This window comes from Brienomyrus brachyistius, chromosome 16, assembly GCF_023856365.1.
Source record: "Brienomyrus brachyistius isolate T26 chromosome 16, BBRACH_0.4, whole genome shotgun sequence".
Taxonomy (NCBI): Eukaryota; Metazoa; Chordata; class Actinopteri; order Osteoglossiformes; family Mormyridae; genus Brienomyrus; species Brienomyrus brachyistius.
Genome location: NC_064548.1, coordinates 4,434,897 through 4,506,985, shown reverse-complemented (window position 1 = coordinate 4,506,985; position 72,089 = coordinate 4,434,897). Strand labels below are relative to the sequence as shown.

At 42.2% G+C, this 72,089-nt stretch overlaps 2 protein-coding genes and 2 long non-coding RNA genes across 7 annotated transcripts in view; 3 read left to right on the top strand and 1 right to left on the bottom strand.

Moving 5' to 3' along the window:
- The window catches only part of fdx1 (ferredoxin 1), a 16,298-nt gene extending 10,779 nt beyond the window's left edge, over window positions 1-5,519 (bottom strand). The window contains exon 1 of the mRNA XM_048978315.1: window positions 5,213-5,519. Coding sequence (XP_048834272.1) covers window positions 5,213-5,385 — 173 coding nt within the window. The 5' untranslated portion in view covers window positions 5,386-5,519. The remainder of the gene's footprint in view (window positions 1-5,212) is intronic.
- A 10,115-nt stretch (window positions 5,520-15,634) lies between these two features.
- LOC125709657 (uncharacterized) lies at window positions 15,635-18,102 on the top strand. Its single transcript, XR_007382803.1, has 5 exons — window positions 15,635-15,744; window positions 15,849-15,929; window positions 16,065-16,116; window positions 16,354-17,216; window positions 17,307-18,102. It is a non-coding gene; the product is annotated as an uncharacterized LOC125709657 (long non-coding RNA).
- Window positions 18,103-18,584: 482 nt separating this feature from the next.
- LOC125709655 (uncharacterized) lies at window positions 18,585-23,832 on the top strand. 2 transcript variants are annotated; one of them, XR_007382801.1, is made up of 4 exons: window positions 18,585-18,673; window positions 18,872-19,035; window positions 22,744-23,024; window positions 23,099-23,832. It is a non-coding gene; the product is annotated as an uncharacterized LOC125709655 (long non-coding RNA). The 2 variants fall into 2 exon arrangements; XR_007382800.1 differs by lacking the exon at window positions 23,099-23,832 and having other exon boundaries at window positions 22,744-22,835; window positions 22,909-23,067.
- Window positions 23,833-29,009: 5,177 nt separating this feature from the next.
- Window positions 29,010-66,661, top strand: LOC125709644 (radixin). 3 transcript variants are annotated; one of them, XM_048978302.1, is made up of 15 exons: window positions 29,010-29,308; window positions 39,587-39,683; window positions 48,622-48,705; window positions 50,064-50,159; window positions 50,336-50,458; window positions 50,575-50,726; window positions 51,212-51,295; window positions 51,740-51,886; window positions 53,311-53,407; window positions 60,648-60,811; window positions 63,064-63,194; window positions 63,660-63,820; window positions 64,007-64,099; window positions 64,262-64,489; window positions 64,860-66,661. In XM_048978302.1, exons 2-15 carry the CDS (start codon window positions 39,672-39,674, stop codon window positions 65,022-65,024), a joined length of 1,737 nt encoding a protein of 578 aa, XP_048834259.1. In that variant the 5' UTR covers window positions 29,010-29,308; window positions 39,587-39,671; the 3' UTR covers window positions 65,025-66,661. The 3 variants fall into 3 exon arrangements, with proteins under 3 accessions (XP_048834259.1, XP_048834260.1, XP_048834261.1); XM_048978303.1 differs by having other exon boundaries at window positions 29,010-29,394; XM_048978304.1 differs by lacking the exons at window positions 29,010-29,308; window positions 39,587-39,683; window positions 50,064-50,159; window positions 50,336-50,458; window positions 50,575-50,726 and having other exon boundaries at window positions 48,647-48,705.
- The last annotated feature ends 5,428 nt before the right edge of the window (window positions 66,662-72,089 follow it).

The following is a 72,089-nucleotide window of genomic DNA, read 5'->3' as shown; positions in this document are numbered from 1 at the left end:
CAAAACATTTGTAATCGTAACAATTCTCTGTGAGAAATGGTGCATTTTCTGGAAAAATTCCAGGGGTGCCGATAATTTCGGCCATGACTGTATCCAACCAACAATCTAATCCAACACCATGGTGATGGGCAATCTGGTCAGAAGAACGGATACACCAAAAAGATCAGGATCACATGACCAGAAATTTAAAAAGTATTTTGTTTAATATACTAGGATAGCACATTGTATGCAATTTTGTTGTGACAAAATATTGGGGTAATTATAAAGCCAAAAGAAGTTAATACAATTCTTACAAACCCGTCTATCTTCAGCAATGATGACGATGATTATGACTGTCTCAGAGAACGCATGCAGTGCTTATGCAAAAGCAGCATATTCATGGGCCGAAAGAATGAGATTGTGGATACAAGCGCCCGAAATGAGCTTCCTGGGCTCAGCCTTAGAGATAAGGTGAGGAACTCAGACATTCGGGAGCCACTGCTTCTCAGAATCAAAAGGAGCCAGTTAAGGTAGTTCATGCATCTATCTAGGACGCCTCCTGGATGGCTGTTGTCCAGGTGTTTCAGGCATGTCCAACCGGGAGAACCCATGGCAGAACCAGGACACACTGGACAGATTATATCGCTCAGAACACCTTGGTATCCTCCCAGAGGAGCTGGATGATGTCGCTGGTGAGTGGGAGATCTGGGCATCCCTGTTTAGACTGCTGCCCCCATTAACCGACCCCAGGTAAGCGGTGGAAAATGGATGGATGGATGGACGGATGGATTTCAAAATACTGTGGTACGCCATCAGGGCTCTAGAGTGCGACCAATTTGGTCACACGTGCGACCTAATTTCTCAATGGTGCGACTAAAAAAAAATCAAAGGTTGCACCGTTGCGACCAGCCGTTCGAGGGGGAAAAAAACAAAACTCCGTGACTCTTAAAGTCTCCCTGTTGTTCAACAACAGACACACATTAGGCCCATATCGTGGTCTAAACCAATCAGAGATAGTGAAGGGCGGACCCCGCCCCCCCCAAATTGGCCGTGGTCCAGATATTCCTGTACGTGTGTGTACGTTTGAAAATGCATGTGATGCAGTCAGACAGAGAGAGGTGAGTAGCCCATCAGGTAAACAGTGGATGTAGCCGTGGATTATGAGAGAAGATGAAAAGAACGACTGACAGCTTTTTCGTTCAGAATGTTAAGTTAGGGCCTCATCCGTCCGAAAATCATAACCAATGCTCTGACACGGAGCCATCAACCTCCCAAGTTATAGCAAGCCCTGGTCCGGAGACGGAATTAGATAATGAGCCACATACGATCGAGTCCGAGCCCACTGAAATTAAAAGGGGTAAAGTGTATACATTTCGAAAAGAGTGGCTTGATCAGTTTCCCTGGCTAAGATACAGTAAAGCCGATAATATAATGCACTGTATTTATTGTAGAGTGTGGGAAGACCATGGCCGGCAGTAGTGCATTTGTGACTGGTTCTAATACATTTAGAATTGAAACGCTGAAAAAGCACAATGCATCTATAAAACACATTACATGCCGCGATAAATGCACTGCTCAAGTGTCCTCTCCCCGCTGCCTTTCAGCGGCAGGCAGCAGCAAACAGATCATCAGACGAGGCCGAGATGATAATTAAGTTTAACGTTGCCTACAATATTGCAAAAGAAGAACTTCCCTTCACTAAATTCAAGTCCGAAATAATTCTTATGAAGAAAAATGGCTTGAACGTAAACCTGACGTACAGCAATGATGTTGCGTGCGCCCAATTTATAGGAGTCATCGCAGATACATTGAAAAAAAAGACGTCTGTGCAAATTGCGAACAGTGCGTACATGGCATTCCTGATCGACGGAGACAGATATCGCCACAAAGGAATGCGCCATTGTGTACGGTCGTATCTTGCGGAGAGGAAGACCGGTGAATATACTTATTGGACACATTGAGGTCAAGCATGCTCATGCCCGAGGTAAGCCATGTCATGTCATGGAGCCTGTGTCAATAATATGCCTACCGTCTCGTTACTGCATTAACCATAATATTCTTGTACTTAAAAATGAAAAAATAAAAACAAGTAAATAAATAAAGTGAACTTGTAAAACTGCGGTGTTAAATGTGATGCGGTTGAAAATTTGGGTGCACCTAACTTTTGTGCTGGTGCACCTAAGAAAAAAAGTTAGGCGCACCAGTGCAACCAGTGCAAAAAGTTAGTCTAGAGCCCTGGCCATAATAGTGCCCAATTGTTGACTAATAACTTTTAAAACTAAACTGTTCATAAAAGTTTACCTGTTTCACTACACTGCTTGTATTAGTCTTCATGGCAATACATCTGCCCTCTCCTGGTCTGGTGGAATATCACTGCTGTATGCATGCATACACCGACCAAAACCATCCGCATTCACTGCCGCGCGGACGACCATCCCCAGCCCGGAAGCGAATGTAGAAAAGTGAAGGATGAACTAGGCTCTTAGGCCGTGTGCACTGCAGAGGCTGCTGTTATGATGCTGCATGAAGCACTGGAGAGTAGCAGACTGTTGAGGACTTAATTTAAAAATAGCTAAAAAGAAAAACATATCACTGTCACTGATAATTAACGAGCTTAAATTAATTCATATAATTATTGAGGATTTGTTTACCTCCATGCCATCACTAAACAATAATTTAAAAAAAGACATGTACTACTGCATTTTTTACAGTATTGCCACCTCCCCCTCCCCATCACATTGCCCCCATACCAAACCTCTTAATCCACAGGAAACACTTTTTAAAATTAGCTGCAAATTTGGCTACAAATACATATCCCAATGGATGAAAGACTGCTTATGTTGTGCCCCTGGTAAAGGGATCCTGCAACAATGCTGAACAATTTTAGCCCAATCTTAAAGCGTTCCGACTCTCTGACAAGCGTAGAGCTGCAGCAGTATTTCAACAGAAGCTGCAAGTGTCCCTGTCATCAGATGGTCCCTGGTGGTTGGAAGAGTAAGAGCTCACCATTAGACTGTTGAGCAAGGTCCTCAACTCCAATGGCTTTACCGGCACTGACTGACCCTGACCTGTGATCCTCGTGTGTAAGTGACCTTGAAAAAAGGTTTCTGCTAAGTAAATAAATGTGATGTGATGACATTCAATCAAAATATTGCCTTTTCTGATGCTGCAGTGGATTGGTATCTTGGTTATCTTACAGATAACATTAAGGCCATCCTGAAGGTCTTACATCTGAGGTGTTGCCAGTTTGTAATCCAGCAGGGATCACCAACAGGTCAGAATTAATTTACGATATATAAATCAACAGGGATAAAACTTTTTATTTTGATGATACTGTTATAAATTTCAGTTCACATAATAAGTCCTTTGACTACCTGTTTTTAACCGTGAAAGTGCAGTTTTGCCATATAAAGCTTGTTCTGAATGAAGGAGAAACAAAAAAACAAACTTAAGGCTGTTTCCAATATTACGGGAATAATATCAGTGTATTGTTATTACCAGAACAATGAATTGAGGTTTAAAAATCCTAAATACTAAACCAATAACCAGCTTTTCTTTACTCTCTATATACAGAACTTTGTGCAAAGGTTGTAAATGAAGCAGTTTTTTAATTATTATTTTAGGAACAAATGTTATTTCTTGTTTTATATAAAACTATATCTTTTTGAAGCCACATGTTTGACGGTCATTGATTATGGTGACAATAATGCATCAGCGCATTGTCTTCACACACTGGATATTTATCGTGGAACCTTAACTGTAAATCCTACATACATAGTTCATTGTATTCTACAGTTAGTTGACCTTCTCTCTGTAATTCTCTGAATTATTTGGACATTTATTTTTCTGTACTTTCAGTCTTGCTTTCATTCTTACAGTGTGTGGTTTAGTGGGCTAAGCCTATGTGCCTGTTATCAGAAGGCTGGTTCAAGCCCAGCCTTGGCACATCTGCGAGTCCTTGAGTAAGGCCTTTAACCCCCAGCTCCCTGGGCACCACAACAGGTGACTGCGCCCTGCGGCCAGCTTTCCCTCACCTAAAGACAGCAAGCTAGAGAAGGTGTAAAAAGAATTTCCCCATGGAGATCAATAATGCATCAATTATATTTTTAGCTTAGTTGTCTTTAGAACTTTTATCCCGTGTTGATTTGGTAGTGTTGACCTTCTGTTATTTTTTCAGTTTCTTTACATCCAGTTTTGTCTATTGCCTGTCTTGATCAGGTCTCACTTATAAAAACGTAATGTTATTCGGGCTAAGCTGGTTAAACAAAGTCAATCATAAGGTAATCAGAAAAATAATTATTTAATTGTTTGTCAAAGGCAAGATTGGGGAATATTCATTGTATACGTTTGACTGTTCCAACTCAGCTATTAGGTATTTGACTAATTATACACCATATAGAGAACATCCTGTCTCAGTAACCATCTCACGTGGAGTCCTAAGTAAGTAACACGGATCTTCTTAGTATAAACAAGCAATTACATTTTGTATACGCTGCAATTCAAATGTTCAAGAGCCTATAAAAATGTAAACGAGTGGTATTACCAAACAAACTTAATTAAATCCAGACAAATGAAGCAGACATCTCAGAATGATAATCTAATACTGTTCTCACAAACCACTAAATGCTAACAAAGCTTGCCAATTCAAATTTAAGCTCCCTAAAACTTCACTATGTTTCACGAACAGACAAATAATGCCCGCCCATTGAGTCAAAGTGCATTTCCTGAAGTAGACGAAAGTTGAATTTGCAAAGTTATTTAACTGTCTCCGTTATTTGCCACCGTCGCAGCATAATACACTATGATTAATGTCTTGATTGAACTTAAGCTTTAACGAAGTTCACCATCCCATCTACACCGGTCTTGTAAAGTAAGCATCTTAAACAGCGGTCTCTTTAAACTATTTTACTAAGTGGACAGTGGTGGTTATTTGTCCATTTTAAAGTAATAGCTTTTGTTTCTCCTCTTGCTGAAACTTGGCATCGTTACTTGCCGCATATTAATGGAATGTACTAGGGCACGCTGTAACGTTACGTTTAAACGGTAGTTACCGGCTACTAATAGAAAGCTGGCTTGTAAAATGTGAAAGACGGCTATGAAGAATCTTACAACGTAATGAACTATTTTTTAATACGAGTTAAAAACATGTAAAAGATCCCTATTGACTAAATCTGCTACTGGCGGTACCAAGTGTGTAGCCGCTTGACTGAAGCCAAGACCGATTATTGCGTACCTCAGTATCCGTGTGAAGGAGCTGAAGCGTCGGTTATTAGTGTAGGCCGTTTGTCGGTCCCGTGCAGCCGGTGACGGAGAAAAATGCAAACCGACAGCTAAAAAATTACACCTCGATGGTATAAAACTCTGCGAGACGGCAAGTAGCGTGCGACGTATGCATGCCGATGACATTTTTAGGGTTAAGAAATGAAATAATGTTTTAGTGTCCGAGTCGTCCAGTGTCCCCCACCGCGAATGTAGTACTGCCTACTGCATGCGCTGTGTGCCACTTGCCCTTCATTCTTCGCTTCCTAGTCTGTTGCGTAACGTGTAAAGTACAGATTACCTTGATTGGCTACATTTCCATTGTAAACGCACCAAAACTCACTAAGAAAATGAGTAGTAATTATGTATTATTAATTTTGTATTGTTGATATTATGCGGGATCAAAATGTTAAATGCCCATTAGACTAGTTACAGTGGCCAGTTAATTTGTAATTTTGTGGAAAAGGAGGTTAAAGCAGTGGTTTCTAAACACTTTCTTCAAGGTCTCCCTTTTGCGGATAATAAGATTTTCGTGCCCCCGCCTACTCGAACGCAGACAGATCACTCTCCCTCTGTAATCACTGAAGATTCCTGAAAGAATTATTAGTACACCTAATATTATATCATGGCATTAATTGTGAGTATGCAGAGGGTATCCCAGAAAGGGGGTTGTGGTTTAAACCTTAATTCCCATTTCAATGAGCTTAAGATTACTTAAATAATATGGTTCCAGAAATGCTGCTTGCAACTCAGAGGATCGAGAACAAGGCTCATTGATGTGGGAATTAAGGTTTAAACCCTAACCCCCTTTCTGGAATACCCTGTTAATTGGAATGTTCACAATTAGTGCCATGACACAATAACAGTTTTACTAGTAATTCTTTCAGGAATTTGTAGTGAGTACAGAGGGAGATTAATCTGTGTTTGTGGGGGCACGAAAAATCTTACTATCCGCAAAATGGGGGCTTGGTAGAAAAAGTTTAGAAACCACTGCTTAACCCCATTGGAAATGGCTTGGGCCCTTGCCTTTCAGATGGTATACAACTTAAGTATTATGGGAAAATTCTGAGAATTGTTCTGCCAAAATTGCCTCATATAACCAAATCCACATAAAACTGAGACTGAGATGTTCCTTTAGCGAATATGCAAAGATATGTGTGCAACTATGTGCTGTGCTTAAAACAACTTTTATTATTGTCTCACTTTACTGACATCATCAGTTATGGTTGCCCGTTAGGTACATTACATATATGACAGGGACCTTGCTCTTCAGAAGGCATAAGATTTGTTTATGCATTATGGGAAAGTAAGAATTTCATTGAATTTTCATTGAAGTACATCCTGTACTTCATACATATGGCAATAAGTCTTGAACCATTTTCCTATGCGGAAGTCTGCTGTTTTCCTAAACGCTGTCTGATATTGTAATGTTATGTCTGTACATGCACCGCACATTGTAAGCGCAGTTGATTTGACTGGGCATTGACAATGCCTGGATAGCTTTTCTGCAGGAGTTTACCTAGGGAAACCAGACGTCCCGGTTTGACATGGTAAGTCCCAATTTCAGGCTTTGCTCTGAAATGAAAAATTTAATATAGACCTAACAATTGGTCTATATCATATAATAACACATAATAACCATAATAGCATAATAACCCTCGCTGCTACCATACAGTAACTCAAATACTGTATCCAGACTGTTACCACTGTTAATTTGCACTGTATGTTGTCTTGTCTGGTCAATTTGTACTGCTTGTGTCCTGTCTGCACTTACAGTATGATGCTGCTCTGTTTTGTTCTGCTCTGTGTTGCTCCATGGTCCTGGAGGAATGTTATCTCATTTCACTATATACTGTGCGTATGGTTGAAATGACAATAAAAACCTACTTGACTTGACTTGACATGACTCTATGTCCTGGTTTTAACACGATGCCAATCTGAAAAACCCCATGTTAATCAGTCATAACGGTTTACGTATTTCATGCAGTTACTATGATTTGAACTGGAGTAGTAACTGAGTTACTAAGTTACTTGTGCCCCCTCAAGTAAAGGGTTATCTTTTATGTGCCGCAAACAGCTCAACCAACACACACATGCTTTGCAAGTGTCCTGGTTTGGGACCTTGAAAACCTGTTCATCCTAGTTTACTCATGTCAGACTATGTGAAAGCCACACATCCCACTTCATTCACCTCAGGGGATTTGGCATATTATGGTAGTACCACATATGTATTTCCGTTCTGAAAATCCTTCATTCAATATATTACCATATTGCTCAATTTTTAGGAAATCTGGTATAAATTTCCACTGTTATGCAGACAATACACAGCTCTACTTTCTTGACTGCAAATCCTATCTTATTTATGTTAAGTATGTTGCTCAATGGTGCAAGTGACAAACAGAAAAGAATTGGAGACAGGGAGGCCCCTTGAAAGATTCCCTGTTTAGTAACGATTTCCCTTGTAATGATGGTTCCCCCATGCATTAGATTCATCACTGTCTTCCAATCTTTCATTGAAACCTCCATCAGCTTCCTCAGGGCTGGACACACCATGTCTATTACATTTAGGATCCATATATGCAGGACACTATCAAAGGTCTTTTTGTAATCGATTCATGCCATACTGAGGTTTATTTTAAGTTTTTTTTATCATTGTAACAACCATCTTGCTTATAAGGTGCAGATCTTTGCAGCCTCTACTTGCCTTTCTGCATCTCTTCTGTTCATCTGGGAGCAGATTATTTCTAAGCAAGTAATCATATATCCTATTTGTAATGGCGGCAGTTAGCCACCTTATAGATGGTAGGCAGGCATGTAATTAGACGGTAGTTCTTTGGGTCCTTTGTATCTTTCCCTTTCAAAAGAATGAATGTGACTCCAGTTGTCAGCCACTGGGGAATGCTAGGTAAACTTCTAACCAGCTCAGTAAATGCCTCTACGAGTGGTTTATATAGAGCATAGAGTTGCTTGGGCCCGAGTTTTGGATCTTGTCTGGACCCAGTGATTTCCAGTTTTGAGTGTTCTTGATGACACAAACTATCTCTTCAACTGAAAATTCGAGCTAATAATCCAGTGTCAGATGTTCGTGGGTCTCTTCTTCCAACTTGATCCACATAGTGTTGTTGTTGTATGCTACGCCATTTTCGAGTATCCCACTGTAAAAACGTCTACATCTTCTTCTGAAGGCAGTTTCTCGATTGCACTTTGCAGTCCAGTTAGTTGCTGATAGAACCGTTTTGTGTCCTCATGGAAGACCTTGTTCTGGAAGTATTGGTCACTTCATTTGGAAGACCTTCTGAGCCTCTGGGCTTTAGCCTGCAGCTTCATTCATATATGGAGCCCCACTTCAGCAGCACCAGATTTAGTACCCTTAAGCATTGCTTGTGTTTTTCTACTGGCTGCTTTCATGGGTCCCATTTTTAACTCACCAATAATAGAAGGCTATTTCCTGTAGGCTTCTGTCTGGCTTTGGAGCCTAGTTTTCCATGCTGGTTCCTCTCTAGTTGGCTTAGTTTTCTGTGTTTCTGGGATCTCGCCCACAATAACTGCTGTGGTAGCGTAAAAGAGTTCATTCACTTCTGTGATATACAGTAGAGATACTGTCCCTGGTTGATTCTAGAGAGGGTTTTGTTTGCAACACAGATACTCTTGTTCAGCTTATTTGAGGACTGTACATTCAGGATCTTCTTCCAGTCCCGTATGCTGTATCTCCAGTTTTGCAAGAATTCTCTCCTCTATCTGCTACATCTCTAGGTCTTCATCGAGAGTTACATTCTGTTTAGTTTCCTGGATATTTTTAAACAGTTCCTTCTGAGTCATAGCGTCCTTTGGTGGATCATGGATCTCATTCGAGTATATGGCATAAGGCAGATGCCTGTCGACATCAGATTCAATCTCCTTAAGTTCTTTCTGACAGAGTTTTGAACTGATAAAGTGCCTCTGGTTATTGAGATTGTTTGGTGCGGAAAAAGAGATGGGTTCCACATTTGCCAGTTGTCATATATGCCTTGCACTTCTCCTACTCTCATGTTGGCCTTAAAAGTGAGGTAGCAGGACCACATCACATCCCGGTACTGTTCCTTAGTTCGCTTGTTTCTTTGAGGAACAGTGGACATTGGCTATTGTTGGTCTGTATCTGGCAGGCCAACTTGACTCGTAGTCTTCGTCTGGGTGCTGCCTGATGCAGCTAAGGATTGGTGGTTCTGTAGCCTTTGGGAACAAGTAACTCACACTTCTTGCTCCTCACTGCCTCCTCCCTGAACCATCAACTCAGGAGACATTGGCCCCTTTTCATCCTGGGCGATGGGTGGCCGGTATGAATTGACTTTATATCATCTACTCATTAATCGTTTTGCCTTGTCAGTGTAGTAGTAGTAGTAGTAGTAGTAGTAGTAAGAACATAAGAACATAAGAACTATACAAACGAGAGGAGGCCATTCGGCCCATCAAGCTCGCTTGGGGAGAACTAAACTAATAGCTCAGAGTCGTTAAAATCTTATCTAGCTCTGATTTAACGGAACCCAATGATTCAGCTTGCACTACATTATCAGGAAGGCTATTCCATATTCTGACTACACGCTGCGTAAAGAAGTGCTTCCTTAAATCCAGCTTGAAATGTTCTCCCGCTAATTTCCACCTATGGCCACGAGTTCGTGTATTCAAACTAATGCTGAAGTAACTATTTGGTTGAACAGCATCCAAACCTGTTAGAATCTTATATACCTGGATCATGTCCCCCCTCAATCTCCTTTGCTTGAGACTGAACAGATTTAGCTCAAGTAACCGTTCCTCGTATGACATTCCTCTAAGACCAGGAATCATTTTTGTGGCCCTACGCTGCACCTTTTCTAAGGCCACAATGTCCTTTTTAAGATATGGTGACCAAACCTGCACACAATATTCTAGGTGAGGTCTCACCAAGGAATTGTATAATCTTAGCATTACCTCCCTTGACTTAAACTCCACACACCTGGAGATATACCCCAACATCCTATTGGCCTTTTTTATTGCTTCCCCACACTGGCGAGAATGGGACATGGAAGCATCAACATACACACCAAGGTCTTTCTCATGATCAGCTACCTTTATTTCAGTGACACCCATGAAATACCTGTACTTTATATTTCTGCTCCCTAGATGGAGTACCTTACATTTATCGACGTTAAATTTCATCTGCCAGGTATCGGCCCAGTCACTAATTAAATCAAGATCCCGCTGTAGCTGCTGAGCCACTAATTCAGTATCTGCTACACCACCCACCTTGGTGTCATCTGCAAATTTCACCAGTTTACTGTATATATTGGTATCCATATCATTTATGTAAATGTAGTAGTAGTGTTCTGTGTATAAGTAAAAGTATGAAATTTAGAGATTCAGGATTAACAAAATGTACTCTTCTTAGTTAAGGGACTATTGTCATGATCCGTTCGTCCTGCCCTCTCGTCGACCACGCCCCCTCGTTAACCCCGTGTGGATTTCCCATGTTCACCAGCTGTTTCTGCTTGCTGTTAGTTCAGTGTATTTCAGTCCGCGTTCGAGTACGTTTCCCTAGTCCTGTCATTAGTGTTGTAGAGCGTTGGATTTGTTACTCCGTGATAAACCCCGTTTATTTGTATTTTGGCTCCCTTCGCCTGCTTCCCTGTGCCGCCATAACAACTATACTATACATGGTCCATCTGGAGAATCAAATAGGGAAGTGTAATCTCCAGATGGACCACATTAATCTTTTATAAAGGACAATTACTTTAGAAATTGACCTGCTGGAACACCCGTTAAAGGTCTTATGATTGTGAGAAGATGATTCTTAATTGCTGTGAAATGACCAAGATGTTGAAAGTGTGTGTTTCATCTTTATTTGCAGGCGAATAAAAGGTCATGAATGAAACCGTAGTGAACAATTACTGAGAGAAATGGTTATTTGCACTGATGTTCCTCAGAATCGAGCAGATCTTAATGAGAAGATCTCAGAGGTCTGCAGGGTGGAGGGGCCTCTGGCTTAGTGTGTGGTATAACAGGATGGGACTCTCAACTGATTGTGGCATTACCACACATGCCATAATAATGTCTTTCTGAGGTGACTCTGGGCCCACATAGGTACTGGAACCAGGCCTTGAATATACCTATATTCATCTTATCTCTGTCTCTCGCCTGCTGTGGGTCAGGTTGAAATGTGACTGTGGTCCAGGTGTTGGGTCGACATCATCAGAGAAGGCAAGAAGGGGTACCCTCTGGCCCGAGCAAAGGTGCTTTTCCATCGCAGGAACCCACATAAATAAACCCACATTGTTTTTATTCTGTGAAAAGCACAAGATTGATCAGATTTGATAATGAAGTACTCAGGATGTAACGATTCTCCAGATCCACAGTTTGGTTAATAGCTCAGTTATTTTTTTGCTTTCTTTGGGGGGGGGTGAATAAGAAAAAAAGGGGGGGAAATTACAATTACAAATAAACAGATGAACACAAAATGACATGTTAGATTAACTTACCCTCATATAAAATAACTACATAAACAAAAATGAATTATAAAACAAAATACTACACTCTACTGTATAACCAAAATGTTCCCATCCCGCTGAACAGAATGTGCCCGGGTGCTCTGCATTCTCAGGGTTATTATCTGTCCTGAGCTAATGAAACTAGCCTAGCTTTTATGTAAGCATGATCAATCCTGAATGGACCATGGCATACACGGCTGTAAGACAATAAAATGGGTTTAATGTGTAAATTTGTGGATATTCCGACATGCTGTTGTTTTGTCAACGTGTTCTGCATCCCCTATATTGTATAAGCTTCCATTAGGAAATAAATGGAAGGCAATATTTATTGATTCTAGGGGAACATTGATCCATCCATTGTTTGCTGCTAATCCAGGTCTGGGTTATAGTGTCAGCAGTCTGAGTAGAGGTGATAGATCCGTGAACCACCTCAACTGGTTCCTTTCGATGCAGAGGAGCAGCGACTCTACTTCAAGCCTTTCTCACACGTTCAGGCTCCTCATCCTGTCTCTAAATCTGACAGTTTATACCCTATGCTGGAAGCTCATTTTCACCACTTGTATCTATGATCTCATTCTTTTGGTCACTACAAAGAGCTTGTGACTGTAGGTGAGGGTTGGAATGTAGATAAACAGGTAAATCAAACCAGTACTACATCTGCATAATGGCTGATGGTGCACTGATCCAACTGTCAGTCTCCTGCTTTACTCTTCCCTCACTCATAAACAAGTACCTGAGATGCTTGTTCTCCTCCATTAGAGGTGCTAACTCATCCATACTTTTCCAGTTGAAAACCATAGCCTCAGGCTTGGACGTGCCAATCCTCACCCCGGGCACTTCACACTCGGCTGCCAACTTCTTAGTGCACAATGGAGGTCACAATCTGATGAAGCCAAGAAGACCACCTCATCTGTAAAAAACAAAGACGTAATTCTGAGGTGACTGAACACATCACCCTCCACCCCTTGACTGCACATAGAAATTCTGTCCATAAGATGGAACTGATTTGATACCCCCCACTGGTATATGACTGATGCCAGGCAATAAATGCTGGCTTTAGAAACCAATCTTATTTTCCATCAGATAAGCTCTAACCTGAACAATCATGAAAATGCTGGTAGCCTTAGCACGACATACAGTAAACAGACATAAGAGTCACGTGATGGCTAGGAGTTCAGCCATGTGCATCAGAGTTGTCATGTTAACAGCGTGTACAAACAGTATCTGTACTTTATGCTGAAGGAAGAAAATAGCGAAACTACAATGTATGTAAGACCAGTGCTGATTTTTATTAAGTCTGAACACAGGAAAATTACACAAAGTAGAGGTCTGCAGACTTGGATTCTTTCTAAAGTTTTATATGCACTCCATTGTATATTTTTTACTGGATACTTGTTTGTACTTTTTGTCTGGAAAAGTTTGTGGAAGGTGCTTTTCCCTTCCAGCATAACTGTGCCCAAGACATGGTTGGGTGAGTTTGGTGTCACATGGAAGAACTTGACTGGCCCACACAATGTCCTGACCTCAACTCCATTGAACACCTTTGGGATGAACTAGAGCAGAGAATGCAAGCCAGGCCTCAGCTCACTTCGTGTGTTTCCCCAGCTCCCTGGATGCTGTGTGGTGCTATGGGCTGCACATGCAGCTACTTATCCTTTAGTCGCATGTTCATGTCCAGCTGCCTCTGTTTTTGTATTCATTAGATATTGTTCCCTAGTGTTTCTTTTGCATTAGTTTTCTTGTTTAAGGTTTCTCCCTACTTGTGTTCCATTTTGTTCTTTTCTGCTTCTGTTTAATTATCCTTGTGTTCTGTTCCTAGTGTTTTATTTCCAGTTAATGTTTTCTAGTTTTTGGTATTTGTAAAGATCCCTAGTTTCTGTGTTTAATTATTATTAGTTCCTCCTGTTGCCCATTTTCTTGTGCCAGTCCTTGTTGATTGTTCTCATCTGTCCTGTGTTTCTTTGTTAACACTGTGTATTTAACTACAGTACCTGATCCTGCTCTGTTTCCTGTGGAGTTATTCCCAGATGTTGACTGTGGTTTTTGATGATTCTGTAATGTTGGTTATTCTGTTGCTATGTGTGCTTCCCTACCTGTTCTCCGTATTACCAGTTTTCCCTTGTAGGTCTTTTTGGTTCTGTTAGTTTACCTCGTATCCCTGTTTAGTTTTGACCCCTTGTGGCCTTTTGATTGTAGCGTTCCTACTGTCTTCAGTATCTGCAATAAAGCCCTGTTTTCCGGAGCCACAAGTGGATTATGACCTCCTTTTTCCTGCCAGTCCGTGACAGAAACCCCCGAGTCCGTGACAACATGCAGCATACTGTAGGCGTTTCAACTCTGTACTGAGAGAACGCACGACTTCCTTTGAACCTATTTACAATCATCTTAACTGAAACAATTATTTTCAGTCAACCAGTCTTTCATCCTAATTGATTTGCTTACTAAGCATTTGACAAAACAGATGTCACTTGTGTTGAATCTCGCCCAATGGTAACATATGTGTATATACTAAAATATTTCTGTATGTCATATAAAATATAGCCCTCCAGAGCGTGTAGTTGGAAAAGTGTTTAAGTTAATGGCAAAATGCATGCAAGTTTACCATTTTTGACTTAAGCCCATGGTAGAATTGGGCCCATAGTTCCTAATGTAATTTCATTCCTTCCTGCTTTAGAAAATTTACTGCATACCATATTTTAATGTGAAAGGTCCATTCTAGTAAGACAATATTGTTAAAAATATAGTTCAAATGAAAGTTTTGTGTATGTATTTGCCTGTATACATTACAAAGCAGGGCAGAAGGACAAGAAGGTCCCGGGTCCTTTCTGTGTGGAGTTTGCATGCTCTCCCCGTGTTCATGTGGGTTTTTGCCAGGGGCTCCGGTTTCCTCCTATGGTTCAAAAGCGGGCAGGGCAGGTTGATTGGTGAGTCGAAATTGGCCCTTTGTTAGTTAGTGTTACACATCCGAGCGAGGAAAACCAAAGGATTGTGGTCTGTATACACCACCACCGGACGAGCACATATACCTCAAAATGCTGTAAAGCTAAAAGGAGGGCTAGGGCTTCCTTCTCGATTGCGCTATATGCTAACTGGTGTTTTACATTTTTTTTTTGAGAAATAGCATATAGGATGGTTCAACCCGTGACTGTCTTCCTGCAGGAGGACGGCACCAGCACCCAATCCACTGGCATCCACTTCTAACTTGAACGGTTTGGCGAAGTCGGGAGCAGCTAGGACGGGGGAACATTTGCACTGAATTGAAAGCACTCTGGCAGGCTGGGGACCACACAAACGGCACCCCTTTACGAAGCAAGTGAGTAAGAGGCATGACAACATTTGAGAAATTTCGGCAGAAACATCGGTAATATCCTGCCATCCCGAGGAACCGCTTCAGCTCTCGCGGCGATTGCGGGACGGTGAATAAACGGATAGCCTGGACTTTTATGTCCAGGCGCTTAACCTCGCCTCGACCCACTAATTTCCCTAAATAGCTGATCCTGCCCTGTCGGAATTCACATTTCTCGAGGTTGAGCACCAGCGAAGCCTTTTGTAATCGAGCAAACACCTGTTCAAGGGAACTGACATGCTGTTCCCACAAGTCGGAATAAATCACCACATCGTCTAGGTAAGCCTCACAATTCTGGACACCACATAATACTTTATGCATCAGCCGCTGGAAGGTGGCTGGGGCATTCCGTAATCCGAAGGGCATAACCGTATATTGGAGGAAGGTGTCAGGGGTAGCGAATGCGGAGATCTCTGAAGCACTGGGGGTCAGCGGGACCTGCCAATAGCCCTTTAATAGGTCCAACTTGGTCACGTATTTCGCAGAACCGATACGGTCAACACAGTCCTCCATACGAGGCAGGGGGTAAGCATCTGGACGAGTCACGGCATTAACCTTCCGATAATCCGTGCAGAACCGGAACGTGCCGTCCGGTTTGGGAACAAGCAGGCACGGGGAACACCAAGGACTACTGCTGGGAACAGCAAGACCCGTCTCTACCAGGTAAGCGGTCTCTCGAGATAACAAGGCTCTCTTCCGGGGGTTGACCCGGTAGGAATGCTGCTTAACGGGAGCGTGATCACCAACGTCAATATCATGTTCCCCAGCAGGGGTACACGAAGGGGTATCAGCGAACAGGGGTCGGAAGCGATCCACTAGGGACAAAATGTCAGCTTGGGCTGACCGAGGTAAGTGGCTGAGTCGGGACGTAAGGTTTTGCAGAGCCTCTGAGTTAGGAAGGCGAGCACAGGGGAGACAATTCCTACTGAGGTGTAAGTCATCCGTCTCTGGCGAGTACTTACTGAGAGACACGACGCCCACAGGAGCGGGGACCGGAACAGAAGCAGGCGCGGGGACGGGGACTGAGCGATCAAGGTAAGGTTTCAACATATTTATGTGACACACGCGAGTCTTCCTCCTACGGTTTGGGGTCTCTACAACATAGTTGGTGGGGCTAAACCTTTCTAGTACCACATATGGACCTGAGAATCGGGCACTAAGGGAGGAACCGGGCAACGGCAGAAGGACTAAGACACGATCACCAGGCTGGAAACACCGGGGTTTTGCAGACTTATCAAACTGCCCTTTCATTTTCTTCTGTGCTGTTCCCAGAGACTGTCAGGCCAATTCCCTAACTGTAGACATCCAGTCCCGGAGGGATTTCACAAACTTGGACATATCCTGCGTAGGGGAGGACGCATCGGGGGACAACCACTGCTCCTGTAACGCCTTCAGGGGACCTCGAACAGTGTGGCCAAAGATGAGTTCAGCATGACTAAACCCGGTCGATTCTTGTACAGCATCGCGTATTGCAAAAAGTAGAAGGGGCACTCCCTCATCCCACTCTCTCCTTGCATCTATACAAAAGGTACAAAGCATATTTTTGAACGTTTGATGGAATCGTTCCAGTGCCCCTTGGCTCTCAGGGTGATAGGCGCTGGAGACAGTATGACGTATTCCTAGCTCGCGAACAACTTGTGCGAATAACTTCGACATGAAGTTCGTGCCTTGGTACGATTGCACACACTTAGGAAGCCCGAAAGTAGTGAAGAACTTGATTAACTGCTTAACTATGACGGGGGTCCGGAGACTACAGACAGGAATAGCTTCCAGGAAACGAGTGGCGGCACACATGAGGGTGAACAAATACATGTTACCTGAACGAGTTTTTGGCAATGGACCTACGCAATCAATCACCACACACTCAAAAGGTTCGCCAATAGCCGGTACCGGATGTAATGGAACCGGTACAATAGCTTGGTTCGGTTTACCTACCAGCTGACACACCCGACAGGTTTTACAATATTTCTTCACTTCCGAATTAACACCTGGCCAAGAAAAATATGCTAAGAGACGGTTTAATGTTCTTCTAATTCCAAGATGCCCTGAACACGGGTGGTCATGAGCGAGAGACAACACATAATTCCGATATAACCCGGGGACTACCACCTGAAATACAGTAGCCCACTCGAAAGGTGAGTTCGGAGGGGTCCATTTCCTCATTAATACCTGGTTGCGGTAAAAATATGCGATGGGGTGATTCTTTAACTCTGCCTTGTTCACAGTGGAGGTACGACAAGCTTCTAAGGAGAAATCCTCCGCCTGTGCCTTGATCAGAGCGGCCGTAGTGGAAGGGACCTCAGGGGAAACAGCAGGTTTCACGGGGACCAGGGATTCAAAGTCACATGTCGAAGGAGGTGTTGGGTCGGACATAAATGTCTCAGCCAGATGAATGTCGGCGAACTTGCTCTGTTGGGCCCGTGTCAGCACACAAGCCAGGAACACCTGGGGTAGTTCTGCGGCAACATCATCTGCGCAGATCTCCGGTTCTGGGGTAACTTCAGGAAGGGGAACCATCCTCTTCCCCGCAATGTCATTCCCTAGGATGAATGTGACCCCTGGAACAGGTAACTGGGTCTGGACCGCAACACGAACAAGTCCAGAGAAGTCAGGAGTACATAAATAAACAGTATGCAAAGGAACCACAGCCACACGCAGATCGATACCTTGCACCAATATGTTGGTGCCACAGTAAGTGGTACTATCTAAGGGTAAAATTCCTTCAATTAAGAAAGACTGGGCAGCTCCCATATCCCGTAGGATAGTTTCCGGGTGACGTACCTCGTCTTCACCGAGCGACACAGAACCAGGAAACACGAAAGGCTGGAATGTAGGTTCAACAGTTTGAATTGCCGGTAACACATTGTTAACACAAGCAGCGATCTGCACCTTTCTAGTCGCAGCACAGGTCTCTTTACGTTTAAGAGCGGGACAAACGGAAATGATGTGACCCACCTCGTGACAATAGAAACACTCTCTCTTCTCTACAGGTGGTGAATAAGAAGCGGACGAAGGAGAGGATATCACAGGATGGGGACCAAGTTTGCGAGGCAGAGGAGTTGGGGTAAACACAGTCTTATGGGTCAGAATAAATTCATCAGCAAGAGTAGCAGCTTCAGCTAAACAAGTTACCTTTTGTAGTACGAGTTCCTTGAGTTGCTCAAAATTGGAAACACCACTCGCAGCACACCACTTGTCAAACAACAAAGCTTTCTCACGGGCAAACTCAACATGGGTTTGGCTGGTGGTTTTAACCAGCTTCTGGAAATTCTGCCGGTAAGCCTCAGGTACCAGTTCATACGCCCTTAACACAGTAGCCTTAACAATGTCATAATCTAGACTCTGTTCTAACGCCAGAGCCGAGCAAACTTCCTGAGCATTCCCCACTAACTTGCATTGCAGTTACACAAATGTCTAGGCCAGTTCATGGTCTTAGCAATCCTCTCAAACATAGCGAAATAAGCATCCACCTCATTTTCCCGAAACACAGGAACAAGAGCAATATGGCGACTAACATCAAAGCCAGAATTTCCACCTCCAATTTCCTGGGAGACTGGTGAACCTGAGGGAGAACGAAGGCTAGACGGAGGAGGTCTGGGGCATCAGCCTGGTCACGGGCGGGCAGGCCGGCTTGAGGGGCTGTACTTGGTGATCATACTTTACGCGGAAGGGGCACAGGTTTTTGTTCACCCATACCCATTCTGTGCGATGCCACCTCCTTGTCAGCCTCAACCTCCACTCCCCGGACCTGGAGTAACTGAACCTGGTACTCCTGCCTTTTAATCTCCAGTTCCAGCTCCCTAAGCCGAATTGTCAGCAGCAGATCCTCCCTGGTTGAGCGTGGATCGCCGAGATCCATGCGGATCCCTGTCCCCAGATCAACGCCGTCGGCTTCCGCTGTAGCCGTCAACCGTACGGGAGTGGATGCAACACTCGGCAAGCCGCCTAACTCAGGTAGGATACCCTGTCTAATCAGCTCATCCTACAACGCTTGCTTTATAACCCGCTTAGAGGCTTCAGCGGGGACCAAAACATTAAAGAACTCTGCTATTCCTATCAGATCGTCCTTACGGGACTTATTGAACTGTTCGAGTGTGGGGTAGAAGGTGAAAGCAATGAGATCGAACTGAGCCATTTCCACTACACAACCACACACCCCCCCCCCCCCCACACACACAAAATAAACCACCAGACAAACACCGGAAAAAAGAAAGGAACGGACGAGCCCCCAATTTCTGTTACGATCCTCAGTCTAGGGTTGAGGACCATCAGAAAGGTAAAGGGAAAGGAGAGGGGAAAACAAGACAACCAGGGTATAGGAAAAGGGAACACGGGAAACAAAGGGATCTTTTTTGTATTTTTTTATGTTTATTCACAAAGACTTTCACAAACAATAGGGTAACAGACTTCGGGACTGACACGGCCAAAACAATAAACAAAACAGCACTACCGAACACGTCCGCAACTAATCCACACACATAGGCTACCTAGGTGTAACCTTACGGCACGTAACACCAGTCTCAAACACATGCCCATGGGTTCACAGACTCTGAGCCACACAGCAGACTGGGAGCAGGGAGAAACACAAGAGGGTAAAGGATACAATTGCAGAGACGGGGAAGAGGAGGAGGGCGGAGTCAGAATGGGAACTGTCCATGACAGTAATTGCTTAAAAGAACTAAAAAAAAAAAAAAGTAGTGTGATATGAGAGCAAGGGATGATTCGAGAAATACAATCCGTACAAAAAGAGATGGCAACAGAATGTTGTGTAGGGGATAGGCAGACATGATGCTGAAGAAAGAGAAATAAAAAAGGAGAAGTAAGGGATCACACATAGCAGAAGAAAGCACAGAAGAACTGGAGCAGAGGAGATTAATCCAAAGAAATGAGACCTTCAGACCAGAAGAGCAGCCAAAGCACTTCCAGAGCTGTGCTAACCCATTTCGTTCAACCTCCAGCAGAAATAATTATTGGCAATGGCCAGAGATACAGAGGGTAAAGAAACTACATTTTCCTCATCTAAACTGGTGCTCACACCCATATTAAAGTATGACCATGATACACCCAGCAGTTACTTGAAGTCTGATGAATGAACCTGAGAGAAGCAGTACTTGAAGTGGGATGGTACTCACAGGTACGCAGTACCAGCACTTCTTTGTTTTTCACTTCAGAGTACCAGCAGCTCTCAATATCGGCTGGGAGTAAATAACAAAGGGGAGCACTGGCATCTGGTACTGAATAACAAGGGAAGAACTGGAACCTGGTACTGAATAATAAAGGCAGTACAGGCACCAGGTACTAAATAACAAGGGAAGAACCAGCACCTGCTACTGAATAATACGGCGAGTACAGGCACCTGGTATTAAATAATGAGGGGAGAACTGGCACCAGGTAATAAATAATTAGGGGAGAACCGGCACCAGGTACTAAATAATGAGGGGAGAACTAGAACCAGGTACTAAATAACAAGGGAAGAACCGGCACCTGCTACTGAATAATAAGGGAAGTACAGGCACTAGGTAATAAATAATGAGGGGAGAACCAGTGCCTGTTTTGCCGCATATTCCCCAGTTACTATGATTCCATGTCCTGCCGAATGATGAATTTATGCAGACGCTACTATCCAATCTAAGAATAAGACGGGAGTACTATAAAAGAATAGATACATATATGTTTCCTTCATAACGAAATTGAGAGTTGCTGTATAACCATTGCCTTTAAATCCATAGTGTATTGTTTTGCTAAGAGAAGGAGTGCCACTGGAAGGGATTTTTGCCTGAACACCTTTGGGTCCCTACTGCTCAAAGAAAAGCATGCTGGGTAAAGATCCTGCTGCCTCAGACACAGAATGTTGAATGAATTTTTTCAAATATTACATTTATGTTTGAAAAGAAAAGGTTGAATGCTTATTTTAAAAAAGGAAGTGAATTATTTGTAATTGCAATAAACGTAATTAGAGTCGGGCTGAATGTGATGGGGAGGGGCAGCACATTACACACTCGACTTTACTGTGGAGGCCGGTAAGTTCAACAATTTACCTTGGATGACCTACGTTCAAGTACCAATCTACCTGGAACAAGGCTGTTCAATTAAAAAAAATCCACCAGGTGGCACTAAAGTACATCGAGTCTTATTTCTCAGTCTCAAAACATTAAAACAATGGGGATCCAGCAGCTTTGGCTGCTTGGACCTCTAATTAGGGTTAGGGTGAGGGTTCCAGCAAAGAGCACTATAATACATGCACTTCGAGGTCCAAAATGTGCACCATTTCCACTTAAAAACTGTCAAGACTTGGCATGAGCATAAAACCTTTTATACTTTAGTGAGGAATACAAGCATTTTACTTTATGTTTTCTACAGATTGTATACAACCATAGCATCGTGGAAGATTTTTCGATAATTCTTAATATCTCTGAAGTGTGTATTCTTTTACTCACATAAACTTGCTATTGAAACAAATTCTGTATTTCGGAAAAAAAGGACAGCGGTTGTGCAATCTCTGCCAAAACACAAGGAAAAGTATAGAGTTGGTGAAATCAGTGCGAACTGGATTTTCGGGGTCCATGTCGTTTATTTATATTTCGGCGTTACATATATATCTTTTGTTAACTTTGGCTGACTCATCCTTCAGAAGTCGGTTCGCTAGTCGAATTGCTCCGCAGCTTTTTCCTGAAACACCTCTGCTACCTAGGTGTAACCATAAAAGTACCATTGCACTAACTGTTGTGTGTTATGCCACGTGGAAGGCTTACCACTGAAATTCCTCCTGACAGAAAGCAAGGACGCTAGGGACTTAAACACGCTTTCACAGAGTTTGACGTGCGGGTCCTCGCCATGCTCCCGCGCTCTCTAACTCTGATGTTGTTGGTGATGTTTCGGTAACTGCTTAACGGGGTACAAATAATATTGTATTATATTATTACTTATGTGTTAATTAACTACAAACGAAGTCTTAGTTACATACTGATCTCCTATTAATTCATCATTACTGGATCATGGCGTGTTTTATCAGCGTCGTTGCTATATTTATTAGTATATCTGTTAATTCTGTAAACCTTTGTCGACTACTGAAGGAGTTACTAAAGAACTATACTGAAGGAACAAGTACTGAATATCACAAGTAAACTATTGATATCATCTTTGTTCATCATTAATTCATTGTGACGCATCTTTTATCTCAAGTAGCGACTATATTTCTATTTGTTCATGACTTGTTCATAATTTGTACTTCAGTAGTAACTGAGTTATTACTAAGTATTTTGGCCCCGTCAAGTAAAGTGTTACTGATATTTCTTGCTCTTCAGACCCAGAGACTCTTTTTATTCATTATAAACCTTCTATTTGCCTAGGGAATTGCAGCCAGATATTATAGCAGGAGTTACATTCCAGCCCGCGCTCACGCACATTCTGCGCAGCTGGCAGATGCTATTCATGATCTGAAAAGCAAATTTAATAGTGTCCCCATTTTCCTGATAGGGGAATTTAATCACTGCAGCATGAAAAATGACTTGCCTGTGTCCCACCGGTGTATCTGCTACCCCAGACGTGAGGACCAAACCCTATCAATCCTGCACTAACATTAAAGGGCACATTCTGCCATTTATCCTGTGCACCTTTTGGTAACACTGACCATGCTTTAATTATCCTTGTACCCACTTCCAGGAAACTGCAACTGTTCAAGCCCACCAAAACCACTAGGTGACAACACACCCTTAAAGCTAAGGGAAAGCTAAAGAACTGCTCAGGCTCCACAAGTAAGTGGGTCATGGAAGGTTGTTGTAACAGTATGCACAAATAAGGTATACTGATCCTGTAATATCCTAAAAGAAGAAGTCTGCCTGCCCAAGAAGACCATACCTTACCATAGAGGTCTGCCTGCTCAAGAAGACCATCCTTTACCATAGAGGTCTGCCTGCCCAAGAAGACCATCCCTTACCATAGAGGTCTGCCTGCCCAAGAAGACCATCGCTTACCATAGAGGCCTGTCTGCCCAAGAAGACCATCCCTTACCATAGAGGTCTGCCTGCTGAAAAAGACCATCCCTTACCACAGAGGTCTGCCTGCCAAAGAAGACCACCCCTTACCATAGGGGTCTGCCTGCTGAAAAAGACCATCGCTTACCATAGAGGCCTGTCTGCCCAAGAAGACCATCCCTTACCATGGCAGACTAGCTCAACTATATTTAACAGTAGGTCTGACATTCAAACTTTGTTTCTTCCCACCTCCCCAGAACTCCCCTCTTGGGCCCCTGCTCTTCATCTCCCCTCCCACATGCTCCCTTACAGCACACTCCCTGACACGGGTCCAGATCTCCGCTTCGCCCCTTCTTTTCTGCCACCCGCTGCACATCAGGGTTTGCAAAATTTCTAAATCCCCTGTAGACCTTGTCAGACATGCAGTCATTCTTCACATTTTAGTAGCCTGAAATGAAATATGCACCCCCCCCCCCCAAAAAAAAAAAAAGTTACAAATTTGACATTGGCACATATTTTGTAGTTCGTCAACATCATGGATATCGACAGAAAAGCAAAAGGACAGTTCCTGCACCCAGACATCCCAAGATAAAATAAATCGATGAACGATTTGCCTTTAAGACACTTATGTCCGATCAGTCCAGATTTGTTGTAATAACAACAACAGACACAACACTGTAATGTTAACATTATAGCAGAGAGCAATGTAACTGTTTAGTGTTACCATTACATAATGAAAATAATATGAATATAAACAATATATGATAAATGAAGTGAATATCCCGAAATATTTCATCCACACTTTTTCATCTACAGTATGTACCCAGTCAGAAATAAAGCAATTAAACCTCCATACTTTTAGCCGGTTTCTTTTGTTTCAGAGTTACCCATGACTGAAGTAACTATTTGGCTGAACCTGTTAAAATCTTATATACCTGGATCATGCCCCCCCATAGTCTCCTTTGCTCGAAGGCTGGACAAATTCAGCTCAGCTAACCTCTCCTCATAAGACATTCCTCTAAGACCAGGAATCATTGTCGTAGCCCTACATTGAACACTTTCTAAGCCAGTAATGTCCTTTTTAAGGTAAGGTGACCAAACATGCACACAATATTCACACACCTAAAGATGTAGCCCAACATTCTATTGGTCTTTTTAATTGCTTCTCCACACTGGTGAGAGTGGAACATGGAAGTATCAACATACACACTGAGGTCTTTCTCATTATCAGCTGCCTTTATTTCTGCTCCCTGTATGGATTACCTTACATTTGTCTACATTAAATTTCATCTGCCAGGTATCAACCCAGTCACTAATTAAATCAAATTTTGCTGTAGCCTCTGTGCTGCTAGATCAGTATCTGCTACACCACCCACCTTGGTGTCATATGCAAATGTAACCAGTTTACTGTATATTTGTGTCAATATCGTTAATGTAAATTAGGAAAAATAGTGGTCCTAAAATTGAACCCTGCGGTACCCCACTATGAATGCAGGTCCACTGTGACATTGTGCCTCTAATAATTACCTGCTGCTTCCTGTCTGTTAACCAGTTTTCAATCCAAGCTGCTACAGTTCGCTACAATCCCTGCTGTTTTGAGCCATTTGTGTGGGACAACATCAAAGCCCTTTATCTGATATAATGTTTTTATAACATTATTTCATGTCACCAAATGCAGTGTGCTGAATATAACTGGTGATCAATTGCTGATAGGTTCTCACCTAGAACCCCAAGACTCTGTTGGGATCAATGGATGGATAAAATAAAAGAGATACTCAGCTTCTCGCTGTCATCCACCCCCTAGAAAGAGTTCAGTCTATTCGACTACGGGTCAGTCTCTGATATCAATGGTCATGAAACCTTTAAATGCATGATGCTGGTAAACTTCAAATCCATCACCAGCCTCCGATTTAGTACGCAAACCATTGCTCAGTACCTTCACCACATCCTCCAACACTTGGACTACCCCAAAAGCTAAATTTGTGTCCCATTTCACCGACTGTACACTTCTAAGGCTACATTGGAAGACTGAATGTATCACAGCAGTGCAACAAGACTGTCCCATTTCAAAGGTTCCTTCAAATGCGGCCTAGAAAAGTGTCCTTCTTTTCTCTGGTTCAACCTATCCCAAGATTCAATGCATGGACTTTTAGAAGGACGAAAGTGGAAACCTATGAAAGGTATGTCGACTTAGTCTATCAAAGGATGCAGCCCCTGAATTGGGACACAGCCTATGTTAGAATCCTGTTTGTGGATTTAAATTCCATCTTTAAACCTTTGTCCTGGACCTTCTCCATTGTAAGCAAGACCCCAGCATCTGTCAGTGGATTACCTCCTTCTGGATAAGGGCAAATAGTATTCAAGCCTGAAATCCAGTCTGTGTGATTCACAGCAGAACGGTGCTCCTCTCCTCTTCTACCCAAATGACTTCACCTCTACATACAAATCCAGCAAAATCCAAAATCTGCAGATGACACATTCATAGTGGGCCTCTTTTCCAACAATGAAAAGACCTTCTACCAGGGACGGATTATGGGTTGTGGGCCCCTGGGCAAAACCTTCGCGAGGGTCCCCCCCCACCACCACCACCACCGCAACCACCACAACTCAAGGGCCCTTGGCAGCCAAACGCCCTCCCTATAGGGTCAGGGGCCCTTGTAGGCAGAGGATCAAAGAATGTAGGCCCTCTAAAATAGACAAACGAAAATACATTGTTGATAAGCGTTGCAAATTGTTTTGGGCTAGGGGCCCCACGGGCCCCCTGCACCCCAAGGGCCCCTGGGCAGCGGCCCCGCTGGCCTGGTCCGTAATCCGTCCCTGCCTTCTACCAAAGAGAGGTCAACTGACTTGTATCATGATGTGCTCATAATAACCTCGTTCAACACTATCAAGATGGTGTAAACGGCATTAAACTTCCATTGACAGCCATATCGTATCTGTGGGTGTTTCAGGGGACCACCATCAGGAATAAGTGGGATATTAACATCAACTACATCATTAGGAATGTACAGCAGAGACTGTACTTCCTGCATCAGCTCAGGAACCTCATTTTCTCATATCCCCTCCTGATGAACTTCTACTCAGGCGTCACTGGGAGTGTGCTAACCACCTCTTTTTCCCCTTAACCTCCTCTCTGTCCAAGTCCACATTTATATTCATTTATCTAGCAGACATTTTTGTTTAAAACAAAGTAATGATAGCTTGGGGTCAGAGTGGGGTCAGCCAGTGACCCAGGAGTATTTGGGGGTTAAAAGTTTTGCTTATATGTTTACTCTAGATAGGTTTATATAAGATTCAAGCATTGTGAACATAGGCACATCTCTGTAACTCACTGAACTATGCTGGACTAGGTTGCAGTGGGTGGTCTGTTCCAATGAGAAGATCATTGTCTGTCAGATACCATCCGCCTCTTCACTAAACTACCGTCACCGGGCGGTGTTTCACCATTCAAACTACAAACCATCTCTACAGCCATTTCCAGTAACACCACCTCTGCCACCAAGGTGTAAGCCCCCCCCCCCCCACACACACACACACACACTTCTTTGTCCAATCACGACACATCAGTCCAGTTATATACTGTACTGTGTTGCCCTACTTCTGATTTTCCACACTTGGATGCTGTTTCCTCACTGTTTGTACCATTATGTTGGTTATATTTATCATTTAGTTTGCAGTATTTTTATATTGTTGCTTTGTTGTATTGTCTTTGCCTATATGATGCATTCAATACTGTGTTAGTTTAAATTATGTTTATATATACTGTTATTGCCAAATTCTTGCCCTGCACCAAATCAATTTCTATATGTTCCCCATATGGACGTAATTCTGACACTTCACAGACCTAGACAGAGGGCCACAAGGTTGTGCAGAAAGACTTTATCAGCCTATGATATTCATAGCTATTTTGTTGTCTAACCAGATTGTGTCATTACAAAGCACTGTTACAGTATAGCATCTGTAGCCCAAAGTGATGTCACAGAAGGAAGCATTGTGCTCTCCACCTCCATAATGAATGCAGTTATTGGTCTATTGTTTATTGCTAAAAAAGATCTTGCATTATATACAGTGCTCACATAAAGTTTTGGGATGCTTGCTTAATTCTGTAAAAATGTTATACATTTATCAGTTTCATAACAAAAATCTATTGACAAGCAATGAGCTCCGGGAAAAAAGAGACCACAGCAAAGTTTTCTGTTTCATTCATTTTTCAATTTATGAGTGAAAGCCTGTGTAAAATATAATTTAAAAAAATTTTTTTTTGCAAACTCCAGCCTGGCTCTTCGTAGCGTCTAATTAATGAAGGACTTCTTCCTTACTTTATGGGTCTTCAGTCCTGCTTCTAAGAGCCTGTTATTAATTGTCCTAGCAGTGCATTTGAGACCACTCAATGTGTCCAGTTCTTTTTGACGGTTGCTTGAGATCATCCATCCATCCATCCATTTTCCAAACTGCTTATCCTACTGGGTCGCGGGGGGTTCGGAGCCTATCCCAGAAGCAATGGGCACGAGGCAGGGAACAACCCAGGATGGGCACACTCACAGGGCATACTCACACACCATTCACTCACACATGCACACCTATGGGCAATTTAGTAATTCCAATTAGCCTCAGCATGTTTTTGGACTGTGGGGGGAAACCGGAGTACCCAGAGGAAACCCCACGATGACATGGGGAGAACATGCAAACTCCGCACACATGTGACAGAGAGATCAACCTCTGATTTATGAGGCATTGTCAGATAAGTTGATGGTCATCTCTGCCATTAGAAAGTTGCTTCTGCCCTTTACCTGGCTGGTTTTTGCTTGTTCCAAGTATCTCCTGCTTCACCTTGTTATTGTGTACTGCTGCCTTAGAAACTTTTTAGTTTGGAAGCAGCCTGGTGCAGAGGGTAGCCTTCTGCCAGCAGAACCAGGATTAACCCAGGATTTAAAAATGCAGATTTTTAAAAAATATAGAGTGGTCTCTTAATTTTTTCCAGAGCTGTATATGCACATAAATTCAGAACATATTTTTTACCAACTCATTTTTTTGACTGATTCACTTTGTTCTGTTGTTGCCACTTTGTCATCAATTGAAACTGTAGTCATTGGCTAAAAATGTTTTGTATTTTATGTTACTACAACGGTGATGCTAATTTAAAAGCGCCCAGTACGTGATACTGCTTGTCAATTAACTTTTTAACTCAGATCAGTTCTTTTAAAACTATAATCTGGGTTTCAATCTTTGCTACTTGAAATTATAATGTTTTATTTTAAAACTACTGGTTGCTTCTAATATGATCTATATTTTTGTAAACAAATGTATAAACTAAAGTGTTTTGTTATAAAATGAATAAATAAAAAAAATGTGATTGAATTAAGTGTCCCAAAACTTCCAGTGAGCACTGCTACACATGCTTTTCCTCCTGTTGTACATTTTAGAATGTGGCATTGGCATATCTTATGTCAAATCTAAAATGTTTATATAATGTATTCTGTCATGTGCAAATGCCACTGTTAATTATCTCAGTTAATATCAGTGTATAGTGTAATTTGGCATATAAGTGATATGCAATCAATTTCTTCTCACAATTCTCAGATATTGCACATATTGGGAAATAGTGCTGAGGGCCACAATTAAAATAAATGGTCATGACGATCTACCCATTTTGCCAACTCTTCAATGGTTATCCATCAAACAGTAACATTAGTACAACCTGTTTTATGCCAGTCAGGAAGCATGCCTTAATCTACACTGGACTGTTTTGTCGTGCTTTTGTGTATTTTTTGTTTAGATGTAAAAGAAAAAAAAATAATTGCATAAATTCTTTATATTGAAAGTTAATATACAAGCAATTTTGTAGCCGAATTACATTTTTCGTGAGAATGACGAAGAATTAAGTCAACAGGATCCTCGGGATGAGTTATCTACCATGTGTTTATTACGTGACGTCAGCACATGGTGGTATCAGCCGCTGGACCCTGTGCATATTTGTCCCTGGCGCGGGGGTGGGGGGATGTGTTGCGTGCAGCTTCCAAATGCGTTAAGATGTAGCTGCTCTTTCACAGCCTGCAGCACGAGGTACATAGCGGTGCGCGCTCTCGTCCCTCTGCTTCCATCAAATGAACCACGCCTCGCGCAGACAGTCCGACGGCCATATTGACTGTCTCTGGATCCCTCGTTAGTGGTGAAAGTCGCTGGGTTTCTACCTACATCACCATCAAATTTCCTGTGCTACAGCGAGTGGGGGTGGTAACAACAACAAGGAAAAGGTAAACACTTGTTTTCTTGGATATTACAAACGTATCGTACTCCAGGTAAGACTGCGAACTGCTCGGAACTCGATTCTGTCTCTGAGGTGAGTTTTCTTTCTTCGGATGTCTCTCGTCGATGGTTTAAACTAAGCTGTTCAGAAGGAGGGGGTTCTATGTGGGCTCCCGGACTTCTTTAGTTGCTACCCTGGCCTGCTGTTGAAATTCTTTAAACTCTTTACTGCAGTATTGTTGTGCGTATTTTAAATAAATAGGTTTTGTAATTAATTTCCAAAAATAACGTGGAATTAATCTCTGGATAGGCATATGCAGCGTTTGGTACCGTTCGCCTGGTTAATGTGTAGCTAATAACGGTAACAACTGTATGACTGCCTTTCAAACGTAAAATGTGTGCGTCAAGATGCCAGCGCTGGATATTTTATTTTTAAGACGCTACGCCGCTACGTAAATCCCATAGAGCTTCGGAACTTAAATGCTACTTCGCTGCAGAATTTATTGTGCGTCGTAAATGTGTTAACTGTTCGTATACAACCCCAAACTTCTGTCGACGATTAAAGATAGAATTTGAAGACATTGCGCCTTCAGATATTTAACGGCGGCGCATACGTCTCTGCGCCTGCCAAGCTCGCACTAAGTTAAACGGTAAACTTTTCTGCCCCGTGGTCATACTTATAAACCCAGTCGTTTCTTTTTCGCAGGTGTAGCAACTCGTCGAAAGTGTATTTGGGTGCACTGTATATGGGTCTGCTTACCCTATGGTATATGCATTATGCTTTCGGCTCACTGGTTTCATCACACTTTTTTTGGCCTTGCCAGGCGGGGGGTTGTGTAGTTTGTCGGCGGTGGTATGGATGCATTATAGCAAACAGGGAGAGCTACTAAATTTCGTGTTGGAAAATTTTCATGAACATTTGCACAAAAGTGCGCGTCGCATCAAATTCGGCCAAATGATTACATTTTATATGTATTTCTCTTAACTACAATCATTTTCATTTTACATTCGTGTTAGTCATCACTGTCGTTTTTATTATAATTCTAAAATACAGTAGCTATGGACGCCTTAATTCCGTTATTGCTAACAGGCGCCAAACACCTATGATCAAAGCAGCAGTTTTTAAAGAATCAGTTACGTAAATATCTCTTTGACTCCTTAGTCGGGGTAATTAATCGCGCAGTAAAATTGCGCAAGTACGTTCTGGAATATAAAGTCTTTGCGCACTGGCAGTAGAGCGGATAGTTCTTACACCGCGCTGATCCATCTGGCACAAGCATATGCCACGAGGACGTTCTAATAAGACCTCTGTCTCGGCTTGGCTTCGGTTCCAGTCAGCCAGTACTGCTGGGCTTTTCGGTCTCTCTCCAGTGAGCTTTGCAGATCTGATGCCAAGCTAGTGCGTATTGCTAAGCTGTTGCAGCACTACTAGTAAGTTCATAAACTAAATAGTACCCTAGTTTGAAAATTTAACACTGTAGTTTTAATAAGGACAAGGTTGATAAGATCCCCGTGCACCGGGCTCATATTTCTTAGAGCTGGAGTTGAATAATCCTGCTTGAGCTTAGTGAATTAACTGGCGCAAACCTAAGAGGTCATGTTCTTAGTAGTATACATTACATAGAATGGTTAATATATTAAAATAGTTTTGCTGAATATGTTCGTCAACATTTTTGTTCCAGTTCTATTAGCGTTAAGTCTTTCTTCCTCTAAAGACTCCTGATGTTATGCTGAAAGGCATATTTGAAATATGTCACATATTAAGTCTTCCCAATGAATGAAGGGACAGGTGGTACTTCTGCCACATGAAGTCCTACAGTTTTGCATTTTTGACCACGTTGCTATCTGGTTTTCATCCTGATAAAGTGAAGCATTGAGTTACTCCAAATTGACAGTGATGCTTATCTTGTGATAAATTGGGTGAACTGTGTAACATCAGACACTTTGACAGCAAAAGCCGTTGAATAACATGTAGTGTTCATGTATTTTCCCTCAAATGATATAACTAAAGGGATATCTACTCAGACACTTTGTATTACAGGCAGTCCCCAGGTCGCAAACAAGATCTGTTCCCTCTGTCTGTCTTAGTCAGTTTCATAGGTAAGTCTGAAGAAGAATACAGTATATAATGCAGTAATAAAAGTAACTACATACAGTATAGTACTCTACCTTGGGCAAACGAATCACTGAAGCCGAACAATGTTTACATGAGCATTACGAAGTATTGTGTGTTCATTATTACAAATTGCTCTGTATAACTTAAATTTTTAATAATATTGGCTTTATGGCAGTTTGTAAGTGGGATGTTCTTAACCTCAGGGACTGCCTGTATTTGTTACATGTTGGCTTTTAGATGCTATATTGCACGGATGCTCAACAGTTTCCCCCAAATGGATGTGTGTTCTTTAGTTTTTCGCTTGCTGGTTTATTATCATGGTGTGAATGAAATCCGTGTCCTACAGAGGACAAGTACTGACTAATGGAGCAATAAGTCTTTTGGTGGCAATAGCACGCAGGTGCCAGAATTACTTTGTAGAAGATACTTGTGCTGTAGAGTTAGTAGTGGTTTCATTCAGTGGGCCAGGTTTATTTTATTCCTTAGCAAGATGCTGGTCTCCAAAGTGATTTGCTGTCAAAACCATTAAAATACGTAGCCATATAACTACCTGGATTTAGGTCGGAAAAGGGTTGGATTTCTTTTCTGCTGTGCCTTTTTTTTTAATGCCTGCTGGTCTCATCAGTTCATGTCCTGCAACAGTGTTTTCCAGTTGTTGTAAAATTGCCATTCCCACAATACTGTGTAAAAGATCCCTTGGGTGTAAAATTCTACCAACAGCTGTTCGTAATCAAGTAAAGATGCTTTGTGTTTTGTTTCTTGTGGTTGTTTTAATTGTCTTAGTATGGCTGCCAGAAGAATAGCTCTCCCTTTGGACCTACATCATTTAGGTTATGCTGTTCTCTGCTTAGCTTTCCACATTGGTCTGCACTCTGACCTTTTTCAAATCCATCGTTTCCAGCTCAGCTTCCAGATCTTCCACTGTTTTCACTCTGCTTCGGTTATCTAGTTCTCAAAGTTCTTCATAACTCTTTCAGCTCTGCTGCAGTCATATAATGCCTCTGGGTACTTTTCTCTTATCTGTTCACACTACATTCACACGCATAGAATGTGAACGTAGATACAACTAATCATAGTTGTGCAGTTTTCTTGTCTTGTTCTCTAGCAGCCATTTTTAAATGTACTGTTTCCTGCTAGTTTTGCCGCCAAGTTTCAAGATGTATTGTTTAATCTCATTCACTGACAGACATTTCAAAAATCACAAATATTAGCTTTGTTAGGTTGAAAAATGAGCAGTAAAATTCTAATTTAAGATATTGCAGAACCTGTTTCCTAGTTTAAGTGATCTTTTTGGACAGCAGCTTGCGTAGTGGTAATATAAATGGCCATATAACCAAAATGCAAAAAGTTTAAGAACCAGGGCTCTTCAGTGTACAGTTGACTGTTCCACATTCAGGGGGGTTAGGGGTGCAAGCCTCCACAATCTGGAAAAACTGCGTAAAATGTTCTAGGTCCCCTTGGCAAGTGAAGCTACAACAGAATCTTGATTTAATTAGCGACTGGGCTGATACCTGGCAGATAAAATTTTATGTAGATAAATATAAGGTAATTCATGCAGGGAGCAGAAATATAAAGTAGACATATTTTTGGGTTCCACTGAAATAAAGGTACCTGATGCCTCCATGGCCACTTTCGCCAGTATGGGGAAGCAATTAAAAAGGCCAATAGAATGTTGGGTTACATCTTTGGGTGTGTGTATATTGTGTACAGGTTGGGTCACCTTATCTGAAAAAGGACTTTTCCTTTAGAAAGTGTTCAGCGTAGGGCTACAAGAATGATGCCTGATCTTAGAGAAATGTCTTACGAGGAAATGGCTACATCAATATTAGTTTAAATACTAGAACTCATGGACATAGATGGAAATTAGTGGGAGAAAATTTTAAAATGGATTTGAGAAAGCACGTCTTTACATAGCACTGTTAGTGTAGTGCAAGCTGAAACCCTGGGTTCCTTTTAAATCAGAGCTAGATAAGATTTTTTCTGAACTATTAGTTGAGTTCTCCCCAAACGAGCTTGATGGGCCGAATGGCCTCCTCTCGTTTGTAAATTTATGTTGTCGTATATGGGAAGCGTGGGATACAAAGTTCACTACAAGTTATCATGTAAGAGGCTGCTACAGACATTCTTGGCATCCTTAAAATTGGCACTGTGTGTATATTTTATGCATATATGAGTTGCTAAAAATTTTGGGTGTCATCCGCTGGCCTTCTTGTGTCATTTGCAGCTTCTGCAATGCTCCAAAAAACTCTTACATTCCAGTTTAATTTAATATACCAACCTTGCGGTACATCAAAACTGCAGTTGCAATGCAGATGGGTCAACTATATTAAAGCGTATATAAATGTGAGAAAGTTGGCAGGCTCCTTGTTTAAAACAGACTGCTGAGTAAATGCTCGGCTGCTCTGCATAAGTGTGTCTGTTAAATGACTGAATGTAATCAATAAATATGATTGAGCATGTGTGTGGTGGATGTCGTTGGAGTCGTACACTACCTGGAGGCACTTTGCTGAGGTTTGTTTTCCACACCATTGTGAGGGAGGGAAAAGTAGTTCAAGGGTATCTGCTGTCTTCTGTGGTACTAGTGGTGATAAAGGCAAGAAAAGTCCCAAGTAATGCATTCTGTCTCTCTATCTCTCTCTAGTAGAGTACATATGCTTGATTTGTAATGTATTAGGTAAATTTTAGGAATTTGGGGGTTTGAATGAGGCAGCAGTCCTCTAGCTGATGTGATCGCTTCCATACAGCATTGTTTAATATTTAGTGTGTAAAGACTGCCTGCCGGGGGTATGTTAGAGGACTATAGGGGTTACGGTTGTCATTGCTGAGATTTAATATATGGGTTTTTCCCCAAAGAAATTAATGGGGAGTCCCCATAATGGTATGTGTTTGTGGGGATGGAGGGCCTTTCCGGAGTTGCTGTTACCAGCTCCAGGGTTTCTCCTACCGTTATATTAGGGGGGCACCCCGTCCACCCTTGATGGTCAAGTTAATTTTATTTCATTTTATTTTCTATATAGCGCCAGATCACAACAGAAGTCATTTGTGGGTACCCTTCCTATAGAACAGGTCTATATGTTGTCCTTTTATTAAACAAATGAAATTGCCTTATTTATCTTATTTACACAACAGCTTGTCATTTTTGTCTACATGGTCGCACATTCGCAATTCTCTCTGTATCGCACATGGCGAAGTTCTGCCCTGATGCACGCACACACACAGGTGAGCACACTCCCACCAGCGGGCAGAGAGCATGTCAGAAAATGTCCAGTCAACCACCTGAAAAGCAGACAAAAATATCTGCATTTTTTTGACTGCTGTCATTAAAAGAAACACATGAGCACTATGAATCCTATTGGTGTCCGTCTGATCCCCCCAAGCTGTAAACCTGTGGGAAACACTGAGCTATGACCATAATCCTCACTAAACAGTCCCAATGACCCTAGGTTCCTGAACTTTGCTTTCTCACATGGCTGGGTTTTCATGCGCAGGGTCCATTTTGAGACGGTGATACACAGCTGTACTATAAGTGGCTTTCTGTCTGAAAGGAGGCTCTAAGAACACCTGTGTAGTGGAGCACCTTTTGTCATCGTTATTTTTGGGAGCTAACTTCTGCATTTCTTAAATGGATAGTAAAATCCACAGTATCTCAAAAACCGTGAGCATATATCTGGAGGGGCATTTCCATGCTGATTGGGAAAATTAGGCAAAATTTTTCTAACTGTGTTGCACTTGCATTTTCAGTATTTTTGATAGAAAATAAGGTATTTTTTCAGGAAACAAAAGACCTCTGGTGGTTACACGTTTTGTTCATGAAAATTTCATCGTTTGAATATTGCAACTGTTTTCATTAATTTTTTCATCACTTTAGATAGGATTTTATGCTATTCTCTGCAGCCCTATTTTTGAAGAAATCTCAAACTTTCACTGTGATGACGTTTTAAGTGGGTCTTGTTCTTAATATTTTCTGAGGTAAAAGTTTGTTCTAACATGTACTTTCTGTTTGGCAGTCTTCTTCACTGAGTGTAAAAGATTCTGTAACGCGAGTCACAAAAAAGTACAAGTTTTCTCACAAAAAAGAAGCCTATGCTAGTAGCAAACTTACAGTGATATATCTGCATCCCTAGCCCTTACTGGTTATGGGAAAACCAGCAGCAGGCCTGGTGTCCCCTCTTAGATAAGTTATTGGGCATTGAATATCTGTAACGCGAGTCACATGTAACGCGAGTCACAATGTTTCAACTGCACTTCATACTGATTTCTTTAATTGTTTCAATCATAATAGCTTTATAGTAGTTTCTAAGAAACTACAGATGGAAGCACTTTCTTTTACCCACAATTAATCTTGCTTCCTGTTTGTTCTGAAGCCACACCTCATAAACAAAAGCAAAAGAAATTAAACCCGACTTCATCTTGAATTTCAGGTATGTTTAAGGAATTTTTTACAGTATACTTTTAAGTTTTAAATACTGAAAACTATATAGACTTACTTAATACTAAAGAAAAGAAAATTAAGGTAAACAAAGGCCTGTTATTGAGATCTCTAAGTATGACTACACATCCATTATCTACATGAACATGAATACAGAGTGATGCATTCTGTTACTGCCTGCAGAATAAGGCTGTGTGTTTTTATCTTATCTTAAACTTATCTTAAACACAGATAAATTTATTTAAAAAACACTGGATTTTCTTTGCTACATCACATGGGAAGGGCCCTGTCGATGGCATTGGTGGGGCAGTGAAACAGGTGGTACGGAATGCAGTGAGAAATACAAAAGCTATTGTCACAAATGCTTCTACCTTCACTGAGGCAGCCAGGGCAAGCAATGTCCAAGTCATTGAAATGAAGACCTCCGACATTGATGGGATCAACAGTGAACTGGGGATAGAAGAGGTATTTACAAATGCTCCCCCAGTTCCTGGCATTGCAAATGTTCACTGCATGAAGTTGGTTAATGGGAAAGCCACCTATTACACCCTCTCTTCAGATGCAGTATTTAATGCTGCTGAACCTTGTGCTGAATCAGATTCAATACTAAGTGAGAGAGGATTAAATACCGACTCTGGAGAGAAGGCTGACACAAACGTCAGAGAAGCCAATTCTGAAAATACATGTATATGTTCTAGGTGGGTGACTGGTTTGGTGTAGAATATGATGGGAAGGTTTACCCAGGGGAGGTAAAATGTATTGACAATGGTGAATACCAAGTTTCTGTAATGACACAAGCTGGCAAATTTTGGAAATGGCCTGTGAAACCAGACGAGATATTTTACACCCATGACAAACTGGTGAGAAGACTGAAGCCCCTGTTACTGTTAACAACCGCGGTCACTTTGGTTTTCCTGATTTTAATTCGTAGTCGTCTCTTGCAAGACGTCTGAAGAAAAAGAGTAGACTTCAGCATTGCATAAATACTTATACAAGTATTATATTTAGAAATCAGCGGTACATGTATGACTTGATCTATTTAGTAGGTATGAAAATGCTTTTCATCTGGTGACTCAAGTGAACTTTTCCAGTTATAGGAAAAATGTAACGCGAGTCACGGTAACACGAGTCACACCAATTCTGCAAGTCCCCAAGAATATTTAGAGAGAAGTATTTTCTATTCCATCTTAATATAAGAGCCTAATGTGTTTCTAATGCATTACAAATATTCCTTTGTTCCAGTCATTTACCATTGAAGGAGACTTTTTTTAAATGTTGGCTTAGTTTTTTGCCCTTTCCTTTTCGTGTAACGCGAGTCACACTGTAATTAGAAGTAATTAAAAGACTACTTAAAGACTTATCTTACTTTTTGTTTATGTCATTTCACACCCATTGCCAATTGGCACATGCATGCAAGAAGTGGTGTATAGAAATGTATATGTGTGGACGGTACACAAAACAATAACTTGAAAACAGACCAAAAAATGTAACGCGAGTCACATGGAAATGCCCGGAGTTATACCGCAGTTGTCTGATGCTGTGCTTGTCTATGGGTAGGTCGTGGAATTTTCCGCCTGGGCAGGGTAGAGCATGTCCTGATTTGATGGGACTAATTAGGTCTGCCAAGGACCTTCTGCCTGCCAGCTATGAGAGGATGTAGAAATGGAGGGTGCCAGCCACTTTGGGGCCACAGTGTTTGGCTGTGTTTGATTGAAATGTGGGAGTGGTCTGGGCCAACCCTCAGAATCCTATGATGATCACGCCTCTTGGCCTCCATGCTTAGGCTTGCCAAGCACCAACACTCGTGGTTTTGGTGCCCTGGGAACCTCTTGTGTACTGTATCATTTCCCCCTATCATTTTGTGCTACAGCATGTTACTGAATTATCCTTTTATATAGATCTTAGAATCTATTTTTGTTGATGACCTACTTCATAGCTTTTATTTTTATTTGTAATGTATCTATAGGAGTCGTACGGAAGTGTTGTTGGGCTTAAGTCTAAAGAAAACCCACAGGCAGTTTTGTGGATATTTCGGTCTTTGCTCTTTGTGGTTGTGTACTCTTGTCAATGTCTTTATTAACCTATGCAATTAGTTTATTAAAATGAGACCAATGACTGACAGTAAGAGAGTCGCACCTAACAGAATATATTTTGAATATTTAACTGATTATTTAAAAGGGAAATTGCTATTTTGAACAGTGATATGTGGATTGGACATCGGCACTAGCTGCTGACAGAAGCTTCCTGCTGCCTTTGGATTACCAATGCTGGGCTGAGACTGCTTAGCTGTTCTGAGCTCTTGTGAATGGTTGGGGAGGAGGGGCTCAACTTCGTATGGTGTTGAGCAGTGGCAGGCACTTTACAGGGTTTGGTCTCCAGGAGAAGGTGTGTGTATGTGTGTGTTAGGGATGGGCCGATCCACATTTTTTTTTCAGTTCCGATCCGATTCCGATAAACACCTGCTGCATCAGATTCAAGAGCTTTATTTTAATATATATCAATCTTTAATATTTTTAAACTAGTAGATACAAATAAAAATGTATGCTAATTTAGTTAAGCAGTTGGAAACGTACAAACAAGATGGAACAGTATGTTATGTATATCTTGTTTTAAGCGTTTTTGAGGCATTTGCTGTTCAATTTGAATATCTTCCTGGAAAGTATACACAAGTGGCCAATGCTTGAAATGCCCCATAAATTTTCTCCCACCGATAATAGCGGCACTTACACTTTATTGCGATAGTAGCCCCTTGTGTATCACAGGCTGTAGCAAGTGTGCAAAAAAGCCCAAGCTAGGGACCCCCAAATCATCCATTGCTTTTTTTCATATTCTCATCGTCAGGCACAATCATGCACTTTGATTCGTGAGATTTTCCCCTAAATGCTATTATCACCTCTCAAAACTTTTTGTTTTTACAAAGATTTCAAATCACTGTGCTGCTAGTTGTTAAATGCATAAAATACTTTCTGATGTTCCTCCTCCTGCGAATGGTATGAACACGTCACAGCAGCCGGAAGTCATGGCGTTCACACCCACAGAGTGGCAAAAAAACTGAGTGGCAGCATTTAGTGTCCAGCTTCCATGCCACATAAACCACATCTAAATGGTAAAGAGCTGTTGTATGATTGTACAAATCAGTGAAATAAGAAATGGGAGCTATCTTTTTGCAGACTGCCAAAAACTAAAGTGTTGAACTTGGATCGGTCCCATATGGCCAATACCCAGTGTATTTTGTTTGGTTTCTTATGGTAAAGGTTATTGCTAGGTAAGAGTTAAGTCTGCTGTTAAATTTTCTTGCAAACAATCCATTTTGCATCCTTTACTCAAAGAAACAATACTTGTAAAATGTCTGCTATGTTTATTCATATTCGTGAATGCACTTTGTCAGTACAAGAATAACTGACCTCTCATTTGCCAAGAAAGAGGCTGTGAAAGTGGTTAAAGCAAAGATTATATTGTCTTTAAATCTTGCTGTGTTTTGGCCTGATGGTCCCCCTCTTTGCACCATGCATTCAATGAAGCAGAAACCACTGGGTTGGATGTTTTTTAAAAATTAGTTAATGGTGTGTGTTTTTGTTTTGCTCATTACCAGTATTCTGTGTATGGACCTTACTTGCAGATTGTATAACTTCAGTTTTTTTATGTGATGTATGTTAAGTTTTCATAGCCCCCTTGGATGTTCCTTTAGGGTTTATTTTAGATTAGAATGGTTTCCTGCTAATGTCTCTTCTCTTCCTCTAGGTTGTGCACGTCCTGCCATCTGCAGGCGCAGGAGTGGCTTTCTTCGTGTTTTCTCAGAAGAAGGAAGGGCAAAGAGAAAGCAAGGATGCCGAAACCGGTGAGTGTCCCACCTGTCCTTGGGGTTTCTGAGGAATGAGATCTAATTTCAAAATATGTGGTCACAGACAATTCAAAGTGTCACATGTTGTTCCTTTTGTGATGAGTTATGAGTCACTTGTCGCAGGTGACTTTGGTCTTCCCAGTTGGTTGGGTTTGGAAAGGGCAGAGTTTATATTTTTGCTTATTCTTTATTCACTATATACGTTCACTTTCCCTAGTTTACTGACATTTCAATAATGTACACTAGTATATGGCCAAAAGTATGTGGACACTGTTATTAGTTAGAGAAATTGGCTAATTAATCCCTACCTGTTGCTGACACGTATACTTAAGCTCAGTCTTACAATCTCCAAAAACAAACAGTGACAGCAGGATGAGTGGTTGTACAGAAGAGGTTAGTGACTTGTAATTTAGCACCTTCATAGGTTGTCTGGGAACAACTTTATCTGCCAAGTGATCTGCCACACAAACTCATGGACCAACCAACATCAATATTCAACCTGAGGGACCATCTTTGTTTCAACGTCCAATGGCTATTAGAGCAACAAAGGGCTGACCAACTGCATATTAATACCCTTGGTTTGGGAATGAGATGTTGGACAAGATGGTGTCCACATATGTTTGTCATATACTGTGTTTAATATGGTTGCAAGTTAGAGTCACGGCTGATTCACCCCCTTAATATGCAGGAGCATTGTGATCATTGTGAAAAGGTGAAATGCTTACTTTCACCTCTTATTTCATATGGTATGTCTGGCTATCAGTTAGACCATCTAGCAGAAGCTTTTTACCACTTCATATTCTTATGTACCTCTGACCAAACTAAGATTATTAGTTGGTATTTTGTATTCTTTTCAGATGGTCCATGAGTTCCATTGGTATGAACTGTTACTGGAATCACCCCATACGCTGCCCATTTTTAAAAGATAATGCCAGTAAAAGCAGTGCTTGGCTACTGTGTGTTGAATGCCTCATGCTCCAAGAAAGACCCAAACAGATCATCCCTTAGTGAGAAGATTCTATGGTCTCCTGCAGGGTAACAGATGCTTCATGGGGTTGAATGATTGTCTTGAGTTATAATGCAGTCATTTAAAGCAGTTGATCTGCTTTGCTCGTTTCTGTGTTTGAAATGCCATCGCAACTTGAGGTGCTTCTGCTTTCTTCCTCAGGACAGTGGTGGAGGGGAACTTATCAGTTATAGTTAACACACGAGGTTTTGATTTGGTTGCATTATGCCACTTTGGGGATTCCGTGTAGAGGAATTGTCTGCTACATTAGCTAAAGACAGGCTCTTGGCTGGGCAGACTTTCTTTCACGTTGTATTGCCTTACTCTCATTCTAGTATAGAACACAAATATTTGGCAGTAAAGAAAGGATTTTTAGTTTGAGCAAGGAAAGATTTGGAGAAAAGCACCGAAAGAAAGTGACCCTTGACTGTTCAGATGAACCTATATAACATACAGCTGTGATGGTAGAAGCTGTGCAGTCAGGACTACGGAAAATGCCTTTGTAGTGGATGGGCGCACACTCTGCCTATGCAGTGATATGGGGGTCCTGACCTAACACCCACCTTGTACACTGGGTTTTTCTTTGGTCTGCTCTGTGCAACAGGAGACCCATCTGAAGGTTTGCAGCCTGAAAGGACTGTGTTTTTCCAGCTGGCACCATAGCTTCTCAATACCCTCAGGACTTTGGGAGTGTTTGTCTCACCATGATTTACTGGGCTCTTTCTCTGCTCCCCACAATTAATCTCACCCACTGACACATGTCCCAAACACTGATTCTTTGTTTTCTCCTTGAATGACAGCAACTAGTTTAACTGAAGCTCCTTTTTCCTGTATCACTGTCTTAAGCAACACGTGGAATATTCTGCTCATGGGTGATTCAGCTGATCTGGTGCTGCTTGTGGGGTCAAGATGTCTTGGTTGTGTGGGAGGGGGTAAAACAGGTGCAGACGAGCTAGGTCTTGTCTTTGCCCTGGGAGGTACTTCTAATGATCTTGAAAGGTCAGGGTTTGCTCACGTCAGCTTGCAGGCTTGTGAGCACAGCTTTGCAGCTACTGGTGTCAGTTTTCTATGCTGCCCTTTCCATGTGGGTCATGTTGACGATGATGTTGATTATATGGGTGTGGTTGTACTTCTGCTGTTTGTGAATATTATGATGAAAGAGGAAGCAGCCCCTCCCCCCACACTTACTTTAGTGAAGCCTCTATCACTGGCATCCTCAGCTTACAACCTACAAACTTCACACACATGGAGCTATGGCAGCAGTCGATGACATTGATGCTGCAAAAAATGTCGACAGTATTTTAAATCTGCATTTTTTTTTTTTTTTATGAAATTGTCATTTCTTTCTAAAACGCTTCAATTCATTATAGCAAATGTTTTCTTTTTAATATCGATACATAATTATGGGAGTAGTTCAAATTATCACAACAAACAGGTGGCTTTACACTGTGCAAAGTTTGCGGGACTATTACATCAGCAATAATGCTATGCACGAGTGCCTGACGAGGAAATGCACAGGTGCTATTCTGCACTGCCAGAATAAGCAAAACCACCATAAGTGTTGTCTCTTCAGGTTTATGAAATTTCCATCAGTACGTAGAGCTTTTTAATATGTTTTGTTCTTGTAGCTGCTAAATACACTCATTATTAACGCCATAAAGTTTTCTGCCTGCTATCTTAGAATCTCCATTGAATAAGTGTTTGAGAAAATGTTTAGGCTAAAATCTGGGCTTATTCTATGTGGATTGACAGTGTGTGTTTGTGCACATTGGACTTGTTGCGACCAATGTTATCATAAACTGAAATGAAAACGGACACTGAAAATAATTTGTGAACTGAAATAAAGAGAACTCTATTTACAAAAATGTTACTTTAATCTGCATAACATGCCACCACGCCACCATCTTTACCTTGTTTAACCGCATTATAGTAACTTTTAAAAGATGTTGCTGCTGATCTGTCCTTCCCTTCATCTCGACTGAAGTGCCTATTGTTTGTTGCATGTGGCGTGCTCCGCTAACTGAATTTAATAAGCAAAAGGATACATCGAATTTATACAGATTACTAACTTGGGCGTCACAATACTCAATACTAATTGTGGGCGAAAATAATATCTGTTTAGTACCAAAAAGCCAACTTCCTTTATCTAAAGCCCTTTAATATTTATTTTTACAATAAACTAACTTGAATTAAACGGTCTACTTTTGAATTTTTTTTTTTTTTTTTGAGGAATATTAATCATTTAGATTGGTCAATTAATCAGTAAACTAGTCAATGGATTAATCCATGGAAGATCAGTTGTTAGTGGCAGCCCCAATGTGTGTGTGTTTCTGCTTGTCCATCAGTGGACCTGTCCAGGGGGCTGTGTGCATTATTTATAAGTTGATCTGCGCAAGTTTTCCCTGGGAGTGACTGCAGCCTGGCTTTGGGATAGGGGATGTTGTGCTTCTGTATTTGTGTGGGTGGGTTAAATATTTTAACACTTTGCAGTTATTTGGTCATTATATAGATGACTGTCATTTCGTGACTGGAGTTGCTGTTTCACCTGCATGTGCTCTGTGGTGTGTTGCAGTTTCACCTCCAGGTGCAAGGCCAGTCCATCCATATACACAGGTCATCCCATCACAATCTCATGTGACACAAGGGACTGACAGCTGAGGTTATTCTTGGCTGTTTATCTCCTATAAGTTTGGACTCGGAATCTAATTCTCATTGGATGTGCCATTGGCAGTTGTTTAAATGCATAGAATGTGATTGTTTTTGGTCTTTTAAATGATTTTTCAGATGTTCTTACTTATCGCTTTCTATTTAGAAAATGGATAGTTTTCACAAAAGGTAAATATAACATGGCATCTGGTAAATAGCAAATTCCAGTGCTGACATCAAATTCGGTGTCGGGGATGCTCCATATAGCCTCAAAATCTTGGATTCTTCCTCCATAACTGGTAACTTTTCAACTACTCTGAAGACACTGGCTGTATGCTTAGTTTCTCCTTTTGAACTGGAGATTTTCTTCTGAGTGATTCCCCTGTGCTACATTTTAACCTGTTTTCCAGTAAGAGCAATTAGACATCTTTGTAGTTTAACCCTAGAGCAGTTCAGTAATTAATGCACGTTCTAATGCTATAGGCTAGGATTTGTTTGGAAGTTGTAATGAGTCTGCTTTCAGCACTGGAAGCCCTACCGGCAAACTCTCTTGGCCACCTCTATGTGACTTCATGCAGTGTCTGACGTGTGGATTTTTCCCCACCCCTCACCCGTCGTGCTATGCTGGCAGTCGCAGGCGCAGATACCATGGAGGGCACTGGTTACTGGGAACTCTTCTACCTCCCTCCACCCTCACTTCCCATTTAGAGGTTAATCAGGCAGACAGCTGCTCAGGGGGGATTAACAGTGTCCTGGTGACTGGGAAGGCAGAGCACAGTGTGCATGTGTATTGTATGGGTAGGTGGGAGTGGTTGAAATTCCTGAGTCTGGGACATTTGTAGTAAATCCCTGGTAAACTGCTTTACTGACAGCTGTAAATAGTAGCTATACTGCATCTGAGGAGATGATTGTTTACCAAACATGACAGGAAAATATACTGCCTCTTAAAAAGTGCTCCAGCCTGCCTCCCATGGAGAAAGGAGGAACAAATGGTAGTGTTTTTGTAGGAAGTATGGATTAAACCAAGTGGTATAGATCAAAATAGCATTTAAGATGGAGCTGGGATTTCTCTAAGTTCATTGCAGTGTTTGACAAAGAACTTCTGATTACTCTTAATTATACCAGTTTATTTGTGCTTCGGAAAGCTTTTCTCATTCATTTTACTGCCGAGGATTTAGTTAAGGTTGCCCAGTGATTTGTGATCAAGTGGTCTCTCCATGCTAGTTTATAATTTGGCTTCGTAACTTTATTAAGCTCTTCCCTGCCTGCATTGGGGTTTAAGGCGGGAAGCTATATCCAACACACAGGGCTGATTGGAGGTCTGCAGCCAACACTCTGTGAGAGTGTGCTGACCCACACACACACATGCACTCGCTCACCTGAATCCCTCACAGACAGACACTTCTGTTGGGTTCTATCATCATGACACGTGCCGCTCTGAAGCATGTCCCTTTTCTGTGTCTGTGTGTGTGTGTGTGTGTATATCTGTGTAGGTCACGCCTTTTTCTCTCTATGAGAAGACCTATTTTCCCAACCATGACTGGCACTTTCAGCACCTGGCCTAGATTCCATGTTACTGTGAGACCATACCTCAGACGTGTAGCAGCATAGCCCATTACACACACTATTTTTTTTACAGCCTGAGCTCAGCCCCAGATTTTTCCATGTCGGGTAACTGCTGAACCAATCTGATCTGAGTTAGTAGTGTGGCCCAACACAGAGGACAGGAGAGCCGTCGGGAAAAGATTGTCAGCTGGATGGCATGACATTGTGGTGGTGGTGGGTGGGGGAATGTTCACATGAGACTGACCATTTTATTGGCCACCACCTGTTGAATGCCTGGCCATGCAGTATTCATGGTACTCGGCCAGTTTTAAGTGAAAGCTGTGTCAGATTGATCTTGAAATAACTAGTTATGATCACTTTTCGTACAATTGCAATTCTTTACCTTTTTAGTGTTTAGCCAGTTTAGTCAGTTTTTAGCCTAAATTCAGTTACTACTGCAATCAGTATGCAGATTACCAAATTTATGCTATTAAACATGGCCGTTTTCATGTGGATATATGTGGCTCTCTTTGATATTTGACATGGTACTTCACCTTCTAATAAGATTCTTTCAACACATATCTCTGTGCTTGTTTTTGGTGGCATCAGTGCCATGTGCAGTTGAAGCAGGCTGATATATTTCTGTGTGAGCTTAAGCTTCAAATCCTGATTTTACGGAAGCAGTGTTTAACCATCGTTGGAAGTACGAGTGGAGGTATTTTTGTGTAAAGGGATGATGTGTGCTTAAGACCTAAAAAGTGATGGGGCTATGATCTAAAGCATTACTAGGAAGGCAGGGAAAGTGAGAGGGAGGTAGGGTTCTTTCAGTTGGTGCCACAGGACATGAACAGAGTGTGTGAACCAACGGCTCATGTGACAGGTGATTGTGAAAATGGGCAAATGTCTGCTCGTGTCTCTGTCCTCGTGGGGTTTCTGTGTACCCCCCCCCCACACACACACACACACACACACACACGATCAAGAGTAAAGGTGGTCCCATGTGAGATGCATAGAGGTACCGTAACATGAGCCAACTGGAGTTCCCAGGATCACGTTTCCCTCAGTGCTGCTGTGTGGGTTTTATTTCAGGGCCAGGGAGCAGAGGGGGACTGCTATGTTTGCATGCTCCCACAAGGCATCATGAAGGGTCCCCTTTTAAGCAGGGTGAAGAGTCATCCCCCATCTGCTACAGCTGCGCTGTTAGACCTGTTTTTGCAGCCTTGCCAGCAACTCCAGCGTCATTTTCCTTTTGCTAGGTGTGCTATTTTTGGGAAGCTGTTAAGAAATGGCACACTTTCCTTATGAAAATGGCTTTGACATCTCCCTTGCGGTCTCTCTCAGTGGGCTTCAAAAAGAGCATATACTCCTCCTCTGAACAGCAGCATGTGTGTGCTCGTCCTTGTGTGCTAGTGTGCCAGGGTTGGCCAAATTGAAGTGCGTCATCAGTCTTGGCTCCATTGGGGTGCAGTTAAAGCAGTCGTCGGCAACTCATTGATTAGTGAGATGATCATTGTCAATTTGTGTGAGGGGAACCCCCCAGTCAGCATAATATACTGTCATGACTTGGTAGCTCCCCAGATTATCATCTCTGTAAAAGTACCTCTTACTGTCAAAAAGGCTAGAGACCACTCAGTTCAAGGATAAATTCATAACAGAGAGAAATTTGTCTCCATTCATTCATTCATTCATTCATTCATTCATTCATTCATTCATGTCAGCCTGTCCCACAAAATTTATGGCAGAGAACCATAGCTTGTTCTTTGGCATCTAGACTTAAAACCAGCAGCACTGTGGGTCAGTGCCAGGTCTGCAGGATGGGCTTCTACAGAAACACAGTAATTGGTTTGTTCAGTCCTGAGCCCACAGAAGCACAAATCACCTGTTCATTGACCTTTGTGGCTTGTTTGATATTACTGTAGCTGTTAAAGATTATACCATTTTCTGTTCTAGAAGATTGAGTCCCTTCAATAAATATTAGAGTGTCTAATTGTAATGATGAAAGTGCTAATGTAATGAATGGGGAGCACCAGGGGAATTTTATTGTGAGTAGATTAGTTATACCATTTCCAAACAAAGTGATTTAACTAAAAAAGGAGTGGGAGCTTCTTTACAAAGCTTCTTCCCAGTACAGCAGTACTGAGAATCTTAGCTGGAGTAACACCACGGTAAGATACAGCCTGTAACATTGCTTGCAATGCAGCGGAAGCTCAGTGAGAGTTAGAATTACCAGTATGATACACCCTCTGCCTTAATCATTCAGAAATTAACCAACAAGCCTATGCATAGCACTGAATTTTAAATCATCTCTGGCATTGTCATTGCAAATGACATGCTAACCCTCAACCCAAAATTGCATGAGTAATAAGCCTTTGTAATAAACAATTACCAGAGGTTTAACAACTGATGTATTTATTTATATGTTACTGGGTACTATGAACATCTGGTAGGGGTGGGCAATATAGCCAAAATGTTATCATGATATTTCTGGTTGGAATCCCAAGCCACGATATAGATCATGATTTTTATTTTTTAACAAACCAACCAAATTGTGATTGTTAACCCCACTTAGCCAGCAATTCTCTTTTTACAAGAAACATTACTTATAGCATATTAAGTATGTAAATACGATTTCAAACGTTTTGAACATTTTAATACATTTGTACAAGTGGTATCTTTGCAAAAAAAATGTACGGTTGTTAGCGACTGCAACCTTGTTTTGCCTGATTGTATGTCTGACAAGTAAAAGGTGACAATCTGTGTAAATTTTATTAAGTTGTAAAAGTCTAACTTGTGCACATCATTATTATTGCCTGACATGACACGCACGATATGCATTATAAATGTCACAAAAAAGAATGAGATGTTATCTTGAAGTGTATCCTGTATGTTATAGAACCTGTAAAGTTGAAATATTAGATTCTGTAAACAAAGAAGGTGTGTGTGTGTTTGTTTGTCACGTCATACATTTAGTGCGGTCTTGTGGACAATACTAAAAGAATATTTATATATAAAAATATTTATCTTGAACAGTAGAATGTGAAAAGACCATATGAAGTCCAAATATCAGACGTTGCAAAAGAAAGACATATGAGCATGCATATATATTTGTGGTGCTTTTGAGTGCACGTCACATATAAACAATGTGCTACCTGTGAACAAGATTTCCCTGTTATGAGTCCAAGCTAGCAGAGAAATTTAGATACAGAATGTGTTAAAATCAACTTTGACTTTCAGTGTGAAAATAGTGTGTGTGTATTGTGAGCAAGAGTGAGTGTGTTATTCAAGTGGTTATTCTTATCGAGGATACAGTTGCAACTGGTCACGGTACCATCAAATCGCACATTAACATCCGATACGTTTTCTGTCTGTGTGACAGAATAGGATACTTAAGTTACTGACAGACCATTGTTATAACAAATTACTATAAATGCAGTCACTGGACCTAGTCTTAAAAACATGCAGGTAGGTTAGTTTGCTTTGCCAAAATGCCCATTTTGTCTGTCTCTGTCAGTCAGTTATTTGGGATGGACTTGTTCACTACCCTATTTAGGGTGTTCTGCTGCCTGGTATCTGTGTCTCCCTGTATTGGATAAGCACTTGCATAAGCTTCATTTTATGGATATAAACCTAGTGGTCCCCTGGGTTTAATTTGCTTGCTCACTGAGTGATGTAAGAAATGTTTTGGTGGTTCTGTGTCCCTCACTAGATGGTATTAAACTTCTGCTTCTCACTCTGCAGATCAATGTCCGGGTAACAACGATGGATGCTGAGCTGGAGTTTGCCATCCAGCCCAATACAACAGGCAAACAGCTCTTTGACCAGGTCAGTTGTGCAAGCCTTCAATGACTGTTAGGTTAGTGTCTCATTGGTTGCAGGTACTTTTTGACAAGATATGGTAACCAATTGTGGCTATAGATATCAGTGTGTGTCAACCTCAGATCTTTCACTGTGAGTGCTTGCTTTTCGACTTGCATCTATGGAGATGTTTTAAAGAGGTTTTTCATTGCTGCGTTTTTGCCATTAAATGTGGTTGTTCTCTGCAGTACTTTGGCTTGATGCTAAAACAGTCTGTCAGAAAGACGACCGTTCACTAGTCTTGGTGTTTTCTGCTCATAGCTGGAAAACAAGGGCTCACAGGACCTTGCTGCAAACACCTGGAATAACTGGCTCATTTTATGAACCCTGCACTCTGCTGGGACCTCCTTACCAGCACACAACACCCTCCCAGTTTTCACTTTAAATGCTCAAGTTTCCCGGTTGTTACTTTTTGTTTGCTTAAATGGGTGGGTTTTCTACTAAGGGAAGAAATCAAGACTTCTTCGTAAGTCAATAAGGCTTCTTTAGTTGCCATTTCTATCTGGAAATAGATATTTCATGGAAACCCTGCTGTTACAATCTCTATGGGCATTACTGGTGACTTGGTTGTATCCTGAATACCCTAATAACGTACTAATTCAGACCCACACAGGAACAGGTAACAAAGACAGGTTCCATTAGATGCCCCTCTAGTTGCCTGATATTTTTGTCTGTTGCAATTTGTCTGCAAATATCAGAATTTGGAGTGCCATAAACTGAACCATTGGTCCATTGGTCTAAAACCCCAATTCTTGTACTGTTTTGCATTTTAAAAATATCTTGTTCAATTGTGACATTTCAAGATATTAGATTTGTGTGTGAGGAAATAAAGGTCAATGCAGTTGAAAGGTTTTCATTAGCTTTGCAGTCATGTGACTGAGGGAGCGAGATGCACACAAAATGAATAGTGAATAACAATGAATGATGTCACAGTCACACTGCAGCACTGCCAAGCTGCTTCAGGGTGATTGTGCTGGAATCCATGAACTGATGAGTGTATCCAGGCTTTAGGCTTGTAAACCACAGCAGCTGAAATTATACTTTTTGGTTATGGCTTTGATTTTTTTCAGTGTCAAAATTCAACATAGCCAGCCCCGCCCACACAATTTCAGAGGAAGTAGATCTGCTGTAATAAAAAATCTGGAGCATTCCTTAAGTGAAACTCTACTATGGGAGGACCAAGAAACAATTTTAACTCCCTTATTGATGTGAGAATTGTGGTGTTTGTGTTCCACCACATGACTGAGTAGTGTAAAAACTGACCCTTTCATTCTGTGGTTCTGCTTAAGTCCTAAGTTCAGGGTGGTCTTCTCTCTTCTGGATAGGTTGTGAAGACCGTGGGCCTGCGTGAGGTCTGGTTCTTTGGCCTGCAGTATGTTGACAGCAAGGGGTACAGCACGTGGCTCAAGCTTAACAAGAAGGTGAGTTTTTAATTGGCCAGTCACTTTGTTCCTGGACTCGTAACTTGGTCACCTCTGCTGCCTAACTGGCTGGATAAGACCCGACAACGGGTACTGGGTAGAATGTTACTGTGGCCAAAGGTTCTGGAACTGGCCTGGCATGGATGTTAACTCCAGTCTCCTGCTTTGCTTTCCAGGTAATCCAACAGGATGTGAAGAAGGAAAACCCACTCCAGTTCAAATTCCGGGCCAAGTTTTTCCCAGAGGATGTGTCAGAGGAGCTGATACAGGAGATCACACAACGGCTCTTCTTTCTGCAGGTTGATGGGGTTTGGGGACCTTTCAACAGTTGACTGGGATAGTAGCTTCTGTCCCAACATTTTAGGACCAGATCCTTTAAATTTTGTACCATTCTTGCATTTCTGTTCTTACTTAGGTGAAGGAGGCTATCCTGAATGATGAGAATTACTGTCCCCCTGAGACGGCTGTGCTCTTGGCCTCGTACTCGGTCCAAGCCAAATATGGTGACTTTAACAAGGAGGTTCACAAGCCTGGCTACCTCTCCAATGACCGGCTGCTACCCCAGAGGTGAGAGCTCTGGGGCTTTTGAAATTTCAATATTCTTCTCACATGATGTACGGTTTCTTGTTTTTATAAATCCTCTTAATTCATAGGTAAGTTATTTTGGATGGAAAGTGTCTTGACCTGTAAAAAAAAAATAAAAAAATAAAAAAATCCTGGTTTAAATCAATTGGCTAAGACCTACACATACCATTGGCTTAAAGCTGTACTCAGTTTCACACTAATCCTTTAGCCCGCCTTTATCACAGTCAGCCGTCATGAGATGCCACTCAAACTGTTCTGTAGCACGGTTAAGAATAAAATGATCCCCAGACTGGTGGTGGCTTTTACGGCATACTTATTAAAAATAGCATTTATTGTTTTGACAATAGTCTTTTTTTTGACAGTAGTAGTGAGCAGCACAGCAAATGGGCTGCATGGATATGATTTTCTCATTATGTGCCTGTAGTGCATATTCTGTTTCAGGCCTACTGTGTGGTTCTGTTCTGCAGAGTTCTGGAACAACATAAGCTCACCAAGGAACAGTGGGAAGAGAGGATACAGACGTGGCATGAAGAGCACAGGGGCATGCTTAGGTAGGAGTCTGTGTTCTCTTTTTGTGTGCGTGTGTGAGAGACCTGTAAAGTAGGTTTTGTCAGTCTCTTGTGTCCACGCACACCCTTGCATACTTTCAAGGTGAAATATAGAATGGCAATGTCCACTTGCCCCCACTCTGTCAGACCAACTCATTAATCCATTAAAGACTGTAGAACTTTCCTAGAGTCCTAGTTGCTGGGGGCTTAAGGAACCAGTACAAAACCATTTATTCTCAGTTGAATACTTCCAGGCCAGCTATTCAGCTTGTGAACAGAGTAGTATCCCTGCAATTTCCTGCTCCCAAAGTGGGTTTTTAAATATTAAACCACTGGATGAAATTTAGTAAGAATTTTTGGACTTGTAACACACGGCATGTTTGTATAGCGTGTGAACTTAATGAATATATGGACTTGGATTATTAACTGAGGCTGCTCTTCTTTCAGAGAGGACTCCATGATGGAATATCTGAAGATAGCGCAGGATCTGGAGATGTATGGCGTGAACTACTTTGAGATCAAGAACAAAAAAGGGACAGAGCTGTGGTTGGGTGTTGATGCCCTGGGGCTTAACATCTACGAGCATGGCGACAAGTGAGTACCCCCCCCCCCCATCCCAAAACACACACACACTAATAACCGTTAACAGACGGCGAAGGCTTGCGACTGAATATTACATCCTCTTGTAAGACAGACGCACTCTGCTGTTTACCATTAGTGAGTCCCACTGTGTAGGTCTGTGTGATTAAAGCTGTATTGCCACATTGTGTAAACCACAATGGTGTTCCTTTGACCTCTGTTTCCGAATGTTTTGTCAGAATACATATTAACATAGCTGTATCTAATTTTGCAAAGCACACGCATACATCTTTTAGCACAATCTTCTTGAGAGGCTATATTGAATTGTGATTTATCAAGCAGGGAAAGGTCAAATTTGTCTCTCTGGCAAGTCGGTGAATACCACCTCTGTGATTGTGCAGGGGGGATGGTATAAATTCTCACAGTCGATTGCATTTGGTGAACAGACTTTCATTGTTCTAATGTTTACGAATGAACCAATTTGCTCTGAGTCCTCTTTTAGGGAGGGGGGTTTAAAATGAGTGGGAAATGCATGCATATACAGCAGTTTTCTGCTGTGGTGGGGCTCTGCTGATAACTGAATAAGTCACTAGTGTGATCTCCTTATTTCCTGTACATGTGGGGTGGTGGGAGGTGGCATTTTGGGAAAACCAATGAAAATTGTGTCTCCTAGATGCTCTGGCTAAAATGGAAATCCTTAAGACAGTCGCCATCTGCTGGCCCTTTTTAGTGAAGCTAGTTTTCCTCCTGTTTTTCCACTGCAATTAGGAACGTGGAAGTTATACCAGTATTGTATAATCATAAAATAAGAAAAAAAAATCACTGCATTTATCTATGGGCTCAACAGCTGCAGTGTAATGTAATTTGTGTTATGATAAATTCAGTAATGAAATGCTGAGATTATTAATGTAAAATACTTAACCATATCTTAATATTCTATCCCAGGAGGAATAGTGTCCCTAATAATCACATCTATGGTGTATTTCTAAATAATGATGCTAAAAGTATTGACCTGAGACAATAGAATGAGCAAGTTCTATGGAAGTTAGTATAATTAAGTAAACCAGTTGGTTGTGTTCGATTAGTTTTAATCAACATAATTCAAAATGATTTAATGGGCAACCGTGAGCGGCATTGTTTACATACAGTAAAATGACATCATAATCATCGTGAACACAGGGCAGCAATCTTTTGTGAAGATTAATTGCTGCAGCAATTAATTCAAATTCTGCCAGAATGGAAAGCCTGCAAGTATTAAGTAAAATTTTGTCTCTTTCATAGTTTTTCTTGCTAGTTCATATTTGGTTGTAGTTTTTAGATTAAAAATTGTGGATATGTGGAATGTTGCATTTTGCATAAACATTGCCTTTTGAAACCAGTTTTGACAACTTCGCCAATATACTGGTCAGACATTGAGGATGACAATTTCTGTATTGCAGATTAACACCAAAAATAGGCTTTCCCTGGAGTGAGATTAGAAATATTTCTTTCAACGATAAGAAGTTTGTCATCAAGCCCATCGACAAGAAGGCTCCGGTAAGTCAGCTGCAAGCTTACTCCCAGCCCCTGTATATCACACGGACAATGATAAATGATCAATGAAGATTCGAAGTAACAAATTCAAATGCAGAATACAAGTGGAGGTTACCTATGCTAATCGACTTCTTTTTCAAGTTCAATTATATAGCACATTTACAGACAACCACTTACTGTCCCAAAGTGCTTTACATATGATAAATACACCGCAACGTATTAAAGACAAATTACTTTGATAAATAATTTACAGTTTAGTTTATTACAACTGGGATTAAAAGCCAACTCAAATGAGACTTAATGGCAAAGACTTAAAATTTTCGAGGGTCTGAGCAGGTCTGATAACATTCTGAGGGATAGCCAACATGGATTTAGGCGAGGTAGATCCTCTTTAACTAATCTACTTGAGTTGAGGAAGCCAGAACAGAAATTGATCACAAAAAGGCCTACGATGTGATCTACTTAGACTTCCAGAAGGCCTGTGTTGTCTGCCACAAACGGCTCTTGCTTACGTTCAAAACTTCAGGGATTTTAGGAACTGTAGCAGCTTGGGTCAAAAACTGGCTAACAGACAGAAATCAGTGAGTAGTTATTAGAGGCACAATGTCACAGTGGGCCTGCGTTCATAGTGGGGTACCGCAGGGTTCAATTTTAGGACCACTATTGTTCCTAATTTACATTAATGATATTGACACCAATATATACAGTAAACTGGTTAAATTTTGCAGATGACACCAAGGTGGGTAGTATAGCAGATACTGATTTAGCAGCATAGAGGCTACAAAGGGATCTTGATTTAATTAGTTACTGGGTTGATACCTGTCAGATGAAATTTAATGTAGGCAAATGTAAGGGAGCAGAAATATACAGTACAGGTATTTTATGGGTTCCACTGAAATAAAGATGGCTCATTACGAGAAAGACCTCAGTGTGTATGTTGATGCTTCCATGTCCCACTCTCATCAGTGTGGGGAAGCAATAAAAAAGGCCAATAAAATGTTGGGTTCCATCTCTAGGTGTATGGAGTTTAAGATAAGGGAGGTTATGCTACGATTATATAATTCCTTGGTAAGACTCCACCTAGAATATTGTGTGCAGGTTTGGTCACCATACCTTAAAAAGGACACTGCTGCCTTGGAAAAGGTGCAACGTAGGGCTACAAGAATGATTCCTGGTCTTAGAGGAGTGTCTTATGAGGAGAGCTTAGCTGAGCTGAATCTGTTTAGCCTCGAGTAAAGGAGACTAAGGGGGGACATGATCCAGGTATACAAGATTCTAACAGGTCTGGATGCTCTTCAGCTAAATGGCTACTTCAATATTGGTTTAAACACTAGAGCTCATGGCCATAGGTGGAAATTAGCCGGAGAACATTTTAAAATAGATTTGAGAAAGCACTTCTTTACAGGCTGTGTAGCTGGAGTATAGAATAGTCTTCCTGTTAGTGTAGTGCAATCTAAAACCCTGGGGTCCATTAAATCAGAGCTAGATAAGATTTTAACAAGTCTGAGCTATTATTTAAGTTCTGCCCAAACGAGCTTGATGGGCCGAATGGCCTCCTCTCGTTTTGTAAATTTCTTATGGTCTTATAATATGGAAAGGCAGAGCGTTCCAAAATTTAGGACCCGTGCCTTAGATTTGTTACCCCTGGTTTTTAATCTCTAAGTTGGGACATCCAGTAGCAGGTGAGATATTGCACCATCACAATTGCGGCCTAATAGATGAGCAATATGTCATGGGGGAAGGAATTTGGATGGTGGAAGAGATTTGGCATAACTGCTGTCCATTTTCACCTGAACTGGTGTGAATAATTTGAAATGTAGGTAAACATGTCTCGATTATTATTGTTTCTGAGTTGTGCCTCTTGGTTTAAGCCATCACATAATCGCAATATAATGCTCATGTTTGTGTTTCTCATGTAAACAAAAGGTTGAATATTTAATTTAAATTTGACTTGCCTTCCAAAGATGTATTGTTTTACTAAAAGGACGGTTTTAATTAATGACAATCACAGTCAACACTTTCCCTCCGGTTTTTAAAGTGGTCATTGATTGTGCACTGGGTACCAAAGTATTTCATAGCTAAACTTGCATTGGTTGGCACCTTTACTAAACACACCTGTGATTGGATAAATGTTAGTTCAGTGGAGGGAGAAACTAAAACTTTTCATTATTGGACATTATTTAACAGCTATGTGCAACAAATACAGTACGAGGGTCTCTGGTTAAGTACATCACAAGAAATATGCAGTGCAGGCAAAATAAGTGTGTAATACATTGTTGTGCAGTATTAAGTATTAACTGATTGCGTTTGGTGCTGAAGGGTGTTCACTGCTTTGTTGGAGAGCACTTTGTACATCTGCCATAATTAAAAATTTTTGTGATGCACATTATCACTTTGTCCCCTTCACCCAAAACCCACTTTCCATACTTTTCATTTTGCTTTGTCACTCCCACAACTCAAGGAATGGACTTACTCTGCTGTGATTAGTTAGCAGAACAGATGATAACATGGGTCAAGCCTGCATGTAACAAGACAGTATGAAGCGGTAATTTCTTTCTGTAAATATTCAGCACAATCCTGAAATGCAGTATCTGGCTTGGGGCTGGCTGAGTACAGCTTCATCGCAAAGGCATCAAACATTCCATCTTTTGTTTACATAAGAAGTGTGAGCATGAGCCCTATACCTTGATCATGTAATGGCATAAACCATGAGCTATAACTGAAAAACAACAGTAGACATTTTTAAGGGCTGCAAACAATTACGACTGGTTTGGTCAAAATCAGATGCAAATGGTGGTATGTGACCTGATGTCATGTGACCATGTGAACAAACTTCTATATCTCAAACTAAAGCGACACTAACAAAAATTGATTATTCCTTTTCAAGATTATCTATCATATTTTTAAAAATCAGTTTAAAATTTAACTCCGCTGCTTTTGCATGAGCACTGCATGTGTTCTCCAAGACGATCATAATCATTTTCATCCTTGCTGTTCAAGTCACTCCTAGATGGGTTTGTGACAATCCTGTTTGTTTTATAAATACCCCACTATTTATTACAATAAAATCACATTGTAATACTTGAATACTTTCCTGGACTGTGCTGTCATAGTATTATGCAAAATACTTTATTTAGGGCTGCCACTAATAACTATTTTTCTCTGGATTAATCTATCGACTGTTTTACGGAACACTTAGGGTTGTCCTTACTTATTCTGGTGGTCCAGAATTGCGCCTGTGTGTGTTCTCTTCAGGCGCTCGTGCATTGTGCTGGTGCCCGTGTAGTACGTCATCGAACTCTGCGTGGTGTAAAACCACTTTTTTGTTTTGTTATAATTTGAACTACATCCATAATTATCTAGTGATCTTAAATGAAGACATTTTAGAAATCATAGTGGGAATTTCATTAAAATAAGTTGCATCGCTTTGAAATATTGATGTTGATGCATTTTCAGCGTCGACATTATCCACTACATCAATTAATCGCGGCAGCCCTACTTCATTTCTTATGCTGTTCTGCTCTTGTTAAATCTGTTCTTCTGACCAGATCTCAGTTAAAGCTTTTGTCACTTAATTTGTCCACACTTCCATGTAAAAAAAAAAAAAAAAAAAACATTAATCTGTGACATAATAGGTAAACTGGAAAAAGAACAATATTAACAAGCTGAAAGGAGCCCAATTCACCACCTATTGTAGTGGAGTCAGACATGCTTCAGTCAATAAATCGATTCCCTTCCTGTGCTTGTATACTGGGACAAGAACAGTAGTCCAATTAAATACTCTAGTCGAGCTATAAACATGTCTCGACTTAACTGTGCATGTAAATGTGCTGAATGGTGCAGTCTCCTGAAGGGGTTCTATAGGAATTGGGTCTACAAGGCTATTAGAAGATTTGCAGTTTGAAATGAATTGCAAATATGGGGTTACAGCCACTCCTGCTTTCCTTATGCCATTTTCCACAGTTGATGTTCCATCTGTAAATAGAATTTAGATCGGGGCTGTGAAGTGGAGTTTTTTAGTACTGGTCATTTTCCAGAGTGGTGACAATCTCCTCACATGTGTGGTTATCTTCATTAGCCTCTGCAGGTGTCATCATTGTGGAGGGATTTGACACACTAGCTTTCTCGATGATGTTGCTTGCTTCTAATACTGCTGGCCAGATTCCCCATCTGCTTGCGGTAACTTGCTCTGTTCATTGTCAGCAAGGTGTGCCTAGCATGTGGACATTTCACTTCCTTTAATCCAGCACTAGACTGCTTGCACTGCTCTCAGACAAGGACCAAAGCCACATTGTCTAGTTTTGCTGAATAGTAACTCACTGGTCTTTGCTCACCCCCCATGTTCCTGTGTTAGTACTGGTGTCATGTACTCATCTTTCTCATTCACCAAAAGTGAAAGCTCTTCCTATATCAGGTTTTCCCAGTTCAGTTGCTTCACTTAGCCTTTTTCACACTGCGCAGGCTTCCTCATGAAGTAGGATCTCTTCTTTTGGATCTGGGTTCCCTTTTGGTAGGTCATAATAGGGACTGAGCAGTCTGAGTGTGAGTATCCCCAGGTTCTGTCGTATTACGTAGTCCCAAGAATTTCCTCAATTGTCAGACAGTGTTGGGTTCAGGTGTTTCTCTTATTGCCTTTGTTCGACTGAGTTATAGTCCTTTCGTGTTTGGATATGTTTTGCCCCAAGTAGATGACATCCCATAATCTGAGCCTTTTCCATGCTGGTTTGTGTCCCTTAGAGTAGGTAATCCAACAGGACCTTGACATCCTCATGTTCTTGTTCTGTCTCTGAGACAGTCGGTATATTATCCATGTACTGTATCATTTCTAATATTGCATGTGGCATGTTAGCTGAAGTCCAATGCATCCTGAGAGCTTGGTGGTAAACAGTAGGGGTATTGTGGAATTCCATTGTTACTGTTGTCCAACAACAATCAAGGCTAGCCATGGTCGTGATTCAGGTGCTAGTAGGACTGACCAAATGCCATTAGCCATGTTTATAAGAGAACCATTCATGTTCAGGTTTCAAACACTTGAAGATGGTTTTAGGGTTACCTACAAGAGGTCAGTTTGTCAATAAACTTAGTGGCTTAATAGTCCACTGTTAGTTGCTTTGAATCATTAGCTTTCTTAACCAGGCAGACTGGACTATTGGATGCATTCTTTTTACCAAGATTCCATGTTTTTCAAGCTTTTGTACAATAAACCTGATTCCTTGGATAGAATCCTTGCTGAAAGGGTATTGCCTTGTACCATGTGGTGCCTTTCCAGTGAATGATGCAGGTGGCATTTGTAACAGTCCAGTCATCCTTGTCCTCTGACCAGACTGGGTGTTTCTGTAAGGCCATCTTCTCAGGCCTCCTCAGGTTCCATGTTACTCTACCTTCTTCAAAGACTAAGGATGAGTCTACAACCCTTGTTATTGCCTATAACGCGTCCATCCCTAATAAAGGCTGCCCACTTTCCCCAACCCAAATTTGTGCTTTCATTTCATGAGATGCAATACACATTGAGATGTTCAATTTTTCTTAATGATGTGTACACCTCCAGCTCCACTGCCTTTCAGTTGATCATTGCTAAAAAGAATTGATAAATTTCTTGGCAAGCAGTATGGGTATCACAGTCAATTAGGCTCTGATATCCAATAAGAAATTAATTGTACTGTTTAATTTTGTGCACACAAAAGTCCACCTGAATTTGAAAGGGCTACCGCTTGCATGTCTGCAGAGTGCAGTGCTCTGCTTAAACAGCATAAAGAAGTGCTTGTTTCTTATCTGTGCTGAACTGTTGAAATCTTTTGTCCAGGTTGTCATCTCTGTTTTGATCTCTGAGCTTTTGCTTGCATTCATGTGTCCAGGTTTATGGCAATACTGACACTTTGCCAATATAAACCATGCATGTCAATGTTTCCAGCTTTCATCCCTGGAACTCTTATTTGAACTTGGGCTTAATTCCTGAGCATACAAAGCTCTGAGTTTTACTTCTTGATTTTACGCAATTTTCACCGCCCACTCAACAATCTGATAAAATGTAGCCCCAATGCTTTCCCAGTCTTCATATTTCATTTTAAGAGCTTTAGCCACTTCAGCTTTAAGTCCATTGGGGAAGGCAGTTTTTATAGGCATATCTGTGCCTATATGGATATCATTGTCATACTTCAGCATAGAATGCTCCAATCAAATCTGCCTCAATTGTTCCTCATATTCTGCAACACTCTCACGAGTAAGGCTGTGCGATACGACCAAAATCTCACATCCCGATATGATATGCACCTCCTTTGTGGATTTTTTTCTACAGCTCAGCTGCTGTACGAATTGGACAAAAATCCACAAGTAAATGACCACAAATGTAGCGTGATTCACAAATATGCAAAACCCCTTTCAAGGCCTACAAATCCGTTTTTGTTGGTTTCATATAATATAAAAATACATATTTGTGGCTAATATATCTGGATATATTTGATTCTTTTTCTTGGTATGAATTGGACAAAAATCCACAAATAAACAGGAGGGAAGTTCATAAATGAAACATGCCCCACAAATATGCAAAACCCTTATCACGTGTACAAATTGCTCCATATTTTTGTGTATAAATTTTTTTTTTATAAAAATGTATAAAAAGACTGGAGGCAAATTGGCTCTCGATCACTTTTAGTTAAATGTGACCGGGCAGAGTTGCCAATGCATTGAAGATGTCCATTAGATATCCAGCAGACTAAGGCAACTGGCATTGAGTGCAAGAAGGAAAAGTGCAAGACATCGTGTGAGATGAAACCTGAGTTTTAAAATGGTGTAAATAGTTCAATTTGTTTAGAAACGTAAGTATATTAAATGAAATTTTACATTTCACGCACTTGCGGTTAGTCGTGATTTTAAATTGAGATGTTGCAGGACAAGTCTTTGCATACGCTTACTGATTCATGATGGCACTGTGCCAAACTCATGCATGCAAGTCCCTTAACAAAATCAGCTGCGTGCAACTGGGTAAATATATTCGCAGTACCAAATGTGAACAGCAAAATTTCAGTAATGGTTTTTCCTGGTGATTATCATCTTGAAGAATCTCAGTTTGTAATGGAATCAGTTCTAGTAGTTACCTTTTAGTGCTAGTTTGATGGCTAAAATGATCGGTTTTGTTTGCAAGTTTTCATCCTGAAGCCTCTGAAGTACCTGATTAGCTTTGTGACTGCATTGCTGGAATGCACTGAATTGCCAGCAAAGTGTTCACGGTTATCTCGTTTCCCAGGATTTCGTTTTCTATGCGCCACGGTTGCGAATCAATAAACGCATCCTGGCACTGTGCATGGGGAACCATGAACTCTACATGCGGAGGAGGAAACCAGACACCATCGAGGTCCAGCAGATGAAGGCCCAGGCTCGGGAAGAGAGGCACCAGAAACAGCTGGAGAGGTATGGGCCACTGAAGCTTGTATTACACAGCAGCCAGACTGCATCATGTGAGCCAGTTTAGGTCTTTGCTGAGTGCAGTACCAGCACAGCACTGTTACTTAGATTTGCCAGCAGAGGGTACTGTTGATTGGTATTAATGCAACAAGACACCAGCGAAAATGGTGGAATCTCCCCAAGGACAATCTTGATGGGGATTGGTGACACACTTTCACCTGTTCCTATTAGCTGAGGTGTTTATACAAGCATGAAGGTAAGCATTCACAGTGTACAAGGCATATAGATGAGCAGGTCCAGGAGCTGCTATCCCTTTATTAAAAGCCTTTTTTCCAAATGGGGAAGTATTTTACGTATGTAACTGGTAACACCACTGTGTAGCTGCTGTACTTCGCTGAAATCCCACAGAATTTTTTGTGACTTTTTGCAAATGTCTATGAAATTATAATATCCAACCTAATCACGCAGTTCAGATTTCATCAATATGTTCATGCATGTCCATAAATATGAGGAATGGACTGATATCACCTAATAATTAGTTGTTAAAATCTGACAGGAGACACTCAATACATGCAAAAACTAATATACAGGCAGTTTTGCTATTACATGTGTTTCCAAAACAAGAATTTGATAATATGCAGTTGGTGAATAGGGGAAAGATGTGGTGTGACACTCTTGCTGGCTTGTACACATTCTCATCCCTTGCATATAGGGCTGGGCAATATAACAACGATATTGGTAACTGACGACATTGTCTGAATATGATCTTCTCATTTTCTACCACTTCCTTTCACTATTCACTGTTTTATAAGTTAACCTCAATTGCAAAGGTAGCTGGAAGAAGCCAGTAGTGCTATTGATATCCATCACAGAAAATTTTGTTGCAGTGTCGCTATAAACCGCTGAGTTTGATCATGTTAAAATTTGCCCTTAGCATTTGTTGAAAGGTTCCAAACTGCTAATTCAGCAAATTTTTCATCCTGTCCTCTAGTAGGATGAAAAAATATGATTGTCTTAATATTGTTGAATAAATCAAGTGGGTGACCTAACTGTTAGCAGTTAATTATGCTAGAGGCTACTGCTAGCAGATTACTGTGCTAACTACAAACAGGGGCAGTGTGTATTGCCATATTTTAAAACATTTTAACAGATTTTTTTTTGTATGTTCTGAATTGTGTGGACAGCATAAATGTGCAATAAACTTCAGATTTGGTCTGAGTAATATTTAATGTGTACATTTAAATATTTTAATATCTCTTTTTATAAAGTTTAGCTGACCTGATTTTTAACCTGACCACAGGTAATTTTCAGTTTTTAAGGAGACTGAAAAATTGTAATAAAACTTAATCTTATTTCCAGAGGGGGGTTTCTTTCACCACTGACAGCATTTTGAACTTTCTCATGGGCCGCCTGCATGTTCACTTTTTAAACGTGTCAATCGATGTTTACCTTGGCAGTATATACAGATGCAGTATGGCAGTTAATATACAAAACAGGGGTGGATCTTTGTGTGTTACTCACACTTGAACAAATTACTTTAAAAACAATTACCTGATTAATTGCAAAAATAATCAATAAAAGTAATCCTCAGTTATAAAAATGAATGAAATGGGTTCAGCCCAAATATACAATCAGCTTACTAGAATTTGTTTTTTACTTTTTCTGACAATCTAGATGTGAATGGTATTGTACTGATTCACTAAATCTGTTCCAAAGCCTTAAATATAGGCAAACAAGTTTATAAGAAATTGTCTGTGTACTGGTGCCAACTTAAAGAAAAGCTTTAATGCTCAATAACTTCGTCTTATAAAACATTTTGAGCAAGGTGACTAATGCATTGGGTTGTAAGTCATTTGCCTCTAGCTGTTTTTCCCTCTTTCTATCCATGAGCCCTGTTTTTATCGTATAATTTTCCATAGCACATGGTTCTATAGGAATGCACCTGTTGCGTTGGAGCAGAAATGCCCGCACCCCCTATTTGTAATGTCAAGCGGGATTGTTCCAAGACTAAGATGCAGTGTTGGAAAGGCTGTGATTCTGCTGATCATGTGAGGCAGCCAAGAGGAGGGCTGGGTTCCAAGTACATGGCTGAAGTGGCTGTAAGCAGAAGCCCAGCTATGCAGCACTTCATAGGTGACAAACGCAGCACTGAGCCAGGGGACATCGGCTGTGCTCATGTACAGGTGCTACTTGCGTCCACTGCTGCAACAGGCGACCTCTGCTGTGCCAAACTGTAATTCTTTTCTCCTCCCATCCAGAGCACAGCTAGAGAACGAGAAGAAGAAACGGGAGCATGCAGAGAAAGAAAAGGAGAGAATAGAGCGAGAGAAAGAGGAGCTGATGGAGCGGCTGAGGCAGATAGAGGAACAGACGATGAAGGCACAGAAAGGTGCTAAATGCTGCTAACCATGTGCGCGTCACCCGCCATACAACGTAGGGCATGTGGGGATGCTTTTAGTGTGTCGCTGTATGAGTAAGTGCCGTCTCCCAGCTGCTCATGCATGTGCTCATGTCACAAGGGCTCTAAGTTGGGAGTCTTTGTGCCCCGACCTAATCTTGGTTAACTTAATTCCTCCCCTTCATTTCAAAGCATTAATACCCAAAGTCATTCATTGAATAGTCAAGATTTCCATGAGTCATTACAGCTACAGCATGCAATGCTGAATATATGTTCTGCATGTGTCTTGAATGAAGTCCCTGAGATTTGTACAGCATCCCACTCTAAAGGATCTTTTTCAGTAGATGTGGAAGTGCCTCTGCCATTGATTGACCATGTGGGTGGGCGTTTCTTGCTGGGGTGGATGTGGCTTGTGGGGGGATGACCATGACTGATGGTGCGCATGCTGCCTGGCAGAGTTGGAGGAGCAGACGCGCAGGGCCCTGGAGCTGGACCAGGAGAGGAAGAGAGCCCATGAAGAAGCAGACAGGCTAGAGCGGGAGCGCCAGGCTGCGGAGGAGGCCAAGGCGGCCCTGGCCAAACAAGCGGCAGACCAGCTGAAGAACCAGGAGCAGCTGGTGAGGAGGGGGGAGGGGCGATGGTGGGCGGCAGCAGCAGCGTGTCCTGACACCAAACCTAACCTGGTGCTGGAATGTTCTTATCAGCTAGTTAGTGCAGTTTGTACTGAGCCTGTTAGAGATTCAGGTAATGCTAGAGTCCTTTTTAAAACTTGAACCATCCCAGTGTCTCTCTGATGTTTGCAGGCAGCTGAGTTGGGAGAGTTCACTGCCAAGATCGCTCTGCTGGAGGAGTCCAAGAAGAAGAAGGAGGATGAAGCAAACGAGTGGCAGCACAAAGTAAACAGTGCCGCAGAAGCGGGGCACGCCTCTCTAGTCATGAATTCTCAGTGTCACAAGATGTGCTATGTAAATGTCTGGCGGTGTGATCTCAGCTGTCCTGAAATGTTCTGCTGTATTGGTTGGATTTGGACATCTTGGGTCTTTGCACATGTCCTTCAGGCCCTGTCAGCCCAGGATGACCTGGAGAAGATCAAGGATGAGCTGAAGAATGTGATGACTGCACGGCCAGCCGCACCCGCCCCTGCTGAGAATGAGCACGACGAGCAGGATGAGAACAGTGCAGAGGCCAGTGCCGAGCTGTCCAGTGATGGTGTCACCGACCACCGCAGCGAGGAGGAGCGCCTCACCGAGGCGCAGAAAAATGAGCGCGTCAAGAAGCAGCTGCAGGTACACCTCCTGACCTAGTATTATTCAACTCCGCTGAAGCTAAGCTGGCTCTAATGCTGAGATATTACTGAAGGGCCTGATTATCTATATAAATTAGGGCTGTGTCTAAACTCTGCAGGATGGTAGATCTCCAGGAGCAGGGTTGGGCAGCCCTGGTATAACTGATTTCTGAGTATGGCTAGAGTCATCTAGGATATAGTTGCAACACTTTTTGACCAAGATTGACATGGGACTGGTGGAATGTTCTGTGTAAATACACGGTCCTAGTGGACCATATGGGTATTTCAGGCACTTGTGTACTGAATGGTGATGCATTCTCACTAGTAAAAGTGAAATGCTTGTTTTCCATCGCACTCTGCACTCCCTCCAGGCTTTGAGCTCAGAGCTGGCCCAGGCTCGCGACGACACCAAGAAAACCCAGAATGACGTGCTGCATGCGGAGAACGTTCGTGCTGGCCGGGACAAGTACAAAACCCTCCGACAGATCCGGCAGGGCAACACCAAGCAGCGCATTGATGAGTTTGAGTCGATGTGAGGACCGGTCTGTTCTGCCCACCCAACTTGCCCCCCCCCAATGCACCCACCCACCTTGTCTGCTGAGAGGCTAGAGGTATGCGGCCAACAGCCTGCCCCCTCAGGCCTTGCCAAAGCTCTGACCACCTCCGGTCAGCCAATCACGCCACTCTGCATAGAGCTCTGCCCATCTACATAAGGATTTGCCCTGTTCTGGAGAAAGCAGCATGTCTGAAGCGGGGGGGGGGGTGTGTGATATAATATTTTTGCTTTTATTGAAAATGGCCATTTATAGCTTTTTGATGTTACTAGCAGCCTTGTATGTAAAGCTTTAATATCTTACATCTTGTCTTCAGTTGGAAAAAAATTTAAATCTTTTCTTTTTAAAAGATCTTATTTTCAAGACTTATTTTAATGCTAGTTTCCATCTTGAATGTTCAGTAAGTTTGAGTGGCTGAGTCCTCCAGTGAATGTGACATGGTATGACCACCAGTGGTAGTGTGTTCCCCCAGCCATCCTCCTCTTTATCTCACCTGAGATTGTATAAGCTTTATCCCAAACAGTTTTGTCTTTATCCCAAACAGTAATCTTGCTGTATTATGTATGACTGGATAAATGAGGATGCCTGAAGGCTTCTGTGTGTGTGTGTGTGTGTGTGTGTGTGCGTGTGTGCGTGCGTGCGTGCGTGCGTGCGTGCGTGCGTGCGTGCGTGCGTGCGTGCGTGCGTGCGTGCGTGCGTGCGTGCGTGCGTGCGTGCGTGCGTGCGTGCGTGCGTGCGTGCAGGGGGAGGTTAGCTTGGCTCAGCCTCATAGTCATTTCTCAGTAATACAGCAGCCCTGGGGCCAGAATCTCCCCCCCCCCCCCCACGTGGACAGTGATGAACCGGGCAGTCATGTAGAATACAGTATGTGCACTCTGTGGACACAGTACTAAACCAAACAGCGGAGAGGTATTTGCCTGCCTTATAACTTAGGTGAAGAGTGCGGAAAGGACTGGTTAGACCCTGAGTACTTGGTCTCACACACACGGCTTTGCTGCCCTGACCTGGTGTTTATGCCCAGTCATCATAGATGGTTTTCTTTGCCTGCCTGCTCACAATGGCCTAGGGGTGGGTGTGTCTGTCTGTCTGTCTTTATGCCTTCCTGTTTGTCCATAGGGGGAGAAGCCAGTGTAGTGCACATAACGTGGGTGTAATGACTGTCTCCCTAGTATCGGCACGCGGGCTCCTCCCTCTGCATAGCCTGTTCACCCTTCGGGGCCCTTCTGACTGGAGAGCATATGAAAACATCGGTCCTGAGACGAGGACACTTCTCTACCTCATTACTGTTGACTGGGCAGCCAAACACGTGGTCTGAGCTGCCCCCCACCACCCCACCTTCTGTCTGGAGCAGCTCTTTCTGGTTTCTCCTGCATGGCTCTGCTCCTGGGTCCTGCTTTCTGGCTCTACTGAGCACAGCTGTCTTTGGTTGGTTAAAAATAACAAAAGATGATCTTTCAGGCAGTAACTTGAGTGTTAGACATTTTCGTTTTTGAAAGCTGAATGAGATAAAGGAGCTGTTTTACAACTGACATAACAGACCCATCTAGCCTAACAGACGAGCCCAAGTGGGCCAGACAAACTTTGTATTTTCCTGCAAAATAAATAGTGTTGCAGCCTCATATTTGCTTTCCTTGAATTATTTACACTACATTCTGTATACCCTCACCCCCTGTTAGGGTGTAACAGAGACCCCAGTTGGCGTTTGCAGCTCAATTTAAGCATAGTAAATTTGAACAGAATTGTTATCACAGACTGAGCCACCAATTTGGCTCTAGTTTACCTCAAGAAAAGAGAATGCGTGTGTCATGTCGGAGTGAGAAATTCTCCCCTTGCCCCCCCTGTTTGGGGGATGTCCATAAAATACCCTAAAATTTCATTCTGTAATGAAAAATCTGAACACCTCTAAAAAGACCAAATTCTATAAAAGTAATAATTCAGTCAAATGACATTTCTGGTATAGCTCACGATGGCAATGTAACTTCGCTACGTGTTTAGGGGCCGTCTGGAACCTACAGATGTCGTCTTGCTCTGAGAGTAGAAAAGTACCCAGTGTCATCTTTTCAATTCTTTTAATTTTAAACTGTAAACGGCTTCCCTAAAGTGACATAACTGCATAAATGGTTCAAGAAATCCAAATAGAGAGAAGCAATTCTTTGGACTGCTGCGTCATGCCTTTGTCCCATTGGTATTGTCTTGTATCTTTTATTAAAATAAAGATTTTATAAAAACTGGTTCCCTTTGGAGATAACCAAAATTATACAAATTTTAATAAAATGTAAATAAAAAAAATCTAAAGATTTTCAGTCTGATTTTAAAAACCAAAATTGTAGCTGGTCTATTGTCCATATCTGAAATGTCTTATGGAGAATTGGTTAGCCTTGAGTATGGCCTTGAGGTCTGCAAACCTATGATATAACACAGCCCTTCACCCCTGCACCTTCAGAAAACGCAATGCAGAAACAGGCACTTTTCATAACATAGCATGGAGTAAAAGACACAGGGGTCTGGTCACGCACATGTATAAGCGTGACTCACCAGGCTGCAGGCTCATTCCTGCACACAGCAAACGATGGCACACTACTTGGCAGAAGAGCTGGTCGGTGGCTGTGCTACTCTGAAACCTGTGTAGAGCGAGAGCGCACAGAAGATATCACAAGTGAGGAAGAAGATGTGCTTGAACAGCCATCCGAAAGCGAGGACTCCTGACTACACAGACCTGGAGAGTGTCAAGGAGAAATTTCATGGTCCTCTGCACCATTTCCCCAGGGACCAGAGTGGAGGTCTGCCAAGTCCGTTATGAAGATGACACCTGGGCTGATATATTGCAGTAATACTCGGCAGACATTTTGTGTACTTTTATGCTTGTTTTTCCTCCCTCCATCGAGGAAATATCATGCACTGACAAAGGAGTCAGCCGTACAGTGACAGGTGGTGCATGCAAGAAACCACAGAACTGCACACCTACCTCGGATTACAGAACGGGGATTCAAGTCCAGTGGGAAGGCTGTCGGCAGCCTCTGGAACAAGGAAACAGGTAGACCCATTTTTCTGTCCGTCAAGCCCAGGGAGAGATTTGAAGCACTAAATGCTAGTATTCCTTTTGAAGGCTGAGCCTCGAGAGCATCGCAGCGGGCAACCAACAAGCTAGGCGTTTCCGGAATGTCAGGGATAAGTGACCCCCCCCTAATGTATCATCCTGGCCTGGAAATAACTGGATGAGTGGCTGGTGCAATACAGAGGTAACTAGCATATGTTTTTAATTACAATATTTTTTTTTTTGTGCAAAGTCATTGAGATTAATTTTTTATAGTTTTATGCAGAAAATCTGTCAGATTTAGTATATTCAGAGGGAATTTGGAGAGCTATTGGTTATATACTGTCAAACCTAAATACTGTAGTGCTGGGCAGACTGAAGCATTTCAAGACCAGTGAGGAACCAGGAGACTTGCTTGCCGGGAAAAACACGCTTCTTCAATTGCAGTCCTTAACAGGACTATGACAGGCACCCAACAAGCACCAAACCTAAACATAAAAGGGAAGCACAGGGAGGTCAGACGATAGACGGCCAGGCACACACACCGTGGCTAATTTACACAATACTAGAGACACACAAGGATCGTACATCGTTCATGTCAGACACGGACAAACACATGCGTGACAATACGGAAATACAACTTACCGACCACAAATACAAGGGGCTATTTACAGTTACTTGCGGGGTATACAGGGACATGCACACCCCGCCAGCACTACACTGCTCCCTCCTCAAAGGTTATCTGTCCTGGTGACCACCACCCCCAGTCCCCACCTCAGTTTCGAAGCAAGTCCCTAGCCTGGTGGCAGCCGTCGGGGCATCGCCTCTAATGACAGAGCTGTTAGCCCCCTCCCAGCACTGGCATGGCTAGCTGCTGGTGGGTGCTGGTGTGTCCGATCTGCCAGCCGCTCACCCTTCGTTTTTGCATGGCTTGGGTGGATCTGGTCACCCTGCCAGAGGGCTCCTTCTGCCCAGGCCACACCACTCCCAATGACTCCCACAGCCAGCACACAGAGCAGCCATGGATGGCTGGCAGTGCACCTTCCTCCAGGCCCCGGCCCTTTTGTCTACCCTACATAGTGGCGCCCAGATGTTGTACAGATGGCTGGTCCTGCTGCGGGGCCTCCTGCTCACAGGGTTGGGCAGCCCTGCATTACTGCTCCTGCACCGAAACATGGGTAGCCTCCTGCGGGCGTGCCATGCGGGCCTCCTCCTCCCGCCACTTGTGGAGGTCTGCCATCAGCTGGGTCTCCGGAGTGAGGCATGCCTGCTTGTGGTTCCACATTGTGGCCTCTCCCTCCTGCAGCTCACGGCACTTCTGGGCCTGCTGGGTTTTTAAACCATGTCACGTCTCTTCCAGGCTGAACAGTATAGTCTCATGGCCATGGAATGCTGCCTCGGCCAGACACGCCAGGCGGTTGTGCTCCTATTCCCAGCTGGCCAGCTCCACAGACTCACACAGCCACACAGTTTCCGGTCTTGCTGGTCTCGTTCCCGCTGCTCATCTAGCTCACGGCGCTGTTGGGCTAGTCAGGTCTCCTAGTTGCCTCACAGCTCCTCATGCTTGAGCTTCTGCCTGCTGCCTCTGCTGCTCATGACTACGGCTAGGGTCGCAGCTTGTCACAGATGTCCGGTGAGCAGTCAGGGTTCACTGGCATCATCTCCGGCAAGAGGGGCTTCAGGGTGGGTGCACTGCATGGGTCTGGTGCATCTCGGATGGAGCCTTTCTCGCTTTGGCATCCCCTGCTTGTCTGCCCGGGTGTGGGCTTCCAGGCAGTGGCGTGCCCAGTGCCCTTCTCCAGCACCAGTAGATGAGCTACTGGTCTCATCGTCCTCCTCAGCATTCCACTGCTTCTGAACCTGCTTGAGTTCTGCCGAGCTGGAGCAGATTTGCCAGATGATGATGGAAAGCACCTACCCCAGGAGCACTAGTGGGATCACTTCTGAAATACACAAGGTATCCTGAGACCTGCTAAAAATCGAGGTTCTTAGCAGGACTAAGACAGGCACTCAAGGAGCAACAAACCCACACATAAGGAGAAATAGTCGGACGTTGGACCATCAGGTACACAAACGTTGGGTAATTTACACAGCACTAGAGACACACGAGAATTGTACATGGTTCACACAAGATGTGGGCAAACACATGCACACTAACAACTTATCAAAAACAAGTGCATACAAGAGGCAATTTGCATATTGGCTATATCACGGCTGTGATTATCTTCATCAGTTTAGAATCGTGAATTTTCATAAAACACTATACATGGAGTTCAACGGCAGTAGATATCGTTTTTGATAATATTCATTGTTACATGTCATGTAAATGTGAAGTGAAATGTGATTAGTTGCCATTGTTGACACACCACAGTGCACAACGACAAAATGTGCCCTCTGCATTTAACCCATTGTCGTCATGCTGCTTTTCAGAGGGTTGTGCAACTTGAGCTGCAAAGAAAACAGAAGTATAATTTAAAGAATTACATATGAAATGAATCACAAATAAAATAACTCTGTACTCAATGAAAGCATGCATGAGGCCTTCACCTATTACAGCTTGCCCAACAGCAGATAGTGATGTTGCCTAACTGTTCAAGTCTGTGCCCACATTTTAATTGCTGCTTTAGAACTCCAGAAACAGGCAGTTGCTATCAGCAATCAATGGAGTTCTAAAAATCCTCAACATCTTCTGGGGGTGTTTTGTGGTTGCTCCTTGTAAATGTCACAAATGCATACAGAATATACTTAGAAAAGTTAATGGACATAAAAAGAACTTGCCTGCCAAGCTGAAAACACCTTTTTGAAATCCACAGTTGACACAGGAATAATTGTAGTGGGTGTCAGTCAGTCCCACAAAGTGAGAAATCTTAGATGGTGGCCCGTTAAGTTGTAGTCATCTCTCTAGTTCCAAACCGAGGTCGACGTACCAAGCCCATTCTGAAGCAGATGAAAACCTGGCCCCAGGAGCCATCTCTGCACTTCAGGAGTGCTTTGAGCACACTGATTGGAACATGTTTCGGAAAGCTGGAACCTCTACCAACCTGGAGGAGTCCATGGTGTAAGTGACCGGCTACATCAGAAAGTGCATTGATGACGTTACTGTCTCCAAGACGACATCACACGCCCCAACCAAAAAACATGGATGACTGCAGAGGTGCGTTCGCTGCTGAGAACCTGAGACACTGCCTTTAGGTCAGATGACCTAAGGGCCAACCTGTCCTGGGCCATCGGAGTGACAAAGCGTGCACATACTCAGAATCCATAGCCACTTCCAAGACAGTGAGAACGTACATCGCGTATGGCAGGGCATCCAGGCCATCACCAACTATAGGCTATCTATACCTTCTGTGATGGTAAGGCCTCCCTTCCAGATGTTCTGAATCACTTCTATGCGTGTTTTGAAGCACAGAATGACACAGCAGTGAGGAAGACCACCCTGCCCCCCAGTGACAAGGTGCTCTACCTGGCCATGGCTGATGTGAGGAAAACTCTGCTCAGTCAACACACAGAAGGCCGCTGGACCAGACGACATTCCTTGGTCGTGTGCTCAGGGGACGTGCAGACCAGCTGTCAGATGTCCTTACAGACGTCTTCAGTATCTCTCTAAGTATCACTGTCATTCCAACACACTTCAAAGCCACCACCATCATCCCCGTGCCATAGAAGTCTCCAGTTACTGCTACTATTGTTTACACATTTATATATTTACTTTTTATTGCTGTCTTGCTGCTAAAATACAGTTTATGCCATAATACTGCATCTGCAATAATCCCGTTTATTCAAATATCCATAACAAAATGTACCAAAACAATCACATCATGACCTCCTGACCAAACCGCGAACCCCTCAATACTGTCAATGTAATTTACAAATTAAAACATTTAAACAATTTGACATGCAACCAAGCATGCAATATATATGCTACCCCAAAATACATCATTCATTAACTTTGTAAATTGCAAAGTTCTAGAGTGACAACTATGTGGATGTTATAGCTGTGAAGCCCATCTTTC

Coding starts and splice junctions, on each gene's coding strand:
- LOC125709644 (XM_048978302.1), top strand. Junction 48,706..50,063: donor GCAAACAGCTCTTTGACCAG/GTCAGTTGTGCA, acceptor TCTTCTGGATAG/GTTGTGAAGACCGTGGGCCT. Junction 64,490..64,859: donor GCGTCAAGAAGCAGCTGCAG/GTACACCTCCTG, acceptor CACTCCCTCCAG/GCTTTGAGCTCAGAGCTGGC.